This window comes from Chenopodium quinoa, unplaced genomic scaffold (genome assembly GCF_001683475.1).
Source record: "Chenopodium quinoa cultivar QQ74 unplaced genomic scaffold, ASM168347v1, whole genome shotgun sequence".
Classification (NCBI taxonomy): Eukaryota; Viridiplantae; Streptophyta; class Magnoliopsida; order Caryophyllales; family Amaranthaceae; genus Chenopodium; species Chenopodium quinoa.
In genome coordinates this window covers 908,896-980,984 of record NW_018744284.1, presented here as the reverse complement: position 1 = coordinate 980,984, position 72,089 = coordinate 908,896, and the positions used below count along the sequence as shown (strand labels likewise).

Below are 72,089 nucleotides of genomic sequence, written 5' to 3'. Positions count from 1 at the left end.
TAAAAAGGTCCAAACCATATTATTTTGGTCCATAATCCCAGTCCAATTATTATTTAGATGGATGGGGATTGAAAAGATCTTTCCAACGATATATTATAAGCCCAAACCCCACTTAAAACGAATAAATTATGGCCAAAATACTAAACCAAGCCCAAACCAGACCTAGGTCCACCTTACCTACGACCCAAGGATCATGTGAGGGTTCAAATACCTTATTCCCAATCCTAAACCAATTAGGATTCATTACAAGCTTCTAGAATCATCTAGAAGGTTCTAATTTATCCTTTCCAAAAAGATAAAGATCAAAGGATTTGATATTGAATAAAACATCTCTTTTTTTATAATCCTAAACTCGTACAAAATAGAAGACGTACGGATATTTCGTTAACCCAAATCAATTGGAAATCGAACTCCGCACGAATTTGTATCTTTAGAAAACCATCGCAAAATGACGGAACCATCACGCTGCGATAGTCCCATCGCGCCACGATATGCCTATCACCCCGAGATGAAAGTTGTTCTATTCCGATTCAAATTCTGATCTTTTCTGATCGCTTTGACTCTCTTTTTCCCTTATAAATAGAGGTCATTTTCCCCATTTTCAAATCAGCTAGAACCATCAATCATAAGCTATAACCACCTAGCTCCAATCATCATCAATCCTATCAATCATCCATGTTCTTAGCCTAAACACATCCTTGATACATCTAAAAAATACCTCCTTCGCGAAATTCGAATACTTCAAACCATACTCGACGTAGCCTTCGATCTCGACGTGAAAAGTTAAATTTCTGAGGGTTTGGTCCCAAATCTATATTTCAATTCAGGTTTGATTTATTTACTTTATTGTTTTAACTTTCTTGAAGTTACTACCGTGTGTATTATTTTAATAGCAAGAAGGTTGAGGCATCAAAGTGAGTAATTTAATCACCCTTATTATTATTCTTCGATTTTGGAGTAGAAATCATGTTTACAATATTATTTTAATTCCTCGTATCATGTTTAGGATATTATTATGATTTCTAGTATCTTGTTTAGGATAATGCTTTGATCTTGTTATTAGTGACATGCTAAGATTTGTTATTAATCCGTTTAGTATCATGCCTAGGATCTTAATATTAACGATGTTTTGATGATGTTGTTATGATGATGATTGTTATATAAATCATATGTTGCTTGATTATTCATGATTTATTGCTATTGCTTGATTACGCCCCTTCTTGCAGGTTTAAAGCGAATTTGTACTTGAAATCACGCCTAATAAGATAATTAATAATTTGATTTAGGATAATATGATTTTAATTCAACTGATCACCAATATTAGATTTTATTATGCATTAATAATTAACCAACGTAGATTAAATAGGTTTAGGATTAATTTGATGTATGCATGTTGATCGAAAAGCACACATGAATATCATAAGAATTAAGTAGAGGCCTATTTAGGGCGGGTTCAATCTTTTTTAGGTTGGATTCGTACTGTCACCCCCGAACATCCAGTCATGGTTTTGGACCACTATGGAGTTAGCGATCTCCATGATTGTGTATGGGGTGTAACCTTCACACCCGTGAACGGTTTACAAGTTCCTAAAACTTGTTGGCGATTCTTTTATCTCTAGCTTCTTTTCCTTGGAACGCCGCCACGCTTAAAAGCATGAACCACAATAGGGCTCAATGATGAGAGTTGAAAAATACTCTACAGTGTCCTATAGAGTGTCGTCTAGCTGGTAAGCCCGGATGCCATCCATCTAGGTTGAGCTTTGGTCCAGAACACTAATGAGATCTTCTTCGATGCTTCGGTTTTCCATTACTTCCGGAAAGACTAACGGAGGTGTATCCAGGAGACGGATGATGCCAATTTTGACAAATCATCCGCTTGGTTGTTTTCTAACCGGGTCACTTGACTTAGGTAGAATTAATCAAGCGTCCCAGCCTCTATTTTGACCGCCTGAAGGTATTTGATGATAGCCAAATGGGTAGCCTCATAGTCACTATGGTACTGGCTTACGACCAACAAAGAGTCAAAATAGGGGTCAATTTTCATTGCCCCTTCTCCCTTACACATGCGGATGCCGGCCAGCAGGGCTTCATATTCACCTTCATTATTTGAAGCCTGAAACTTGAACCGTAGTGAATATTTTTATTTGTTTCTTTCAAGAGACTGACATATAATTCCAGCACCACAGTCGTTCGTAGTTGAGCTTCCGTCTACATACACCTTCCAAACCTGGTCAAGATTCTCCGGCTCTACCGGTCGTGTCATTTTAACAATGAAGTAGGAAAATGCTTGACCCTTCACTGCCTTTCTTGGTTCGAAAGTTATTTCAAGACTTTGCATTTCAATAGCCCATTTGAGCATTCGGCCGGATGACTCTAAGGTTGTCATTGGCCGCTTGAGTGGTTAGTTTGTGTAGACTACCACCGGATATGCCAAGAAATATGGTTTCAACTTCTTGATTGCCATAACAGAGCAAGGCTAAATTTCTCAACCGTTGAGTTCCGGAGTTCTACATTTCGCAGAATGTGGCTAACAAAATAGACCGGAAGCTTATTGATGTCTCTCTTAGCAAGAAGAATAGCACTAAGAGCATGATTTGAGATGGCTAGGTACATGTAAAGCGTTTCCTTGGGGCAAAGGGCTTACAAGCCTTGGCAAGGAGTGCAAGTGTTTTTTCAATTTCTGAAATGCTGCCTTAGCATCATCTCCCCATTCGAACATAGTCTTCTTTCTAATTACTTGAAAGAAATAGAGGCATTTGTAACCTGACCGGCTGAGGAATCTCCCCAATGCCGCCAGACAACCGGTTAACTTCTGTACTTCTCTGACAGTGCGGGGTGACTTCATGTCAATTACTGCCTGTACCTTCTCTGGGTTTGCCTCTATCCCCCTTTGATCAACTAAAATTCCGAGAAACTTCCCAGACTCAACACCAAAGACACTCTTCTTGGGATTGAGTATGACCTTGTGTCGCCTAAGTGTGGTGAAGGTTTCTCGGAGGTCAGCAAGGTGATCCGTCTGTAGCTTGGATTTCACTATCGTGTTATTAATGTACGCCTCTACATTCCTACGAATCTGGTTAATGAAGATCGTATTAATCATATTTTAGAATGTAGCAGTCGCATTTTTCAAACCAAACGACATCACTGTATAAAAGAATAACCCCTGATCAGTGAGGAAATCCGTCTTTTCTTGATCTTTTCCACCAGGTTATCTGGTGAAAGCCTGAGTAGGCATCTATAAAACTCATCATGGCATGTCTAGCTGTAGAGTCGACCAGACTGTCGATCTTTAGAAGCGAGTAACTGTCCTTCGGACATGCCTTGTTCAAATCAGTGTAATCAACAAACATGCCCCAGGTCCCATTCGGCTTCTTGACAAGAACAACATTCGCTACCTAATCTGGGAAGTAACATTGCCGAATGAACCAAACGTCTAACAACTTTTTGACTTCGGCGGCTGCCGCCTGACTTATCTCCTCGCCGAGATTCTGTTTCTTTTGCGTGACAGGCTTTTTCTTCGGGTCAACGACGAGTTTTTTGACAGCAAGATCTGGGCTGATGCTGAGCATCTCCTCCACTTCAAAAGCAAAAATGTCCTTGAATTCTTTCAACAGATTGTGCAAGTCTGCCCCCAATTTTGCAAAGGCAATCGTCCGCACCTTAACAGTTCATTTTGGACGGGTATTTTCAAGAATGATGTCAATATGTTCACGAGCCAGCTGGGGACGGAGTTCATCTTACTGTTCCCCGGTCATTAATTGCTATTGCTTCTCCTTCTTGACGGGTACGAGCTGGTTGGCCTTTCTCTTCTTGCTGCCTGCTGGTGGGACAGACTCAAGTTCATTGACATCATCAAGGTCTATTAGCTCCACATCTTTTCTTATTGTAGTGGGCTTAACGTCTGAGAGGTAACACTCTTGAATCGTCTTCTGATCTCCATTCAATGAGCCGACAGAACCATCATCTTTTTCAAATTTAACAGGATGAGGGAGGGGATAATGATGGCCTTAGATGTATGAGAGTTGGACGGTCTAAGATGAGATTATAGGCAGTCAACTGCTCCACTACCAAGAACCAGACGACCATGTGTTGCCCCTTTCCCTTATCTCCTATCCGGATGGGCAGATTAATACGGCCGACTGGGTGTACGACTTCACCCCCAAAACCGACAGAGGGGTGAAAGACCTGATGCATGCTTCTTGGGTCATATTTCAGCTTTCACAAACATTGCCAACTTATTATATCAGAAGAAATGCCGGTATCAATATGGATCCGAGCAACCCTCTGGTAAGCCACCTTGCATTTAATAATAATGGGGTCGTCATGCGGCCAGCGGACCTTGCCCCGGTCCTTTTTCAGAGATGATGACCTCAAGAAATGTGTCGGCAAACGTCTGGCCCTCGCCAACTGAGTTGACCATTTTTCTAAAAATGGTCCTTAGTGCCTCTAATAGTCGGGCCACCTGAAGCAAAGCTGCCTGCAATTGGGCAGATCGTGTCTATATCCGTGTCCGAACCAATGCTAACTTTGGCTGCCTATTTTGACGGCTTCTTGGGGTCTGTCTGCAAAGTCACCTTGGACTTTAGGACATAGGATTTTAGCAGTCCCTTTTCGGCCAATTTAATTAATAACCGCTTGAGGCTTTAGCAATCATTAGTGTCATAGCCGATATCCTCATGGAAATTGCAATACTTGCTCTTGTCACAGTATTTGGTCGGACCTTTCATCGCCGAGGGCTTTTCATAGCTCACCTGGTCTTTGATCTCCATGAGGATGGAGTAACAATCTTTGTTAAACTCGTACTTAGGGACGTACGGCTTAACTTCTTTATTTTTCTTCTTGGACGGCTGACTAGAATCGTCAACCGCCCAAATATCTTTTCCCTTTTTACTCTCTTCATTATTTTGAGTCGGCTGATCTTGTCGATTCCCTTTCTGCTTGTCGGACCTCTTTGAGTTTGGCTGCTTGCTAGAGGAGCAGAGCTTAGTCTCCTGTACATAGGCTTCTGCCTCCCTCAACGCTTCCTGAAGAGTGTAAATTCTCTTCCGGACGAGGTCAAACTTGAATGTCGACCTGTCCTTCAGACCTTTAAAAAAAAGTCTGTGAAAGCAACTTCGTCAGAAAATCCTTGGATCTGGATTATCACCAGACTGAACCGCCTAAAATAAGAAAGGAGCCCCTCTCTGTCACATTGTTGAACCGTGCCCAAGTCAATGCTGGTCTTATTGGCTGGTATGTTCATGGAGAAGTTAGAGGCGAACAGGAACGCAAGCTTCTTAAAGTTGTTTATGCACCTTGACGGTAGGTTGCCGAACGACTGTTGGGTAATGCCCTTTAGTGTAGCTTGGAAGCATTTGCACCATGCAGCATCATCCAACCCCTATAGGTACATGAGGTTAGTATATGCCATTAGGTGGTCTTTTGGGTTAGTGGTTCCATCATAGGCACCAACAAAGACATTCTTAACCTTGGTCGGCTGTGCTGCCTCGGTTATCTCCTTGGAGAACGCAATGGGTTGTTCTCCAAGTTTGAGCAGACGGAGCTGCCAGTCCAAGGGGTGGACTTGATATACCGTCTGCCCTCCGAAGAGTGCTGGCTGCTGGAATGTTTGGGCAAACTACTCGTATAATTGGTGGGGCACATACGGTGCCGAGCCTATCACGTTGGGACCTGTATGGATGGACTAGCCGCCGAACAGGTGCTCCTGTGCAGATTGGGAATACCTCAGTGAGGTAATCCTGAAGCTATTTGGCATTGTCGGCGTAGATGTCGTGTTAGATAGCTAGCTATTCTTCCTGTGCTCGATGATCTGTCGAGCATCAGTGTAAGTCTTTTTGCTGTCATCCGGCTAGATGTGCCGGATGGGCTTCCTCTTTTCCATCTCTAGGAGATATAATTTCGTCCAATCGATCAAGGGTCGGTCTCCCTCCTTCTGCTTGGGATACAAAGTGGACTGCCTATCCTTGACCCTTTTTGCCTTCTCAGAGTGAGAAGGTTTCTTGGCTGGCTACTCCTTGCTTAGACCAGCCGCTTGACTTTTAATCAAGTCTTTCATCTCGCCCTTGAATTTCGTCATAAACTTCAAGAACTCAGGACGGGTGATGTGCGCACGCGATCCTTCAACCTGAGGCTTGCCGGTTAACTTGCTCGCACCAACCTGATCGGCATTCCGCTCCTTCTTGTCTTTAGAATGGATGCGTCTTGTTATGAGGGAACCATTTGAGGCAATATATACTTCGGCTTCTGGTTCAGCCTCAGACTCGGTATCATGGTCTAAATGAACCTCTCCTTCTGGACGTTTTTCCTAAGGAGGTGGTACAGGTTCTTGACAGACCATCTTAGAGGTACTCTCCCCACAGACGGAGCTAAATGTTTTGGGGTTTTCTGATGTGTCCTACGGGAGAGTTACGTCACTAAGATTGGATCCTCGGCGCATGTACCTGTAAGCAAACGGAAGCTCTGATTGTTCAGAGTTCCGCCTCTAACGCTCAAGTTAATACCGGGTGGAGTGTAATAAATGTTAAAAAGTAGATATAAAAGATCTTCTCGGATCCCGAGATCTGATGAATCATTGTAGAGTGTGATTGCTGTAATAAATGAGTGATGTAAGAACTGAATGTGTGAATCCCTCTCCCAAGGTAATAAATCCCCTATTTATAGGGCATGGGAGTTAGTGCCCTCATTCTAAATTACTATAACCTTGGTAATTTAAGATGCGTCGTTTTTACATTGCCTCGTGATTTGGGCCTTTGAAGGCTGCCATTTCCTTATTGATGGGGGGGATGCCACGTGTCAGCTACTGGTCAGAGTGGTCCCATTGGGACAACTTCTTGGGACAACTTCTGGGTTGACATGTGTCACCTTATGATTGGTCCACGTGGCCAAGGTATTTTTTACCCAAATCAACTATGGACGGCTCTTTCTTGATCTTGCATTTGCTTTTATTGAACAAATATTCACAAAATCATGCTTCACTTTCTATCTTAAACCATTACCTTCCAATTTTTCAAACCAAAACCACAACAAACTTTCATGGCTCAAGCTTCACAATTCTATGGGTGAAAAATGAAACAAAAAGGCCACGGGGTTGTAATGTGCTATAGACAAGGGGGGATAGGCTCAACTTGGTTAGAAAAAGGGGTAAATGAAAATGAAAATACAAAAGACAATAAAACAAATATTGTACTAGTCCTAGAAAACAAAAACAGCCACCGAATGAAGAATGTCTTTGTCATTCCTAGATTTAGTTCGGTCGCAAACTCGGGTAGCTAGAAGTCAAGTTCTTGATCTAAGCATGACTTGGTAAGGATCATGTGCCGCTTATACAAGAGATTTTGGAGGCTTAAACAATAAAGCTCACATCAGGTTAAAAAAACTACCTCTAGGGCTTCAAATCCCCTAATAAGAGCAACACCTTCTTACCACAAACAAGTGAATTTGGGTTCGATGGGCCTTACAAGTTCTAGCACATCTAACCTTATCATGAACGTATCCTAGAGTCAACCAATGGCAATCCCGAAGCGTGTAAACTTATAATACTCAATAAGAAAGGCATTCAAACACACAAGTCAACTTTTATAATGCTCGAAATGAAAATGAAACAACTAAGGTTTTCATGGTTTGCCTTGAACAAAAAGAGAATATATATTTTTTTTTCATTTTTCAATTTATTTTGATTTTTTTTTATTTAAAGGAGGAAGTAAAATAAAGTAAAGAAACATATAATTCCCAATTGACAAACAAAGATCGTTTGGCATCGACACCAACGATCACTGAATTACATGGAATCAAATGCATACAACCTCAAACAATTAACTCCATCCTAGTCTAAACTAAACTATTCACACAAAGGAGGATAAAAGTAAAGAAGGGAAAGGTCTTACCAAATTAAATGTTGCTTGAAATAGAACACAAAGTAATTATGCGATCTCACCAAGGTCTCCGGAGCTTGAGTCGCTCCTTAGCCCAGGCCATCTATTTATGTTTTTGTTCTTCAAGCTACAAGCGAAAGTGAGCCAAGAAGAAAGAACACTGCAACTATACAAAGAAAAGTTAGTAAACTCAAAAATAAAGACTAGAATTATGAACAAAAGAAAAAGAACTAACAAAAAGCTATCTACAAAATTGGATTAAGGGAGTTTGGATTATGGGGAACGAATTTTTTTTTTCTTTAAGTCAAGAGAGAAGAGGGGACAACAAGTCATTCAAAATCATTCACATCATAACATCATCATCATAACTAAAACCAAATGACAAACATAATCAACTACAACAAAATCAACATCCTCAATGGATCTCCTTATGCACAAGCTACTATCCTACCACACCACCCGCCTTATATACACTTTAACCCAAAAGGAACACCTCCTCCACGCTAGTCTTTTGCACATTCCTAGTTAAAGTTAAATGCATGGAAATCCAAGGGGGAGGGGGAGAACCCTGATTGCGGGTTTCTATGCTCCTATATTCCTTAGGCGGGTTGTTGAAATCAAACCCGGGCCAATCCATGAATGGATGAAAAGGTTGGTTAAAGTGTTCATTGGGCCACCCTTGAGTACCCCAACCACCATCAAAAGGATTGGGGGTAAGGTGTGATGCGCGCGCCGGGTCATAGTGGTAATCACACCTACCCGGCCGGTATGGGTCATATGGTGGGGTACCAAAACGTTGGGAAGGGTCGATAAAACCTTCCCAATATGCATAAGTGTTGGGTCTGGGGTTGCTAGGGTCATATGGGGTCCAATGAGGGACCTTACCCTCTTGAGGCGGGTGACAAAGATAGTTGACATAGGGCGTTTGAACGCCCGCTTGCACAAGTGAATCATAATTCATCCTTCCGTAGTATCCCGATTGTTCAATGAAAGATTGGTTGGTCATCATGACGAATGTCATCGAGGGTACTACGGAGGGCACTCAGATCATATCAAAAGGAAAAGAAGAAGAAGAAAGAATAACCATGGCCCTGTTTGGGGGAAAGCTAAAAGCTGAAGCTGATTGAGTTAGCTGATTCTGACTAGCTGATTTTATTAACTGATTTGACTAACTTATTGTATTAGCTGATTGTATAAAAGTGTTTGGTAAATAGCTGATTACTTATAGCTGTTTTGAGTATGCAAAATGACCAATAAGGACATTAGAATATTTAACTTTGAAGGATTAGTTATTTCATAAATGATACATGTAGTTATTATTAAACAAATTTACATGCTAGGTATATATAATTGGGCATATAATTTAATAAATGATATTGTGAGATAATTTTTTATATAATGCTATTTATGAAGTTGTGAGATAATTTTTTATATGAACAATTGGGCTTATAATTTTATACTAAGTATAAAGTTACAGTAATGAGGAAAGATAAATGCACAACATCAATAAAATCGAAAAGAAATATTACATTCTAAACTTTGTAATGTTACAATGAAAACATCCTTTCGATATTTGGAAATTTTATGTTTATTAAATTAAACAACTCCATGTCTAAGAAATACGACGTCGTCATCTAGATTGCCTAGTTGCCATCAAACTAGTAGTAATTTCATTTCAAATTTTTGTCATCTCATTAGTACTCAAACGCCTAGCCTCTTGCATGGAATGACAATCACCATCCACTAATCCTTCAGGAGGAATGAAGTTTGAATCTTTATCAATGATCACAAATGCTGGGTTAGGGATTTTGCTTAGTCTAATGTAGTTATGCAATGCACACGAAGCATAACTTATTTTGTTTTGATCTTGTGGTGTATATCTTGGAAATTTAGCTAATATTTTCCACCGAGCCTTTAAAATGCCAAATGCCCTTTCAATACAACTTTTCAAAGATGAATGAGCTTGATTAAATATTTCTCGAGCCCCTCTTAGATTTGTACCACAAAATTCAGATTGATGATACCTTGTCTTATGGTAAGGTGTCAAGTACCCTTCTCTTTCAAGATAACCTTTGTCTGCCAAGTAATATTTACCTAAACAAAATGGTATGAAATGAGTATGATAATAATTTCATGTTAGTAAACTAATATATATATATATATATATATATATATATATATATATATGTGTGTGTGTGTGTGTGTGTGTATATATGTGTATATATATATATATATATATATAGACATATATATAGACATAATGAATAAAATTTAATTCTTACTAATAATAATAATTACCTAGATGAGGTTTTGGAAAATTTAAAATCGAATTACTTATAATATCAAGGAAAATTCTGGAATCATGAGTAGATCCCTCCCAACCAATTAGTACATACGTAAAAAGTAAATCAAAGTCACAAGCTGCTAATACATTAAGGGTGGGTGTCCCTTTCCTTCCTCGGTATCGCAATCGGTCTTCCTCGGAAGCTATTACATCTATATGAGTACCATCAATAGCTCCAATGCAATGCTAATGTGACTAAGCTAGATCGATACTAGATGAGTTTAAATTGTAAATTACAATGATATGAGATAAGAACAACAACATCTAAAAAATTGTTACCTTATATCGCGTATCATTAGCAAATGGTGGGGAATCTCCTTGAATTCGGGATCTCTCGGTCTTAAAATATCCCTTGACAAACCATGTGTTGCATCTAAAACTTCTTTAAAAATTCTACTTATGGTTTCTCCGGAATGTTGGGATCGTTCTTGAGCTTCTCGATTTGATGCTCCTATACTAAGGACATATAGAAATATACCCTATTTCTCTAGTGTTGACATTCTGTCTAAAGGAAGCAACCCATACTTACTTTCCAAATCAAAGGCTAATCGCCGAAAAGTATTCTTAGTCATTCTAAACATGTTAAAACAACGTTTTTTAGGTCCATTTAATATTTAATGAATCTATCTTTCTCCGGTCATATAAGAAGTGAAGCATGGCTCCTTATGTATGTATTTTACATAATAAAGAGAAATATAACCCAATGCACAAGCCACCGAGTCCTAAAACAAATTATTTCTACGCCTCTTACGTATTGCATTACGTTTGACCTGCAAGTCCATACCTATAAACAACCAAGAAATATATTTGTGGTAAATACATACAAAATATGAACACATAAATAACTAACACATATATTACGTTATTAAAGCATCCATAACTATCTAAAATTAGCATAATTCATACAAAAAAAAACCAAGCTCATGAACTACTATCCAAAAAATCATGAGACAAGCACATACATACATATGCTTCCTTCCATGTACGAAGTATCTTCTACTTAAACTTACATTCCGATAACAAAAGTAGTAAATAAAACTACCTAGCTAATACTTATAATATCCTACATTAAAGTTAGCATGATGATTACTTTTTCTTTTCACTCTTCTCATATAAGTACTTTAACCATTGATATCTTGAGTAATCATCTGGCATATCATCAAGAATTGTCCTTTTTTGGGGATCCTCAATTAAGGTGCAAGCAAAGCAAAACTCTTGACTGCCGGGTATTAAACCCGGCAACGATACTAACTTGGCCAAAGAATTGGCTAGTGAAGAAGAGGAAGAGTCAAGTGTACGAGATTTAAGGTTCATTAATTCCATGTCCTTCATGTTTCACTCCATAACTACCTTTACCATGGCATCTAATTTCTCAAGTAACATTCCAGAGCCTCTTTTTTTGGATGTTTCAATCTTACAACTTTTAGAGCTTTCTGAAACATCATTACATTCAAGGACCCTTTTACATCCTCTCCTAGCATACTCATTACATGGTGGAGTAGGAGAATGAGAAGTAGGAGAAGGAGATGGAATGGAGGCATTATCATTCCAAACTTCTTGCCATTCCCTCCTAGATTGGATGTTGTTAATGCATCATTCTCACTCATCTCATCATCATATTGAAATGGTATATCACCAACATTAACACTCGGAGGGGAAGGAATGTAAACATCTTCTTCTTCAATTTGAACCAGAGTAAACCTATGCACCCCTTGAGCAACTGAAATTCCAAACAGTTGGTCCATCTTTAACTCCAAATCTGGATCAATCCCTTCATCTTGAAATGCCTTATAGTGGGCATTTTCCTATGAAAATAAAAAAATAAAAAAATAAAAAGTCATATTGTTTTCCTAACATTGACAGAATAATACACAAATAGGTAAAAGGATGGAAGCTACTAACCTCAATTTTGTTTTTCCACCACTCCTCAGTAGCACTTATTGTCCTTTATTCATGATCCCATCCCAATCCGGTTTCTTTTCCTTTCAAAGTTTTCCAAAGGCTCCATCTACTCCTCATGTGATCCCACTTGTTTTTTAGTTTGTTCTTTTCATACACTAAGTTAGTCTTGTTTTGAAACTCAACCTCTAACACCTTCCATGGCATTCGTTGTAAGGTTATGGAACCCCGCTTACCCTTACTCCTCTCCGCAAATTTGATACACGAATCACAGATGACATGTAAAGTTTCTTTAGACCAATTAGCTCGATTCACCCCACCTTCTGTTTCGTCATTGACTCTTTTGTTGTTGGGTACCATCTAAGTACTATAAGACGGCAAAAATTTCATTCAATTGATTTCTACATCTATTTCAAAGATGATAAAACATAGACAAACTATAAAATATGAAATACACCAATTATTCTACCAAAGTAAAGCAATCACAAAAATTGCATGCAATTTCCCACTTGTTTACAGAACATGGTCTAATCTCATCATAAACTGCATTAGAACCTTAACATGAAAATGCATCCAATTTTAATTTCCCTACTTTCACAATCAATAAAAAGCACATAAATTGTGATGTACATTCTTGATCTAAAGTGAAAGTAAGATCAAATCAACGCACATAACTTACAAATTTTAGCAACAATATAAATAATCCCACTAAATTATTTATGCTAGAGTATAGGAACGAACCTAATTGTGTATATATATATATATATATATATATATATATATATATATATATATATATATATATGTATATGTATATATATATATGTATGTATATGTATATATATATATATGTATATGTATATATATATATATATGTATATGTATATATATATATATGTATATATACATATGTATATACATATATATATGTATATACATATATGTATATACATATGTATATATATATATATATATATACATATACATATATGTATATATATACATATATATATATACACATATATATATATATCGGATAATTAAAAAAAAATTAGCTTAAAAAAATTGCATATATAATTTTTTTCTGGTTAACGCATAAAAATAAACGTGTATATAATTCAGATAAAAAAAATCAGATAATAAAAAAATATATATCAGTTAAAAAAACGCATATATAATAAAATTAAAAATAAAAATAAAAATAAATCAGAATTATTCTTGGTAACAACTAGCAAGGATTTTGAATTTTTGTTAAGATGAGATAATATTTTGGAGGAGATAAGGATTGCTAAAATTTGGATTAAAATAGATAATTTTATAAAAAAAATACGCATGACCAATATAATTAAATAAACTAAAAAATAATAATCAAAACAATGCAATTAAGGAAAAAACTGTTTCAGAAATAATAAAAGTTAAGGAAAAGATATTGAGAACACTAACCTTGAGAACTAGATCTGCTATGGAGTATGTGGAGTGGCTGTGGGAAGAAGTGAGAAATGCCTTATTGCTTGGTTGTATGTCATAGGGTTTACAAGAGGGCAAAATTGTAATTTAAACTCACCTAAACAAATAAGCTCTTTGCAAACGCTGCTCTACCCAACGTTTTGTAAAAAAGCTTATTGAGGTAAATAAGTTCTTTCAATAAGCTTACTACCAAACACTAGTATTAGCTTATTTGACTAGTCAATCAGCTAAAGTTAGTCAAATAAGCTAATTTACCCCTAATAAGCTGTTTACCAAACAGGGCCAATAACATTGAAAGCAATTTAACCATAATAAGGTTAGTCAAATTAAAGCATAATAATAAACCTAATCATGATACTAGCAATAAGAATAATAATAAGAGTAATTAAGTGAATTAATTACTCACGTTCCGTGCTTCTTTAATTTGCTACATCATGAATAAAAACGTTAGTAACTTCAATAAATATATAAATCAAATCGAAATTAAATTAAATTAAAGTAGAGTTGATTTGGTCCAAACCCTCAATCGATTATACCTCTCACGCCTTGGTTTAATTATGAAACTTCGGGTGTTGTATGGACTCCGAGGAGTTCTTAGGGAATGTATTATGAATGAATAGGGAGTGCAAGTATTTACACTAGAGCATAAGAGAGAGAGAGAATGATTTTTGGTGCCCTGAAACTGAGAAATCAACCTCATATTTATAGAGAAAATGTGAGGAGTGAAGCACGGAAACCCTAGAAATGAAGCGCCGCAGAAATTAAACCTAGAAATTGTCGCGTCACGGCGCAAATTGCCGTGACACGACACAGATTGCTGTGGCACGACAGATCCTGCCGTGGCGCGACATTTCTGCCATGACACAGCAAATTCCTTTGCTGGAATTCCTTCTAAATTCATTTTTATCTTTTATTTTGCATTAAGTATGGGATAATTTAAGCGTCGTTTCAGAATTCCGGACTTATTTAGGCTTAGGGTTTTAATATTTATTAATCGGGCTTAATTAATAAATAAAATAAATTGGATTAAAAAGGTTTGGGTCGCAATGAGGATTGGACTATGCTTTGACTAAATACTTGGACTGATCCGTTGACTGATTGTTGAATGTGTTTAACTGAATATGGACTTTAAGCACTCCCAAGATTAAATACTCGACCCGACCAATGATGGCGGTGAAAGGTGGTTCATCATCGGGGTTAAGTTTGGGCAGACATTTTTAGGTGTCCACATTAAGGGAACAAAGCACATCACAAGAAGGCATGCTAAATAATGAAGGAAATTGAAACACACCATTAGCATCAACTTGAGCATGCATCTCATCATCATGAGCAATAGGAGAAATAGAGTTGAAATCATTTGTTCTAGGTTCACTAATGGGAACATGAGACAAATCATGGAAAGTCATGCTAATATTACAAGAATCAACACATTGCACATCAAGATTAGAAACATGATTACCCCTATTATAGACATCCCAAGAAAACCAAACATAAAAATCCCGAGCATCATCAATTGTTAATGCTCTAAATTCACCATTATGCATGCTTTCAACTATGTCTCTAGTTTGCTCATTCAAACCAAAATAACAAATCTCACAAGCCTCCCAAAGACTACAACAATTATAGTCAAGAAATCCTTCAAGTCTATTGATATATTCACAAAAAGGCTCATTGTCAAATTGGGAAATGAGAGACAAGCCATTTTTTTTTATCAACAAAAACAACACAAAGATAAGCAAACAAATAAAAAGAAAAATATACACAAAGGCCTAGACTCAATAAGGTAATGACACGATAATGGAAGTCGTTCCCCGGCAACGGCGCCATTTTGATAAAGGATATTTTAGGTCGTTGGGTTCTAACCACCTTCAATCAAACAAAAAATTATAAAACCTAAACCTAACACTAAACACAAGTCTATGGCAAGTCAAGGTTCGATCTACAGAGAACAGCGAATCACTACCAACATCACCAACAACTAAGCTAGGACAACAAGAGGTAAGAAATGACAACTAACACTACAAGACTAGACTAGACTAGACTAAGACAAAGACTAAAACATACACTAAGGAAACGGTTAGGCATAGCATTCACTCAAGCATAAACAAAGCATGGAATTGAATCGAAATGCGAACTAAGCAACTCATGTCAATGATTTAAAGCACAATCTAACCACCCGTCGGGGCTAATTGTTTTCCCAACTCATCCTCTAGCTTACACTATCGTTATAAGCCATGTGAATCGGGGTACAATTTAAGCCAATCATTCAATGGACATTCCTAGATCACGCTATCGCCATAACCTAATTTATTTCACCCAACTACAACAATTGATAGGCCTCTCAAATGCAATAATTGGTAGACATGAAAAACAAAGCATTTTAATAACAAACAAATTAATTCCAAACCCTAAGACATGCTCAAGATGCAACTAAACCACAACTATCCCCTTAGTTGGGGAACTACTCACTAATCATGCTAATAACAAGATTAATCAACAAATTAACAAGCATCAACATGATTAACAAGCATCAACATGATTAACAAGCAATCAACAAAGCAAAATTAAAAAAAAAATTAAAAAAAAAAAAAGAAAAAAGAAAAAGCAATAAGATAGAGAAAAGAAGGTAAGAATTGCTCATTGATTGATGTTTGAAGTTTCCAATACAATTGTCACTCTTGCATCTTCATCATCTTTAATCCCTCATTGAATAATCCTCACTTTCTCTCTCTAAAACCCTAACTATGGAGGCTAATCCTCCCTAGAACCCTAAGCTAAGAGAGAGAGCTAAAACTAATTAAGAGGGCTGAATAATTGGTTTTTTTTTCTAATTACCTCAAAATTGGGTATTTATACTAAGCTAGGAAAGGAGAAAATAAAGGGGAAAATATAGAAAGAAAGAAAAGGAAAATAAAACTAAAGAAAGAAATAAGAAAAGGAAAATAATTAATGAAAATTAAAAGAAAAAGAAAATAATAAAAACCAAAAACAAATCCCACAAAACCGGTCAGACCCCCCCCCCCCCCAATTCTAATTCCCTTCTTCTTTTTTGGCTGCTCTAAAATGGGGAATAATCCCCTACACCGCTCTTCACCAAGATCCATCATCAATCATCATCATTGAATCACCACCATTCATCCTCAACAGCAATCATCGAGCATCAAATCAAGACCGTTGATCTTCAATAACTTCGCACGTAAAATGGTTCGGTCAAACCGAGGGTAGGTTCGGCCGAACTATGGGATGGTTCGATCTAACCATGGGTGTGTTCGGTCGAGCCTCTAACAAAAAGAAAACTTCCAATGTTTCTGACTCTTTTGGCACTTAGACCGAACTTCTGTGCAGTTTGCCGAAACCATGTCAATTCTGCAATTTGCTCTGATTTTTGCGGCTTTGGCGGTTTAGTGATTGGTAGCGCCGGTGTTGTTGCGGGGTGGTGGAGGAGTGCAGGGGCTGCTCTGTTTTGCGTTGACAAGGGAATTGCCGGCGGATTGTTGTGGCAATAGTGGGATGCTATATGCGGCTAGTGGTGCTGAAGGCGTGCGGCTTGGTTGCAATTGTTGGTGAAGGTGGATTGAAGAAAGGTCGGGTTGTTTGGTGTTGCGGCTGGTGGTGAGGCAGGTGGCTGCCAATGGTCAATTGGAGTAAATGCGTGTATTTAGGGAATTGCTGTGAGTGATATGGGCTATGATTGGTGGCAAGTGGTGGCTATTGGAGGTGCGTGGGGCTGTGGAACAGGTTGAGGTGATGGCGTGGCCGTGATTGGTTGTGAATGTGTGAGGTTGACTAGTTTGTTTGATTCGAACCTGAAACTCCAAATATTTCTTCAAATTATAACACATGCCTCGACCCAAACCACACCTACACACACCAAACAAAACCGAGGGGAGAAATCGAGACAAATAAAATAAAATAAATAAAATGGAAATAAATAAAGTAAAATAGAAATAATAGAAATAAAACTAAAACTAATATTAAACAAAACTATACAGGCATATAAAGTAAAATAAATTAAGAAATAAACCACAAACTAATTAAATCTATTAAAAGAATTAAAACATGCCAAAATTATCAAAATAAAAAGAAACTTTATTAAAGAGAAAATAAGATAATAAAAGGGAAAACTAGAAGAAAATTAACACGAAAAAGACTCTAATGTCACTCTTATGTCACTCATCGGCCATCCTAGCCCTAGTGCGGCCTCTACTAGCTCTTCTTTTTTCACAATTTCATCGCCAAACAATATATGCAGCGTAATACCTAAAACTAAGTTAGTTTATTTTATTTACACGCGTCAATCACACAAGGATTACATTACAACGAATGTTGTTATTCTTATTTATTTCAAATTCAAGAAGAACAATAATAAACAAGATCGCCTTGACTTTAGTGATAAAACAATCAATTAATTTATTCAATTCTAGTCTTATTTAACGAAAGAGAACTATGTCAATTTAATTAATTCAAGGTTTATTTTAACGTGATCAAGCAACACTAATTAATCGTTTTAGGTGATTTAAGATAAGAAAAGAGATGATTTATCCAAGCGCTCTGGAATTACCACTTTTCCTTGCTAAATTTTCGTTTGGAATGCAAATAGACACCTTCTTGTTCGGGAACCTTCACCGTAAGAACAAAATAATTAAAGGGTGAGTGCTTAGGACAAGAGGGTTTGGTTATTGCATAAATTCACGAAGATGTAACTGCTGACTTTCTAGCTAATTTCTGTCTGTTAGAGCTTATATTGATCCCCTTATTCATAGGCAAAGGTTGAGATTAGGGTTTCAGAGATTCTTCCACTGCAGGTGGCGCGCGCAACTCTGAAGGTTGCGCGCGGCTTCCGCGCGCAAGTGAAGGAGCTGCACTGCACAGGGTAGCGTGACCTCTAATCTTGCGCGTGGTTGTATGGTAAGATTCGATTTAGTATCTTTCTGAAATTTTGAATCTTTCGCAAGCACATCACTGAAAGTTGCACTGGATGTTGCGCGCAACCTTACGAGTTGCGCGCAGCAGCCAAGCACGACTTTATGAGTTGAACGCGGATTTTCGAGCGGCAGCCCTAGATTTTAACCTAGGCGCTCTAAATCCGTCCGAAATTAGGTTCAATCTTTGGATTAGGCCTAATTTCTGATCGAGCTTAGTATTAATGAGCTTTAGTTCATTTTTCTGGGTCAAGCTAGCTAGTTTTATGTGTTTAGGCTTTAATCAGTAGTCCATTAGCATACATTACTCCAATCCAGCACAAAGATGGAATTATTTATCGTCATAGCACTTCCGGTCGGGACAGGGGACCAAAAGTAGATGTCTACACATATATCGTTCTAGGGATATGCTTTAGAAACAGCTACAAAATTACTAAACCAAACCCCGTTCAAAGCTGTAGAAAAGACTCGATACGAGTCATGGAATGGAAAAGTTCCAAAGTTATCTTTTCTTAAGATTTGGGGTTGTGAAGCCTATGTAAAGCGTTTACAAGGCGACAAACTAAGTCCCAAATCAGATTCGTAGGTTATACCAAGGAAACAAAAGGGTATTACTTCTACAATCGCAAAGAAAACAAGGTGTTTGTTGCTCGCGATGGTGTCTTTCTTGAAAAGGAATTTCTTTCTAAAGAGCTAAGTGGGAGTAAAGTTGTTCTCGAAGAAATTTGAGACGAGCAACAGATGGATGTGGATAACACCGCATTAGAGGCGAGGGCACTTAAGTCAACTCAAATGACAAATCATTCGTCGGAGCAAGCTAATTCAACTAGGGAGACTCCTATCGTCCCACTTAAATCTAAATCATGCGAAAATCTTCAAAGAGTTTAAGAGAATACTTTTGTTGTTGCTCCAACCCCACGTAGGTCATCCAGAATCGGAAACAAACTGTTTGTTGATATTTTGTTAACTATAGATTCCGAAATATTCATATTGGAATGCGCGGAACCTACAACCAACAAGCAAGCTTTGGCAAGCCCTGACTTTGAAAAATGGCTTAAGGCCATGAAATCTAAAATGGACTCAATGTCTGAAAATGGTGTTTGGAATAGTAGACTTGCCTAATGAAGTAAAACCATTGGTTGCAAGTGGGTATAAAAGATAAAAATAGATCAAGTTGGGAATGTCTACATCTATAAAGCAAGACTGGTTGCAAAAGGGTTTAGTCAAATTCATGGTATCGACTATGATGAAACCTTTTCCCCAATAGCAATGCTTAAGTCAATTCGGATTCTTCTAACGATTGCTTCCTACTTCGATTATGAAATATGGCAAATGGATGTCTAAACTGCCTTCTTGAATGGGTTCTTGATGTTGGATTTGTATATGACATAGCCTGATGATTTTGAAGATCTAGAAAATCTTGGAAAGGTTTGCAAGCTTCAAAATTTTATTTATGGATTGAAGCAAGCATCTCGGAGTTGGAACATTCGTTTTGACAAGGCAGTTAAACAGTTTGGTTTCCTCAAGAGCGAAGAAGAACCTTGTGTTTACAAGAAGTTTAGTGGGAGTAGTCTGGTTTTCTTAGTCTTGTATGTAGATGACATACGGATCATAGCAAACGACATACCAATGCTTGAGTCAATCAAGGAGTGGTTAAAGAGTTGTTTTTCTATGAAAGACTTAGGAGATGTCGAGTACATATTGGGAATAAAGATCTACCGAGATAGATCTCGAAGGATGATTGGACTAAGTCAAGAGACTTATATTGATAAGATTCTTGAGAGGTTCGTAATGCAAGACTCTAAGAGAGGATTTCTTCCCATCTCTAATGGTATTACACTTAGTAAAACTCAGTGCCCTCAAACGCCAGAAGAGTTGCAGCGTATGAGTAATATACCTTATGCCTCGGCGATAGGGTCTATTATGTATGCCATGATATGTACAAGGCCAGATGTTTCATATTCCTTAAGCATGTGTAGTAGATTTCAGGCAAATCCAGGCAAAGCACACAAGAAGGCAGATAAGAATATCCTTAAGTACTTAAGAAGGACTAAAGAAATGTTCCTAGTGTATGGTTGTGAAAATGAACTAGTTGTCAAGGGCTATACGGATGCAAGCTTCCAAACAGAAAGAGATGATAGTCGATCTCAATCCGGGTACATATTTTATCTTAATGGAGGAGCAATAAGCTGGAGGAGTTCGAAGTAAAGCACGGTTGCAGATCGACTCTACAACACAATCTGAGTATTTGGCTGCGGTTGAGGCAGCAAAGGAAGCTGTTTGGATCAAGAAGTTACTCACAGAGCTAGACATTGTACCTAGTGCTTAGGAAGGAATTGAGTTATTTTATGACAACAATAGTGCCATTGCTCAATCAAAGGAACCAAGGTCACATTACAAATCCAAACATGTAATGAGAAAGTACCACCTCATTCGAGAGATCGTTGATAAGCGAGATGTCAAGATCTGCAAAGTTCATAAGTATGAGAATATCGTTGATCCGCTTACTAAACCTCTTCCACAGCCCAAGCATGAGAGTCACACCAGGGCTACAGGGTTGAAGCGAGTTATGTAATAAATTGAATATGTTTAGAAAAACTTATTGCAATTGTATGTAATACATTAACCTACAGTTTCATGTTTAATAGAAATTTTCATTTCTCTTATTTAACTGTGGTTTGATATTAAATAAAATGTCTAAATTAAATTAATTGTGAATTTAAATGGGATTATCTAATAAGTGATTTGGTAAATGAAACTGAATTCATAAATTATTTAAGTTTCTCGTTTAAAATCATTAAACTAAATTCAAAAAATGGATTAGCATGTAAGATTGATTGATAGTGCAGTTTCATAGGCTACAGGGTCATAAAGATGTTCAGTCAATCACATGGATATGTATGAATGATACATGATCTAACTATGACCTACTTGAAGTTTAAGTAATGGACTCCCGGATATATTAGTGGATTCCTTTAATTTAACATGAGTGGAACTATTGTCGGTCAATGATTGTTTTAGCTGTGGGGCACCACAACGTCATGCCGTAAAAGAGAGACTATAAAGGGTGTTTTCTGATTATTTTAAAAGTTGAGTAGGTGCTTTGGTTGCAACAAGATTGGATCAAGTCTACCGATATAATAAGAAATGTGTCAAGGCCTCTTGAATAGGGAGAATTGAGAAAATGCATGGCCGTGCTCAAATAGATTACATAGTAATCATTTATTTTGCAATTCTAACTCAGATTTCAAGAAATGATTTGTAGACTAATATGATCTCGACATGTGATGCAATCATATTATCAAATCAGACACAAATTAATTTAAGGAATTTGAATATTTCACACTTGTCTCAAACAAGGAGAAGATGCCTCCGTCAAGTGCAATTACTAGATATATAATGGATCAAATTATGGAGATAATTATCTTCATTCCTTTAAGTCGTCGTTATATCATAATTAGAGGTACCAACGATCTTTGGTAGGAATGGCAACGGATCGGAATCCGACTCGTAATTTTCGGATCCGAATCCGATCCGTTTATTCGGACCTCCGAAATGATCTATATATATATTTATTTATTTATTGTGTGATATAGCTATAATTGCGTGTATTGTCATACCGAGTAAAGTATAAACATAACATATTTAAAATATGAACTAAGTTGCATAACAAAATTTTGCTACAAAACAAGCAAGCATTTGTCAAAAGTTATAAAGCATGTGCTTATACTCTCGGACTCGGACTCGGACTCGGGTCGAACTCGGTCGGACTTTGCGTAGGATCCAAGTTCGATCCACCTCCTACTCGGATTTGGATTATTTTATCGGATTCGGACTAATTTTAAACGGATTCAAATCGGAATTTTATCTTTAGATTGGATCGGATTTGAATCGAACTTGGATTGAATTGCCATCCCTAATCTTTGGGCTGGTAAAATAGGCCAAACCCCACTAGAACGGATCCTATAAGGTCACACAAATGGCGTAGATTGAACATAAGAAAAAAAGGCCCATAGGAGTAGTTTTAAGTGGATTGGGTTTCCTTCCTAGCTAGATATAATATGATTATAAATAGACTAGGTGCCTAGGGTTTGAATTAAAAGTTGATGATCCAACAAACCCGAGTTAGCAAACACGAAGCCTAGCCTCTCTCTTTCTCTCTATCCTATTCATCCCTCCTTGTGTGTGCACCAGTTTGGTGTGAATGGTGGTTCGTGGTGGCCTATTGTCCATTAAAGGTGATCGTGGTGGTTTGCCTCTCTCACCCGACCAATCTAGTATTGGTGGACGTTCGATCGAATCTCATGGACTAAGTAGAGGAGCAACGCTTGAAGCTTTATTTCTCCCTTATTTGTAGCTAATCACAACATGGAATGCACGCTTCAAAGGTATTATTATGTGATTCTTATGTGTTATGCATGTTGATCCTGTTTTAGGTGCGAACGAATCAGATTCGTGAAAGAGAACCAAAAAAAATATGAAAAAGTTTGTTGGAAATTAAGTTATTTCTTGAAAAGATAGTGTAATCAGATTAATCACAAACACCTAAAAAAAATTTTTAAAAAAAAGGATGTCATCATTGCATTTGGGTGGGAAACAAAATTATTAGATAGTGACATGTGTACAGTTTAGAAGGAAGATGATATTAACAGTTGTTATTTTAGTATTAGTTATAGATAATTCAAACTTGAGATTATTAAAAGCGAATGACTCAAAGTTGGAATTATTAAAATCAATTTATCCGTTAAAAAAGCTTCTTATTATAAGCCTTTTTAAAATGAGCTTTTTGAGCCTAAGAAGTTATTTCAATAAGCTATTTGCCAAACAGGCAAACACTCAAACTAGTTTTTTCATTTAGTCAAACCTCTAAAAAGCCTCAATAATGAAATAGAAATTTACCAAACAAGAATTTATTAACCAACCCTAATAACATGACTCGACAATATGACACAAGTCAAGTGAGCAATCTGACCATCTCTCGCCAACGCCCCAACTCAAAGGCCAGACACAACACAAGTTACACAACGTCACACATAACTCCATAATAAGTGATACCATATCCTGAAAAAGTCCTGGTTTCTCAACATGAAAAACATAGGGTGTTTCTCAAAAGGATATTTTGTAATAAAGGGGAATTGTATGAATTTTTTGTAACTTTTTTTTGTCATTTTCTTCTTCTCACTCCATCTTCTTCTTCCTCCTCCATCTTCTTCATGCTTTCCTCCACCTCCATTGTAGTAGCTCGTGAACCACTACTATTACAACATATTTTCGACGGCGAATTAAACTAAAACCCTAACATAAAAGGGATAAAGAAGCGTTATGGTTAACCCCTAAAGGGAAGGTTGCGTCCTTCTCCATTGGAGACCTTCACCAACTCTATTAACATTCTTCTGTTCTACAATCAATACTTTTGGTTTTGCTTGATAAGAGAGATATTTTAAATAAAATTACAACATTAACCTATTTATTGAATAAAAATGACGAATTTACCCCTTTGAGAAACACCCTATGTTTGTATGTCGAGAAACTTGTATTTTCTCCCATATATCCCACCCACCAATAAACACCAAAAACACCCTTTTCCCTCGTACCAGACTATACCCATCAAACGTTCAACGCGACAACATCCCCAATTTCTCGACCAACTTTGCTTGCCATGACACTGCAACTGCTTCTTCTATCCCTGAACTGGTAACTCTCTTTCTCAAATTTGTACATGAATACCATTGTTCATAATACATGCTATATTGGAGTTTCTGAATCTCATTTTTCTTTGATGTATCGTATTCAAATCTCATTTTTTGATTTAAGCTTTGAATTCCTGTTTGCTAGTTCAAAAGTTGTACCGACTGATTGGAAATTTGGATTTGATTATTTTAGTGATTCGGTTGAGCTTAATTTACTGTTTTCTTGTTAAATTATAGTATAAAATTTGAACTTTGTACTGATCTTTGCTAGGATTTGAGCTGCCACATTTCTGTAACTAGGGTTTTATGTGTGTAGTCTATTTGTTTGGCCTTATTGAAGCTTTATTTCTATACCCTTTTAGGGGAAAGAAATTGGGGGCAGTTAAGGAACCTCTGGTGACTCGAACATTGTCGAGGGGTAGGCATACGCGAGCTCTTGATACTCCGATATTTTTAATTGAAAGTGATATCATAAGCTAAACAAACTCTTGAAGCTCCTTAGGTAGGGTCTAGGAGCGTAGCTTAGGGGGAAACATGTTTGTCTGGGTGAATGCTGCCTCCTGCATCTTTGATAAATTGTACTCCTATGTCGTTTAGTCACGTCTGCCTGTAGGCGAATAGAATAATGGAATAGCAGTCAAGTGAGAATGTGAAGGGTGATCCATTTTAATAGTCAGATTAGCCGCATATAAATTCTAAAGAATCTTCATTTTCTCTGAATTAGGTTCATATATTGTATCATGAGGGAACTGGTGCAGGTATGATTGCACGCTCTCTCCTCCTTTTTTCCCTGGTAAGATGAGGCTTATGTTGTAGGGCTAGCGAGACTAATTATGCTATGTTATAGAAAGCTTGAAAATTTGACATACGGAATATAATTGTATGTGTGATTTATTTTGATTCTAGATGGATTTATTTATTTATTTTTTTTTTTTTGAAGCAAATATATTAACTATGGTGCAATGTGGATTAGAATAGTTAGATGAAGTTTGGTTGTCAACTCAAAACTGCCTAATCAATTTTGATTATGCTAAAATCAACTTATATTGTGAATGCACTCTATATTGGTTGAATGTGCCCTATAGCTTAATTCGTCCATTCACCTAGTCTAATCACTTCCTCAAATAGTGTGTCAAGAAGGTGTATGGCAACTTGCAACTATAAAAAAACAGAGGAAGTATATATTTATATAACTAAATGTGTTACATGTGTGCTTGTTTTGCTTGATTTTATTTCACTTTATGAAAGTTTGGTTTTATTCTTACAGATCCTTTTTGCTAGTTAATGTTAGATTATTTTTCACAATTTTACAGCAAATCTCATTTTGCTGTAAATTTGCTCATCTTTTTCTTATAAAGTCAAACCAATCAACTTGTAATCATGTTTCAGGTGATGATATTTGGTCACATAGAATCTTTAAGAGTTTCTCATCTGATACGTTGGGCTTTGCACTTACCTCCTTTCATATCTATTTGTAAGTTTAATCCCATTAAATACAATACAATGAAGAATATTAGGACTGGCCGTCCTTCTGTTTTCTCAACTGCTGCATCGGATGGTGAAACAAAAAATCAACCATCTGAAGTGACAAATGAGGAGGGTTTATCATTCAACTGTGTTCAATACACCCCTGAAATCGAGAAGACTTATGTTCATCAGGTTTATGATGCAATTGCTCCCCACTTCAGTTCAACCAGATTTGCTAGATGGCCAAAGGTTGCATCATTTTTAGATTCCTTGACACAAGGATCCCTTGTCCTGGATGCTGGATGTGGAAATGGAAAGTACTTGGGTTTCAATCCTAAATGCTTTTTTGTAGGATGTGATATAAGCTCTCCTTTAGTAAGCATATGTGCCGAGAGAGGGCATGAAGCTTTGGTCGCTGATGCTGTAAATTTGCCATATAGAAGTGGTTTGGGTGATGCAGCAATATCCATTGCTGTTTTACATCACCTGAGTACTGAAAGTAGGAGGCGAAAAGCTATTGAAGAACTAGTTCGAGTTGTCAAAAAGGGAGGTTTAGTATTAATAACAGTCTGGGCTGTCGAGCAAGAGGACCCAGGTTTGTTGAGTAAATGGATACCCTTATCTCGTAGGTACCTAGATGAGTGGATTGGACCAGGTAGTCCTCGTGTCAACAGCCCCCGGTCATTTAATTTAAAAAGCATCCCTGAAAGTGAGGAGAACAATTCTCAAGTGTCATTGAAAGTCTCCAGTGAGTTCCTTGGTGCAAAGCTGGACGAAACAATGAAGATAAACAGCCAAGAAAATGATACATCAACAACCTATATTGATAATAGATGTAAAGAAAACCAAGAGTATTTTGTTCCATGGCACTTACCTTATCATCGTGCTGAAGTTAGTGGTTCTTCTGCTTGCGCTGTTGCAAATGGCCTGGCATGGAAAGATGACAAGAAGGGTGCTGTGGTGTATAACCGATATTATCATGTGTTTAGTGAGGGTGAACTTGAAAGGTAAACACAAATTTCTTGATATGTTCTTGCCTTTGGTTATATCATTCTATATTTCTTGACCATAATGTGCTGTGAACTTCTCATTCATCTTCAATGTTTTGCTTGTATGTGAATGGTTGAAGTCTAATATAGATAGCAGTATTGTTCAAATTGTCTAGGCTACGTCATGCATCTTGCTTTCTGGACTCTGATTAGTACCACAACAGGGTGGAGAAAGTTTTCAAAAAGGGAAACAATCTCCAAACTGAATTCAATTCTGCTTGAGGATTCTTGAAAATAATGTAGTATAAGTGGGGTATAATATAACTTGTATAGGTACCTGCATGTCATGCAGAGTATGTATATAACTCAATGTTAAAATTGCTAGTTTTCTGTATTTTAGAAACAAACAAAAACAACCATAATATAATTATATAAAAGCTGTTGACTGTTGAGCGTTGAATAAATGTCAAAGATACCTTGGACTTCGTGTTACTTGTAGCTCTATCATTTCCCCTTTTGATGTCTTAAACAAATCTTGACCGGCAATCCTGAAGTAAAAAAGAATTAGCCTTTAGCTATTCGAGTAACTTGAAAGCAACGTAAGGCCGAATCAGCATATGCAGTTGAATAACTTGAAACGGAGTCTTGGATGTTGAAGAACATAAGGTTTGATTAACAGTTATGTTGTTGAGACATTTGACCTGTATATTGGAGACTCCGAAACACTTAGTTTGAAGATGTAACCATGTATTCACCATTGTATGGTGTCATTAGAAATTCCTTTCTTCACACTTGAGTCCTTGAAATTCTGGGCTCAGTTCAATATAAGTTAGCTACCAACCTACATCAATCTCCAACCTTGTTTCTTGTATCATGGGTGTAAGGTTTTTACTCTTTGGAAGCAGCGAGCCTTTTTTCAACTAGAATCATTCAGCTATTGTGTCATCTTGGGGTTGGGTCATGGTTTTACATCTCGGATGCGGTTGCGATTGCGATCGCGGTAAGCTCAAATTTCATAACAATGCGGTTGCGATGCGGTGATCGACCCAGATTTAATTCCATCCGATTGACAAATTTGCTGCTCTCAGTTGAGTCGTTTTTTTTTTTTTTTTTTTTTTTTTTTTTTGGTTAAGTTTCAAAATCTTATCCATTGGGTATCCATTATTGGTGAATAAGATTGACTGCATTTCCAATTTTGGAGAACATTTTTGTTGCTTGGTTATGTGCACATCCTCTAACTGAAATTCTGAGCTAATTATATTCTGAATCAGAGCCTGATAAAATGTTTCAATCAGTCCAAAAAAAGCAATAAGGAGATAGTTGATATGTCCTTATATAGTACTCCCTCCGTTTTTAAATACTTGCTCCACTTTTCTTTTCCAACCGTTTTTAAATACTTGCTCCATTTCCTTATTTGGAAAGCTTTTACAAAATTTAATTCATTTCTCACCTAGTGGACCCAACATAAATCATATTTTATTAATTTCATATTCCCTCTCCTCCAATTCTCTCAACTACTTTTGCTTTTCACATTTTATTCTTCCCCCTACCCCACTACCTCCATATTTTATTACTCTTTCCCATTCTCCAAAAACTACGCGCATGGAGAAATGGAGCAAGTATTTAAAAACAGAGGGAGTAAGTATGATACAAACCAGTGATTTCATATGTAGTTATCAACAATCCTTACAAAATTTTTTTAAAAAAATAATGGAATTGTAGTTTCTAATAGATTCTATCTTAGATTTTGGTAAACACAGATATTTGCCAATTTTAAAATGAGTGTGGTTTTGCAATTAAAAGATCGTAATGAACTGTAGATGACTTAGAGGGGTTGTTACTAGATTCTATCATAATAAAGTTTTGATGAGCCTGTTTGAATATTTGGCAAGGCAACTCGAGAGCTATCACTTTCAGTAATTGGAGAGGTATGGCAAGAGCAAAGAACAGGTTGAGAACTGATCTGAGAGTTTCCAAGTATATTACGGAGCTACCATGAGTTGTATATATGTGAGGCTATTATGTGGTTCTTTAGGTTTAGTCATATGGATCTCCATCCACTACAAGCATGTAGAAAAATAAGACCACTTATATTGCAAGCACAATATGAATCTATGATCATTTTGCACTTTTAGTTTCATTCGCCTGAACACCCAATGGATTATTTCTCAGCTATGAAAAATTTTGTTTCCTTCTAGAGAAGAAGCAGCCTTATGTCTTTTTTAGAACTACTTTTCTTCCTCATATAGGGGGGGGGGGGTGGGGGCAGGGGGCCAACTCTATATTTTTGTTTGCTAAGTTTTCTTTAAAGGTCCTCTAACTAAATATTTTTCCTGAAAACAAGTAAACAGCATGAATTTGCAGACTTTAAAAGGTATAAAAGATTGACTCTAAATTTTGGTGTGCTAAGTTTTCTTTACAGGTCCTCTGACTAGATATTTTTCCTAAAAAACAAGTAAACAACATAATTTATAGACTTTGAAGAGTATACGTTTTTTAGGCTGGTTTTGTGGTTTGTAAGTAAAATTTTTAGAATTTCCTTTATGATAATGGCCTAATGGGACTCCAGCTCCAGTTCATGTATCTACATTTCTACTCAATACCACTTCTGAAGTGGTTAAAGTGGTGCTGGATGGTATGATTGTATGAAGTAAAAGAGATTTGAGGTGTAGACAACCTTTACTGTAGACACTGCCACACACTGATGTGAGACTGTTCTTGCAAAATTGTATATAAATTTATTACCATTTCCACCATTTACTATCTACCAAGTGGACTGTCAGATTTTGTATTTCATAATAATTTTCAACAAAATCAAAGTTGAACATACGTTCTTTTTACCTTTAAATGGTCAGCTAGGCTCAAAGTTATTGGCAGAGTAAGTAATTAAGTGACGTAGTTGGTCGTTTTAATTTAACTCTTTAGTTGAAATTTGCTTGCACCTATCTTTGTTAAATTATGTCTTAAGTTATACCTGTGCTCACCCAATTGCAGAATTATCCTACAAAAATACCTATAATTTGAGCATAGAAAAATGAGCAAAGCTAATCGTATCAACTGCTTAGTATGTTTTAGTTTTTGGGCACATTAATTATGGGTTCTGACTCTTGGTTGAATATGGGCCACTGGGCGCATTAAATTTTGGGTTCTGAGTCATATTTGAGATCAGTGGATGTGCTTAAAACCTTGACCTGGATTCAGATATTACAAAACTTTTTAAGTTGTCTTGGGGAAGGATTATTTCTATTGAAGTTGTAAGACTTTATTCTACCGCTTAACTTTTGATTCCATATGGTTTCATTTGTGGTTCTATATTGCATCTATGGAAATTAATTTCAACCGTTTCTGTCCGAAAATCTGGCAAGCACAATTTCTTGGCTGAAATCCTGTATCCTTTTAGTATCCTCTTCTCAGTATTTAAAAAATTAAAAGTGCTTCACTGGCTTTACCAGTTCTTGCTATGATTCCATTTGAGCTTGTTTGCCATGGACTCCTTGTTTCCACAATTCCACCCATATACAACAGAATTTCGTTTATGGTTACATGTTGCATTGCATGTTTTGGTTTTTTTGAATTTTTGATAGGCAGAAGTCTGCCTTGTAGTATGTCCATCTTTCAGAGACTATTTCTCCGTTGTTTTGAATCTTTATAACGATGTTGGTTATGAATTTGAAATTCCAGCTTGCCTAAGCATTATGGAGCTGTTTTTTTTTTAGCACAGGTGTGGATCATTGTATGCTGGTGGTGTTATTATGAAAATTGTGATTCTGCATGTCAGTTATATAGATTGCTCCATTATCATTTTTTTTACCGGACTCCCTGATTCCCTAATTGATATATTTTCCGAACTGTTTCCTTCCCAGGTGTAATTTTCTCACGGTTTCTCAGTAACTGACCAATTTCTTCAATTTGATGAATTTGCAGTTTAGTGTCTGGAATAAGCAATGCTGTGATTGTGGATCGCTTCTTTGATAAATCAAATTGGTGTATTATTCTTGAAAAAAGACAATGACGGATCAAAGACCACCAAATACATCACTTCAACGTGGAGATGAGATTAGTAATTATATCTCGAAGTGCAAAATGCTAATGGAGTTATTATACTGCACTGAATGTCTTCAGAAATGCAGGCTGTGCGGTTTATCAGTCCGCTTGCAAGTTTGTATCATCATTTTCTGATGCTGTGAAATTTTCACTTTGTAGAGCCAAGTGTAGTGTTGTTTTTGCAGACTTTGGCTAGTAAAGAGAGTAGAACTGACCTATCAGATGTCGCATTTTTGACAGTAATACGATGATTTCTGCTTGATTATTAAATAAACATATCAACGGTTTAGATTGATTCGTCATTCCTCACCAACGTTCTCGAACAATTATAGGATGTGATCTCTGCACATAAACCTTTGCTAGTTCCATGTTCACTTTAAACAATTAGAATACATTTACTACTCTATTCTGCCTCAAAATTAATATGTTAAAAATTTATTGTAGTGAGTTATTGGCCCGAACAATGCTCTAGTTGAGTGGATTGTTACATATAATTTTAGGTTAGAAATAAGTTTTTATCAGTAATTTTAAAAAACAAATATAGTAGTAAATCCGAATGATAATTTTAGTCAGTAAAAATAATTAAAGTTTAGTAAAAACTATTTGAGTTAAAAAAAAAAAAAAAAAAAAAAAAGGTGTTACTCCCTCCGTGTTTTAATAAGTGTTACAGTTTGACCAAACACGCATGCCGAGACACGACTTTGACCCTTAATTTATCTAATTATATGTTAGTAAAATCATAGGAAATTTTATAATATGAAAGTATACATTACAACGATTCCAACAATATATTAAACAATAACATTTGTTTTTATATATTAGTAAATTAATCAAGTCAAAATCATTATGTGAATAGTGAAAAAAGTCAAAGTATAACACTTATTAAAACACGGAGTGACTATATAATTTCAGTTTAAATAAGTTCAATCTAGTAAAAATAATTTCAGATCAATGTGAAAAATAAGGCCTTAATCAATCAAAGTAATAGAGAAAGGAATTTTACAAATCTATATGTATTAAATTTTTAAAATGTTGAAAGAGCTTTTTATTTACTGATACGTATTTCATATTTATTTGGAATTCTTTCCCTAAATACTAAATCTTTTTTTACAAGCTTCCAATTTACTGTCCACTAGCGCAAAGGAAGAATGCGACAGCAGGGCAATACCTCACCAAAAAACAAGCTAGCCATAACTTTCAAGCTAGCACAGCTAGCGAGACTAAATGCTTTCGAAATTGCCTCAAATAGCCAAGGTCGGTATAGAGCTTGCCAGCAAGCAAGCGAACGAAAAAGCCGGAAGGAATCAACCAACACTGATTCTAATAGGGCAAAGGATAGAGGAAAAAGCAAAGAAAGCAAAAGATTGGAAAAGATTTTCTAACTAGATATCCACTGAGAGTGACACCAAGCATTCCATCGATCAAACACCCATGCGTGGAAGTCCATCCTTTGTTTCTTTTACCTAGAATTCTTAAAAAGGAAAAAGACTTCAAACAAGTAGCTCATATTTACGAAAAATTTTATTTTTAAAAATTTTGGTGGAAAACCACATTTTCAAGTAATATGTATTTTTTTTTTTAAAAAAAAAATGCATTGCCCTCTCACTTAGGCCCTCTTCGATTCACCTTATTTTTGCTAAACTAAAATTATTTTTATTGAACTGAAATTATTTTTGCTGAACATATATTATTTTAACAAACTGGAATTATTTTAACTGATTCCCTACTGAAATGAAATTATTTTTATGGAACTGAAATTATTTTTACAAAGCGATATTATTTGTACTTAATATTATTTGTTTTAAGGTAAAAATAACAGGGACTAAAAGCAAAAACAATAAATTTTAACAGCATGCATCACTACTTGAAGTAGTGTTTCCTAACAAAAAAATCACCACTTTGAAGCAAAGATTTCCTTTTTTAAAAGCTAAATCAGTTTTAAAGCTAAATAAGTTTTAAAAATAATAATAATAATAATAATAATAATAATAATAATAATAATAATAATAATAATAATAATAAATAAATAAATAAATAAATAAAACATGAAAAAAATTAATAATAATAATAATAATAATAATAATAATAATAATAATAATAATAATAATAATAATAATAAGCTTCTGCAGAATCCGCCTATTCTTTGTCTCCTCGGCAATCAGCATTATGGAAATCGCAGCAGGGAGATCACACCTCTGCTTGGCTTCGGGCAGTCCTTATTTCTGGGTTGGGTCAGACAATGAACCCAAAGACCTACCGATGTGTGTTGTGCTATAGGATGGGTGTTCCATTGTTCTCTATCTCGATGTCGTGCTCTGCTTGTTCTCGGGTTTTTACTAGAGATATTTTTGGTGATCACGCGGTATCGTGTGCTGGTATTTTGGGTATTAAACATCGACATAATATTGTCCGGGATACCCTTGTTGATATCTGCTATAGATCTGGGATTTCAGCAAGAAAGGAGGTTGACATAGGGTTGTCTGGAGGGAATGACGGGGCCCTCAGAGCTGCTGATGTGTTACTTTATTCCTGAGATCGTGGTCGCGATGTTTGTGTGGACTTAACAGGGTCTTCTCCTTTGACATAGACAGGGTTATCTGACTTTGTTCCTGGACGGGTTGTAGCTGATGCGGCTAATCGGAAGCTGGTGAAGTATGAGGCTAGTTGTCGGCTGATTGGATACGGTTTCATTCCCTTCTCCTTTTCTTCACTTGGGGAATTAGAGAAGGAGGCAGTTGCGTTGCTGAAGCGGGTTCAGAAGTTCTCGACGACGCAAGACATTGGGGCTCGTGCTGCAGCTTATATCTTCACTAGGGTAGGTTTTGCTATAGCTAGAGGAGTGGGGGCCCAAATTGTATCTCGGCTTCCCACTAATTTATTGTAGGTTGTATGACTTTGTCTGTTTTTGAGATAATAATAATAATAATAATAATAATATAATAATAATAATAATAATAATAATAATATAATAATAATAATAATAATAATAAACCATTGTTCACCTCTCATGGACGGTAAAGTGGAAATATACATAAAAATGAAAATAAATATAAAACCAATTGTAATCTAAAAATTAGATCTTTTAGTAGCATTAATTAAAGAAAGTGCTCTTTTATTTGTTAATTTATTTTATTTTTTTGACGAGATATTTGTTAATTTATTTATTTCTCATTTCTTTTTTTTTTTTTTTTGGTGAAGATAAAATTTACTCCGTATTTCTTTTACTATCATTTCATTAATTCTTTTAGGGTGGTTTTTCTATAGAAATCGTAGAGGCTTGGGCCCAAACCAAAAAAAAAAAAAAAAAAAAAAATCCAAGAGCCAATAAAAAGGCAACAAACGGCAAACCCTAATTTTTGTAACCTAAACGAAATACTCAATTCAACAAAAACCCTACCCTTTCAAAAACAAGAGAAATCCCGTAAAAAAAAAAAATAAAAAAATAAAAAATAAAAAAAATTAAAACATGAGAAATTATTCACAAGATAAAAAAAAATGGAATTATAGAAAATAAATCAATGGATTTTGATTTGAACAATAGTTTCCTATGCTTTCATCCATCATTTCTTGACAACAAATGCACATTATGCAACCTACCCATCATTGCTTGCGGCAATGGTCTCACCACTACACCATTAAGCTACATTCACCCCAAATTAGCCCTCACCCCCGAAGAAGTCGACCGTGTTCGATACGATAATTTACGACACTTGTTACAATCCAAGAAGCTTCACTTAGTACTTGACTTGGATCACACGTTAATTCACTCAAGATTAACCAAGAACGTTACTTTAGAGGAGAAACAACGTTTAACGTGTACAAAAGATTGTGTACAACATGTTAAGTACTAGTCGATACGTGAGGTTAAGGCCGGGTGTACGTGAATTTATTAAACAAGTTAGTTCGATGTTTGATTTGTCTATCTACACTATGGCTGATAAGGTTTATGCACAAGAAGTGCGTGGGTTACTTGAGTCTAAAGCTGGGTTTCCGAGGCTTTCATGGACGATTGCTAAGCAAGATTGTACCAAGTATAAACAAAAGAGGTTGGACGTGGTGGTGTCACACGAACGGGTTGTTTTAATTGTGGATGATACCGAAAATATTTGGGGAGATTTTTGTACTGAAAATCTTGTTAAAATTAGTCGTTACGAATTTTTTCCAATAAAGGAACAAGAGGAGAAAATTGACACGGAACTTGCTAGGGTTTTTGGTGTTTTAAAGATGGTACATGATAAATTTTATGATGTTGATTTTGAGGTTGAAGAAGAGGTGGTGTTTGGCACGAGGGATGTGAGGGAAATTCTCGACACTATTTTATTAAACTCAGTTTTTGGCGAAGGAGGTGAAAATAAAAATGTTGCAATAAGAAGTAGAAAGAGGTCAAGAGATGAATTTACAGATTTCCTGGTACAAAATAGTTGTGTACATCAACCAGCAAAAATATGCTAGTCAATTGATTGATTTGATGTATTATTTGGTCTCTAATTTTTGTGTATTGAACTTACAAATAATTTTTTTTGTGATCTTCATACTTAATAGATTGTCAGTTGTGGTACAGAGGAAATCATGAACAAGAGCTTATTGTGGTACTGCTTAATTAGGGCAATGCCGGAAATTATAAATTTATAGTAGAAATATTTGTGTTCTTATTCATTTTTTTAACTACATATTTGATCATGTTAGAAATATATATGGTTAATATACTAGCAAAGATTTAATTACAGTAATATTCTGAATATATGCTTCATTTGAATAAATTAAAGCTGGTTTGGATATATATATCATATATGTTGTGAGTATCGAAGAATGTCTTGATTGTGCTTTTTTTCTTTATAATAATTGATTATGTGATATGATGGAATGTAGGAAACTTAATTCAAAAACTCTTTTGATGGTTAGAAGTTATGGGGGTAAAATAACCGACCGAAAACTACCATGTTCATGTAAATTAAAGGCAAGCTGTCCACTCTTTTTAATTGAGGTCATGTTCATATTTTGTTGATAACTTGTTTATCACAAATGACCTTTTCTCATAAACATGAATTGTGCTTTTGGCATTAAAATTTCTCAAAATCAAGTGAAGGTTCTAATCTCTCAATGTATTTGATAAGCCGTATACTTTAAATAAGAAACAATTAGAATATTTAATGTTGAAAAGTCATAAACTGAATGATTAATAATAGAATATCAAATGACCTTTTAAATGAATAAAACGAGCTTTTATTATAATGAAGATATGAATTTGATCATGAAAATTTAGACAGTAATCTAGGAACTTTTATGAATTAGCATAATTGTAATTGTGTTCAAGGTCTTTTAATTGAGCTTTAGCTGAGATCAAGGCCGAGTTGTGTTTTCAATGAGAATTTCTAGTCATTATCTCATTTAAGCCTACTACTATTATAAGTATTAGAAAATGTGATAACTTGCCGGAAATTCACTTATATATAGTTTTTGGCTATTATTTACTACCCCTCTAATTCCCTTTGTTTTTAAAATTTAGAATTATGCGCCATTATATTAAGTAATTGTATAAAGTAGAGATATGTTGGAATTAGTAAAATACTTGAAAGTACAATTTCATTTGAAGAAAGAATATTATATATGTGGGGTGAAGAAAGGAGAAATTATCTGCCTATATTAATTTGAGTCATGAATGACTCCAATAATACGACGTCGGTATTAAGTTGTACTTTAGAATGTTTAGATGGTATTATCATGATACCAAAATACTTATTCAGTGGTGCCAATGAATGCAAAAATATGGCCAGTTAACCAAAAAAGCGACAATTTGGTAAAAAAAATATAACTTCGGTGACAGTTTGGTAAAAAAAACCTAACCCCAAACGACAATTTGGTAAAAAAATAATCTCAGGCGACAATTAACGCAAAATATACAAAAATTTCTGACAAACTACTTGTAAATGCTTAAGTCAGTTCGTTTTTCAGGGTTTCTTACCTAATTTTCCTACCCCTTTTCATAATCAACAATTTCAAGAAAAATTTATTGTTTAAATATTAATTTTCACTTAATTTTCCTACCCCTTAATATCGATTTTTTTTTTAAAAAGGGGTTAGAAATAAATTTGATATCGGGATTTAGCAAAATGAAAGGAGATGACACATTAATTTAAATTTTTAAATGGGAAAAATAATTTAAAATATACGATAACGAATCAAATTAGGATATTTGAAGACTTTGTCGGAATAAAATTAGATATTTTTGGTCTAAATATCGCCTGAGATTATTAATTTGTTTAATTTTACCAAAATTGTCGCTTGGAGTTAATTTTTTTACCATATTGTCGCCGGAGTTATTTTTTTTACCAAATTGTCGCTAGGGATCTTTTTTATTTACCAATTTGGTCAATATATTATATTGGTATCGATATAACTCTTTGTTGGTTTTTAGATGATACCAACGAAACACAATTCAATACCAACGCCATGTTTTTAGAGTCATTCCTGACTCAAATTATTAGAGGCAGAGAATTACTCGTGAAAAAAGTAAAAAAGTAAAACAAGGTTCCTAAAGAGAGGAGAGTAATAATGAGTCTTAAAAAAGAACTATATAAATATTACAAATGGTACAACTGCACATAGAAAAATAACGATAACTTGAATATTTAATTTGCAAAACAAGGAAAGGACAAATGGTAAATTTTATGACTAAAAAAAAGAAAAATCCTAAATGTAAAAAAAACAAAGGAAAAGACTAAAAAAAAAAAAGTTAAAAAACATGGAACGGACTAACTTTGGTAGTAAATAAAATTTAATACAATTATAATACTTATTTTGATCCATTTTCATTTTTAGCGTTTAATACTTATATTTATTATATGTATAAAACTATTTTATTTATGTTAGATATTAATAGTATATCTTTTTTTTTTAATTTTACTAACTAGATACATTCTACATATTTTTATTTTTAAAATATATTTAGTTTAATATATTAATGGGTAACCGGATACCCAACCGATCCGAATCCAAAAAATTGAGATGTGGAATTAAAACCAGTTGCAACCGATTCCTTAGTTTATTACCCGGAATTGGAACCATCGGGTCTAATTCCTGTTCCGGACCCTCCAATATCTAACCGATTCCGATTCCAATTCTAAGTACCCAGAATTTTTGCTCATCCCTAATTGCACATAGAAAAATAAACAAATTGAGTATTTAATTTGCAAAACAAGGAAAGGACAAATGGTAAATTTTATGACTAAAAAAAAAAAAATCCTAAATGTAAAAGAACAAAGGAAAAGACTCCAAAAAAATAAAAAATAAAAAAACATGGAAGTAAAAGACAAGATAAGACTGGTTAGAAAAAGTGTGTACTTCTTGACCACTAAATGCACTATCTACCGCAGTATTCAAAGTAGGATGTCACATAGCATTTCATCAATAGATGATAAATGCAAGGGCGTATGTCCGTCACATCGGATGAGAATAAAAAATACGAAGTAAAAAGCTTTGGCAGAGCGTGAACTAGAGTTCAAAAATCGGCATGGAATAATCCATGTCCAAAAGGACCATTAATTTCACTATTGATAAGTAAAGAAATTACGAACATGATCTAAGAATTACCTACAGAGATATAAATTTAGAGAACAATAACATCAGTGCATCTTTTTTTTTTAAGCCCTAAAAAGCTAATAAATAAATGACATGACAAAAACGAAAAGATTGGGGTTACATTTTCAAGATATACAAAAATGAGCTTTCTTTACCCCCTTGTTTAGTATTACAAAGGTATCTCAAAGCAAAAATATACAGAGTGTAGAGAAACTAGTTATGTTAAACTCATAATGGAAGCAAAGCCGAAAAAGAAAATAAATGAATTAAACTCCATGCTTCATTCAGCTTGCTAAAGCTCTCTGAATAATGGATATAATAAGTCATTCTAGCTTCTCAAATTATGGATGTGAGCTGAGAAGTCACTGCAGTTCCAGTTCAGCAATTCCACTACCTTTAAAGTCTAAACAATTTGAAAAAGTCATATGCAAAATCAACCTACTGCCTCTAGTTCAACATCTGCATCTGTCTCTCCATCAATTAACCCCGGCTCAGGATCACCTTCAGCGTCAAGTTCTCCAGCTTCTTGTGCATCTGGGGATTCAGAACTTTGCTTTTGAAAGTCATCTGGTGTCGGGGTGCCAGCTTGACCAGTAATAGGTGTTGAATCCAGGTCCATTGCAGCTGCTGGGGCATCAAGATCATTATGGCCACCTTCGCCATCCATCTCACTTACAGAGTTTATAGCCTAAATAATTTTGGAACATTTAAAAAAAGATTAAATAAGTAGATAAGGAATACCAGAAAGTCACAACTCAGAAAACATCTGGATATAAATATTACAGGAATTCAGGAAATGTCATATGCTCATGGCAATTGTTGTAAAAGCTGATCGCACAGGCGGTTGTTATTAGTCTAATTTTAAGTATTATACATACAAAACAAACCATAATATCTTTACATCAATATGCGACATCGGGACACAAATTGTGCCATAAATAATTTCCACAAAAAATGTATTCCCCATTTCACCCAACATATGAAGTACTACAAGTACATACTAACCCCCAAGCATATTAAAAATAATGCAAGTCAAAATACCTGATTTTCTTCAGATGGAGGTACAGAACCCTTAGTTTCATCCTTCTTCACACGTTTAGACTTGTCATTTGGCTTTGCCTGATACTTGGACCTTACTTCAGGAGGCATAAGTTCCAGGGGCACAACCCCTTCAATGCCAAATTCAGTGAACTACAAATGAAACACATTGGGTTCATTTTCTTTCACAAAGATGGTATTAATCTCTAAATACATAAATAAATAAAAGGCTATAATTCATACCCTAGAAAAGCCTTCCAAGTCCTGTCGCGCAGAAAAACGGAGACCTTTCCAACAATAAACCTGCACAAACAAATGAATAATCAGTATGCCAAATTAATAAAGTAACACTGCGACACTTTATTACAATACTTTTAGGGAAGTGATCCATGCTAACCAAACCTTTACTAATGAACCACAAGTGACAAAATTACTCCATGGCCAAACTAAAAGATACATAATAGGTCCAATTTATTCACCACATGACATTTTAGGGTTATTTTTTGTTTGATTTATGGAGGTAAATAAAGAAGATAGCACAAAGCAAGGATTAATGAAGTCAAAAGAAAATTAACCTGATGATAAAACTTAAGTAAAGAAAAACAAAAAGATTCTACCCAAAGCCCAAGGTCCACATGAAGAATAACAGTCAACTTATATCAAGTCATAAAAGATAATTACAACTAAAGCAAGCCCCTATCAAGAAGCTACATTAACTAGAACCCTAATACTATTTTAATAACTGTCAGATTATGTAATAATTGGCTAAGATTAGATTAAAAGCTATCAAGAAACCATGGCATTATCATGATTATATATCATGTGTTCTATCATGGCCAAGGTTGTAAACCATTCACAAGGGTGAATTATTGATTTCTAGATATGATTCACATCATAGATCATGATTTGTGAACCAAAGTTTTTAGGTTTTTTTTTTTTTGGGGTATTTGAGGTCACAAAATTGTTGGAACACAATAATAATCCCAAGTTTAGTCCACAAAAGGAAAATAATCTAAAGTTAGACAAACCCTCACAATTATCCCAAGTGTTTTATGTTGTTACATAAGTGCTCTAACAATAGACAGAGTTCATGTTCGGTTTGTCTTCAATAAGTTAAAAACTCTAACCCCCCCCCCCTCTTCTTTCACATGCCTATCTAGGGTTGTACAGAGTGCGGTTTAGATCGAACCAAACCGCAATTTTGCAGTTTGGTGCGGTTTGAAAATTGCGGTGCGGTTTTTTAAAATGACCAAACCGCGCTTTGCGGTTTGGTGCGGTTTCCAAAAAAAATTTAGACCAAACCGCACTTTATTATTTAATGCGGTTTGTAGTTTTTATACTATATTTTTATTAGAAAAATATAAAAGAACTAAAGTATATGAGTTAATCTTTGACTATTAGCTAATTAAAGGTTAAAAAAAGAGTTTAATATTTAAATTATAAATTAATAATTACTAAATAAAATAAAAGTTTTGTTTAAAAAACATAATTATAATTTTAAGAAAATATGCTTAAACCGCACCGCACCAAACCGAATTTTGCGGTGCGGTTTGGTGCGGTTTGAAAAAAATACAAACCGCAATTTTGCAGTTTGGTGTGATTTAGGATCCAAACCGCACGGCGAACACCTCTATGCCTATGAGCCTTACCCTCCACCTACAACATATGAAGAAAGCTTTATTTAATTTTCTAGGGTATGTGATAAAGGTGAATCAACAGAATATTCATTTCACCCATCATAAGTTCACCCATGTGACAATATTGGAAAGTTATTGTTCAAGGATGTTTCCTAAGATGAGATTATTCTAATCGAATATTCCAAAATTGTTATACCGGAAGAACTTGTAACCAAACAGAGTTATAATGCATCACAAAATTGATGTGTAGCTTTTTATATACTGCCTCCGTTTTTTTTTTAGTTGACACGTATACCTTTTTAGGAAGTTTTTTTTTTTAAGTTCATACACTTTTATTTTGAGTCAAAATTATATTGTTAAATGTCAAATTTACCCTCAATTTTCCTCCTCTCCCCTCCCCATAATAGACCCACACTCTTTCTCCTCTCTCCTCCATAACTCCCCCTAACTCCTCCATATCCCCTCTCTCCTCTTTCACAAACACACACCCACCCACCTACCTAAATCATCCACCGTCATCTTTGATTTTCCAAATCCAAATTCAAAATGAATAATATCAAACACTTTTTCTATCTTCAAAATCCTCTAACATCATCAACAATATATGAACTTTATATGAATTCATCCCCAACTCTCGACTACAAATTTATGGGGAAAAAAATATATACTTCCTCCGTTTTTTATTATCTGCAACAATTACCAAAAATAGGTGTTTCATATTATTTGCAACAAGGTTTTTTTTTTCCAATTTTAGTAAGTTTAGTTACTTGTAAAATTACCATATTACCCTTAAAAAAACTGATTATATTCTAACCTACAAGCTAACTATGATTAATAACCCCAAAACCCCAATTTCATTCTCACTTATTTCTCACCATCTCCTCCAACCATCTCCTCCAACCATCACCTTCAATGGCAAACACCACCACCAGTCCACCACCTCCACCACTACTACCACCGTACCTATCTCCACTCTATCTACATCTACCCATAAATTCCCCCTCTCTTTGTTCATCTCCCCTCAAATTCAACCACCACCTTCGCCGAAAGTCGCCCTATAAGTGTCATGCTTGTCGTCGTCGCCGTCTCCGCTTTCTCTCTCTTCCTTCTCCTTTTGTTTCATTCTTGTCATTAAAGCTCAAATTTGAAGGTTTTATGGTCAAATTTAACCATGAAAATTTTAGATCTAGAATTTTAATGGTTAAATTTGACCAAATAAAGCTTTAATTGATGATAGAGAAGGTAATGGTTTCGTGGGGGTAGCGTGGGTCTGGTTCGTGGTGGTGGTTGTGTGGGTTTGGTGTCGTGGGGTAGCGTGGGTCTGGTTCGTGGTGGTGGCTGGATGGCGCGGGTTGTTTTGTAGGGGTGGCGTGGGTTGGGTTCGTGGGGTGGCGTGGGTCTGGATTCGTGGTGGTGGTGATGACTGGGTTCGTGGTGGTGGTGGTGGCTGTGTGGGTTTGGTGTCGTGGGGTAGCGTGGGTCTGGTTCGTGGTGGTGGCTGGATGGTGCGGGTTGTTTTGTAGGGGTGGCGTGGGTCTGGGTTCATGGTGGTGGTGGTGGTGACTGGGTTCGTGGTGGTGGTGGTGGCTGGGTTTGGGTTTGTGGTGGTGGCTGGGTTATAGTGGTTTGATAATTTTTTTTTTTAATTGGATTAGTGGTTAAGTACATGCCCTTGTATTTCAATAATCATGCTTAGGAACTTTTACCTCGGCCTCCGCAATCGGTACGGTTGTTGCAGATAATAAGAAACGGAGGTAGTATATATTTTCTCAATTTCTTCCAAATGTCCATCTCAATTCTCAAATCTCCACCTTCGCCACTCATAAAATGAACCAACATTTGAAGTTTAGTGAAGCCAAAAATCACTGACCAAAAAAAAAAAAAAAAAAAAAAGGTTATAATTTCCATATTAACAGTTTAAGAAAATATGGAAAATTTTGAGAAAAAAATCAAAGGAGTTGCTTGAATAAGTGCCCGCCATTATTGAGCCTTGAGCTTTTCTCTCTCCTTTGTAAATGGGTTTCTCTTTCTATATTGTCCTTTTCTCTCTCCTCTGTAAATGGGTTTCTCTTTCTCTTTACATTAAACAATTTCTAAATTTGAGAAATAAGGAATTTATAAGTCAAAAAACCTTGATTTGTTGAATTGTTGTTTCTTTTTTCTAAAACTTTTGTGTTGTTCTTAATTTGTTGAACTTTGTATAAGATTCTATGCTAATTTGAAATTAATTTATAGTTTTTTTTTTACTAATTTTGATATATTTTTACTATCAATTTGTGGCACTTAACGGTGTACTTGAACTTAAGAGGAGAGAATAGGAAATGGATAATCAGATGAATGAAGGTCTGTTTTGGTCCAGGTTCCAGGACGAAAGATACAGCCAAGTGGGGTAGTGTGAGGGGGCGAGGTGAAGGCTATTTTGCATATATCTTTCATTCTTCCTTCCTTAATATGAGCACCAGAAATGAAACATGTCAACTAATAAAGAACGGAGGATGTGTGTGCATGTGCGCATGCGCACGTGCGTGCCTGTAGGTGTGTGCGTGTAATGAAACATTATTTTTGGCTATGAGAAACAGAAATCACTGAATTGGAATTTGGCTAACTTTAGGTACCCAAAATTAGAGTTTGTTTTTCTTCTTATTTTAATCCATGTTGCATGTATCATGTATGACCACTCACATGAAAAGTCTTGATGTCTACTTTCATCTCCAAATTATCTCACTTTCAAATGATTTGTATATGATATTACTTGCAAAGTTGCCTTATCTCAGTGTTCAACCACTATACAAAAAAATTAAAATAATAACCTCCAAATGCAATCTCAATTTGATATAATTTTTTTTTATAATAACTTAATATCAGCCAACATGCACCATATTCGAGGTATAACCAGCCAGGTAGCTGAATAATTACCTAATCATTACCACCAAATTAATATTAAGATATTCTCATCTATTATAAAAATGAGGCTCATGCATCACTAAGAAAATGGACATCGCTTCATGTACTATCTTGTATTTTCTGGGATCAGGATGGGCACATTGTGCAATACTTCCTCCATGTCATTGTAGTTGACACATTTCATTTAAGCACATTTTCCAACGCATAATTTCATATATTAATATCTTTCATTTACAACAAACAAAAGTTTGGAAAATAGATGTTTTTTAGATGAATCTAATACTGCCTCCGTGTTTTAATAAGTGTTACACTTCCTTTTTTTTTTTGACAAAAAGCTACATTTTAATATTATATATTTATCCTTTCATGGTCCCCACTCAAACCCACTACTATTTTTTTTTTATTATTATTTCTTTGCTCTCACATTCATTACTTTGTAATAAACTATTAAACCCATTATCTTTCTTTTACAATTTATTAATATTCCAACTACTCCATTTACCTCTTATTTTATTTAAGTCAATTAAATTGCCTAAAACTATGTGCCGATCAAAGTGTAACACTTATTAAAACACGGAGGGAGTAACACCCCACATGACTATGTTTTTTCTCAAGAATAAATCACAAAAAGAAGTCAAAGTAACTTATGTGAATAATGCCCAAAGTTAAAATGTGTCAACTGAAAAGAAACGGAGTGAGTATATCCTAAGTTGGTCATCAGGTCAAAAAGGGCAATTTGCAAATCATATGAGTGTGACCATTTGAGCATATTCAGGGATTTGCTGGCAAATGCTTGACTAAAATACACTGATTAGAAGCTGGCATTTTCATAAGTCAGTAATATGAAGTGATTGAAGTCAACTATAGTTTTATTTGTACAGTAAATAGCAGGCAGGTTTGTCGGAACTCTGAAACAAAGATTGGCAATTAGATACATGGATTACATATACAATCTAAAGAGACAAGTCAATCGACAATGCTGAAACTAAAGGCACTCTCATTAGTCTAATAATATCAATTTCAGAGTTAATAACCCATAATTCTGTAAATTATAACTTATGTGCATCATCTCTCAGTCAACAAAACTAAAACATGAAGTATTTTAATCTCAACTATGATCATCATACAGGAAGTGTAAGCTACCTTATTGTTTTTGTGATGGTACTCAGCTTCTATACCAGCAGACGGATCCATCTGTTGTCACAGATCAATATTCATCACTTATGCTACAGAAGTAATATTCATAATACCTTTCTATATAGATAGATAGATAGATAGATACATAGAGAGAGAGAGAGAGAGAGAGAGAGAGAGAGAGAGAGAGCTTACATCATCAGCCATTGGTTTCCAGTAATCTGTGACAGCGGGAGTCTTAACTCGCTCTGGATCAGTGAGAGCATTCTGTAAAGAAGATGCAGATTCAAGTATAGCAAAAATCAGACAAAAAGAATAAACCAGCAATATAAAATACTCCGCAACATTATGATAGATTTATGGGTAATACACAGACCGGATTCTGATCAGCCCATTTCCACAGCTGAGAAAGTTCTTTGTTCCCTAATCTCCACCTTGGTCGACTGCAGGGACAGCATATTTCAAACATTTTCAAGTACAGCCAAAATTAACCACTTAGATTCAAAAAATAAGCATAAACCCATCAGAAAAGCCCACAGTAACTTGATCTAATTTCTTAGAATATCTTATGCTGAAAGATAGAGTAACTTTCTCAACAAATAAAATTACTGTTTGTATTTAAATGCATCAATTTGACCAACAAAAAGTTTTGGGAAGATAAGTTGTGTAATAAAACATTGTGTACATTAGATTTGTTGTGGAAATAAAGATTATAAGAGATAGTGGGTTATTAGTTTAGTCAAAAGCATGATATGGCGGTGACCTGGACAGTGAAGGAATGCGCTCTTTTTCAATGGTCTGGATGGTGTTGAGGTGGCTTTGGTGGCAGACCCAGCGGTTTAGGTGGTTTGATAGTAATGTCGGTAGTGGGGAAGGGGGTGGGGTTAGTTGGCAGAGCTAGTGGGCTGGGGTAAAATCGTCTTTTGACATTCTTTTCCACCCTAACTTGATATGTGCGCCTAAATCTAATGGGTCGTTTAAATAAAACAGAGGAAATAGTAATGTAAACAATGTATTTATAGCCATAGACTGCAACAAAAAAACCTAAATCAGAGCAGTTTATTAACAAGTGCTTCCCCTTCTCCCTTGTCACAAGAAAACAAATGCACATAATATCTTCACAGATACAGAAAACCTATCAAGATTGACCACAATTTGGCTGATCATAACAAAAATTTAGCCAATGATCCATGCTCTAGGATGGAACATTTAAAATTTATCACATTCAAAATAATTACTTACCGTTTTTTTGTACCATCTACCTTCTTCTCCATGGGTTGTTTTTCAAATGGCGGGCAACCATCACGCTTCCACCAAACCTGAAAGAAAAATAGATATGAACAAACCCTTTTTTAGAGATTATCACATAGGTGACATACATTTCGACATCTGAACATTTGCCCCTCCAAATGGGGCTGAACGTGGGAAGGGCAGTCAGAAGACAGAAATGGCTGTGAGGCAGTGAGGCTGCAAACTCAAAGTAAAATAAATAAAATAAAAAAAAAAAAAAAAAAAAAAAGCTCCTCCTCATTTAACAAGAAGAGATTCAATGACTTTTTAATCATTAAACATGTCTTAGTCACAAAATGATTGGGGTCATGACTAAGATGACTTGTCATAAGGAACTATCCGCAAAATGTGCAACAAAGAAAGACGAGTAATAAAATGGAAGTAGAAGACAACAAGAGAAAACATAATGAGCAAGAGAACTAGAAGTATAAAATGAAAACCAAAAAAAATGGATATAAAATTTTTTATAGTAATCAAAAGTAGGACTTAGGGGAAATAAAAGAGAATAAATCATGAAAAAAAAAAAAGTTTGAGAAAACCTTGAGATAAGAAATACTACCTCCGTTAAATATTAGTTGCAACTTTGGGTTATTATTTGTGAGATATAAAACATTCCAAAGTTGCAACTAATATTCAACGGAGGTAGTATATGGAGATGCATAAAATAACAAGTTATAACCTAGGATAATTTAAAAAAATAAAAATAAAAATAAAAATAAAAATAAAAATAAAAATAAAATAAAATAAAACATAAATTATTAAAATCATACTTCTTCTGTTCCACGAATATAGCAACAATGATGAAATTACGCATCCCAAAGCACATTTTATATGCTAAATATCTATAATTATATAAGAGTAAAAATTATAAAAAGTTGATATTGTGAAAGCATTTTACGAGACGAATCTAACAAGACCCCACATGACTATATTTTACTTAACGTATAAATCATAATGTGTGGTCAAACAAGCGTGATGAATAGTGTAAAATTCCAGTTGTTGCAATATTACTAGAACAGAGAAAGTATATAATTATTATACACTAAAAGTTATAACCTAGGCATATATTTTCTCCCTCCACTTTGCCATATCCAACACCATATTTTTCCTTATTAATGTAATCACCCTCCTCCAATTTTCTTAATTCTTCCCTTGCCTCTCACCATCCCATCACTTTGCAAATATTCAAGCCTCCTTACTAGTGCCTCACTCGATTCATTAAAATAAGTAAGAAATACAAGCTAAGTCAAGATTTTCGAGAGGGGCCATGGTATGCTCACCCAATTTTTTTCACGTTCTAGAATATGCTCAATGCTACAGAGAAACTCTTTCCCTTTAGGAGGTGTCACTTCGAGAAGATTCTTTACACGCTCCTCATAAGTCTTTATTTCTTCTTTCTACAATCAGCACAAAATTTATGAAATCATTAACATCAATTAAGAAGCAACACTAGTGCTAATTTTACATAAAATGACAGCATATATATTGCAAAGATAACATCAAACTGGGAAGTGAAAACCCTTTATGACATACATATATCAACTTTTTATAATTTTTACTAGTTGATGATTCACAATATAAAGGGTCAAAATTGTGCATTGAAAATGTGCACAGCCAAAACGGAGCAACTACTTATAAAATAAATTAATTAAATAAATTAAAAATAAATAAATAATAGTTAATAATTAATAAAAATAAAATAAAATAAAAAGAGCAAGTAAATTTTTTACGGTGAGGCTAACCAGCAAAAATTAATAAATATAAAAATCTAAATAAATTTAGCAAAAGATGAGTAATGTTCAGCAGCATGGTAACTTTTCAATTAAGCTTATGTATAAACACCCTCTGTGTGGTACTTAAGCATCCAGAAGATTTTCTGCTATCATAGACCAGTCATCCTAAATCATTTTTATTGTTTTACCTGATATAATTCATTTTATTAAGCTAACCCCAAACAGCTTCAATATTTCTCCTCATTTTTGGAGGGGTAAATATTCTTATAATGAAATGGAAAATAGTAAATCTGGAGAGTAAGTCTGTTCCTCGTTCGACAGACCCTAATTCCACTTCCCATTCTATTTCATGTACTGAAGCAACCTAAACAGCCATAGTAATTTTCGAAATAATTTCTCTGTTTCATTTAATTTACCACAGTATGACTGTCATAATTACCAATACATACTTTGCAAATAATACATTTTTCTTCAAAAAAGAAAAATTTGTAAAAATTATACATATTTTTTTATAAGACCTCACATGATTATGTTTTTCTTTAAATTGTCTTAAGTATAGTATGTAAATAATGTAGCAATCAAAGTGTTTCACTAAAGAACAAAGAAGGAAGTATGATTTCATTTCCCATCTACAATCCTCGTATGACAACATTTGCAGGTATCAATGATTAGAGCTATAGAAGAGAAGGAAAGACTACAAAAACTATCAAGTATCAACAGATACTAACCATTGCCTCTGATGGTAAATCTTTGTCACTCTTTCCAGAGGGCTGCAAAAAAGTACGAGGAAAGCAAAATGTAAGTAGAAGGGAAAGTACTAAACCAATGCACTGAAATCAACAAATGAATTACAATCTTCATATATTGACCATGCTTTTTTACCCAGAAGAAAGATTATCAAGATGACCTTAACATTGCACGAAAATCAAAATGGTACCGAAAATGTAGATGCAGATATGGACTTTGAGTCAAAGCTTCACACAGTACTCTCTGTGTCTACAAACCATCTATGTTTTGAAACATACAATAGTTCTTACCTAATATAGAAGGTATAAAACGTAATATATTCTTTAAATATGAAACATGCCTACCAGGGCCCAACTATCAAGGGTGATCCGACCCAGTTAGATCTTAGACACTTTGAGAATGGGGAAAAGGTGCAAAAATCCAACCTCAAAGTGCACCTAGTGGCCTAGAGTTTGTTTCCTACAATCAAAAGCCCATATATCCTATCAACATGAAGATCCAAATAGTGCCCCTCAACATTTAAAGCTTATTTTAACACATGAAGAGTAAACTGAAAAGATGAAGAAGAAAAAAAAAAAAAAAAATTACAAATACAAATAGTCAATCAACTAAATGATGACCCACATTAAGATATGTATCAAGTACAAGAGGGTATTTAAATTAGAGATGCAAATAAAAATGAAATGCCTATTTCACAAAAAAGAATTGGAAAAGAGAGGAAGGTTTGACAAAACTAAAGCAATACAGCGACTGATGAAGTGCAGAAAGATGAATGCTTATAATGTTTTAACAAGGTCAGATGGGAAATAGATATATGCTGAAACTAGCAATAGACCAATCTTTTTCAGCAACATGAACATTTCATATTTCAGAGTCCATACCCAGTAGATCATCAGCAATCAGTCAAAATGAGCACTGACTTATCTCGAGTCCTTTAAAATTGGACAAACAATGCAAAGTTGCAAACTTTCCCCTCTCCCTCCTAACACCCCAACTCCTCTCCAAAGAACAGAAAATGAGGAGGAGGAGGGGGGGGGGGGGGGGGAGAGGCTCCAAAACATTATGTAAACTACATGAGATATCTACACAGCTAATACTTCATTAAAAATGCCAATGGATAAAAGCTTTGTATAATCTCACAAACGCGTGTTTGAATGGCCTTCAAAGCAGTGCCAGAGTAAGTACCTACCTACCTACCTTGACATAGTCAAACAATATCAAACATTGTACAAGAACATGACGCCGGAAACTAGGATCTTTCAGCTGCAGCAAAGAAACATTCAAATAATTTTATCACAGCAAAAGATGTTAAACTCTGGTCCATAAAATTTGTAAACTTGGTGAAGACATTTACCTCCAAACCCATCAGTTTACTACTGGTCAGATATTTAATATTGACAGCTGCCCCCTCTTCTTCAAGATTATTAGCATTTCCCTCCTCATCACTTAAGGGTTGAGCCTCAAAGGTATTTAGAACAACCTAATAAAGAACAGTCAAAAGAGATGCACAAATGACACCCCAACATTAATTGAATTTTTGTAAAAACAAAAATAATATACTTCAAAACAAAATAATTTGAATATGCATGTGCTACCGATAAGCTTGATGTAAATCTGTGCCACTTTGTAGGATTAACGGTCAAGGATGGAGGATTACAGAAGTACTCCTGAAAACCATGGTAAAAAAAACCAATCTTATAAACAAAGACAAATATACACACAAATTTTATCAAATCAATTACTCAAGAGTAATGTAAATTGTACAGTTCTTAAACTCGAAATTATATTGTGAACACTCTTACACTTGAACTGGCTTAACTTCTAATCCATCACATTGCATCATTTTAAGCAGCAGCATGCAGGTGAACAGTGCCCGAGGCTGGCATAAAATATATAAGGGTTCCCGCATGGCAAACACATGCAGGTAAAGAAGCTAGTCCGTGAAAATAGTACGGGAAGTAGGATGTGTTTTGGGACATTCCATGTCAGCTCTTTGACAACGAAAAGTGGCATGTGTTTACAAAGAGAACAAGTTGGTTGGACAAAAGGTTTAGTTAGGTATAAGGTGATTGAATTTGTTAACTTAATGAATGAAAATTAGATTCCGTTGTTTGAAATTTGAAACCCAAAAACAGATGGCTTGGCTGATATTCCAACAAAATTTGGACAAATGTACACCCCGATAAATATTCACATTAATATAAAATCTCATCCTTTTTGAGTCAAAAGTCATATCTCAAGACTACTCCAAATTTAATTAAGTGTATATCATTGTTAACATTTTTCTTTCAAAAAGATATTTGCTTAATCCATCCTGATATACAATATCTCAGCATTCATTGCAAAGTTCCCAAATCAGTATCTACTCAGCAATCTGCCCTCTATAGTAGTTTGTATAACTTGGAAACAACTGTTTTCAACATGATGGAGTGTCTTGCAAGTCTTTGACATAGATACGTTATATAATATGCAAGGAATCAATATTTAGGGGAAGGGTATGTAGTCATAGTCTATTAGTAGTAACTTGGGGAATAAGCCAGAGGTTTGTTAGGAGGGATTTTCTATAAATAGCTCTCATTAGGATTAAAGAGCATGTTGAATATTGTGAGGTATGTCATTGGCAAAGAGTGAGCCTCTTGGAAGCTCATATTAGGAGAGAATCCACCTCTCGAAAGTGAAATCCTCATTCGATTTATTGTAATTCTCATCTCATCAATATAATCATCTTTTTCTTCTTATTTGCTGCCATTGTTAGTGCTGTAAGCTATGTCAGTTCCTAGCATAATACTCAATATTAGAGACAGAAAAATAAAGCACAAAACAGAAGACAAGATGTCTGTGTGCAAAAGGATTGAAGGTAAAATGCTAACAAGGCATCAAGTCCTAATATTAAGGCCATGGACGAGATAGTTAATGTCATAGTTCAAGTCTGACATCAAATTTTATAATCTTCTACTCCAGTTTTTCATAGTCATTGCCAACCAATGCATTGATGTTAGGTTATTTTTTAAATTAACAGACTTCGCACACATAAATATTGATTAACAATGAAAACTTCAGGAACAGTAAATAAACCTTCCCAATCTAAACATATAAAATTGAAATCATGTTAATATTTTCATGGCTCAAATAAGGAAGAAATCCTAAGAAAGACAAAGAGGCCTATAAAAAAGCAGATACTCAATGCTACCTCCTGAATTGAAAATTAACTCCTACAAAAACATCTCCAATTATGTCAATCTTATAATTCAACTTCAAGTCAATGTTTTCCAATTAAATTATCTGATTGGCATACTAAAATTCCATGATGATGCCAGTCTTCACTTTCAGTTCTAGTACATTTTTTTCAGCAATTTAGGGGGTTCAGACTTCGGGTTTGTTACTAATAGTAACTTTAGCCACCATTATAGTTAATTCGGGCAACTTTACTTTTTTTTTTGTTAGCGGGCAATTTAGTTTAATGCACCAGGGTAGTGCTAACAATTTGTCCTCATCTCCCTGAGTTAGACCTGCCTCACAACTTTTAGCTGCATCTTTAATATAATTTTTCTGATATTAGTTTAGCTAGATGACTCAAAAAGGACCTATACCAAATAAAATTTTATTCACAAGGTGGGCAAACAATTTCTCAGCCAACAAAAATGTATTATTTCTCAAGAAAGCTATAAATCATATACTATTCAGTATTCACCTGCAAACTCCAGAATGTCTTGTAGAAGTTGAAATCAATAGAAATGCCTAAAGATAAATGAAGGGGGGGAAAATCCATTAGCTTCTGTACTTAAAACATAAAGGTTTAGTACTGAGTATGGGAATACCATTTGGAGCTTCTTTCTCATACTTTGTTTCATTGGATGTATTGAAGACTCCCTTAATATTCACAGCTGTATACATAATAAAGAACGTTATATAAATCCATGGTGTCAAGACCAACATAACAGACAAGCACAAACCTGAGCGCTCAGACAGCGGGAAAAAATGTGCCAGAAACATAAGAATCCGTCCACAAAATACAACATCATTTGCCTGCAATGATTCATACTCCAATAGTTTAAACATCACAATCAATTGTAAGAAGTCACTTCTGATACGTGATAAAAATAGCTAGTTCAAACTTAATTCATTTAGACATAAACATGTTTTAAAGATCCATTGCACGGCAAACAAGGGAAAAATCACCAGCCAATCTCCAAAAACATCCACAAGAGAAGTAATTGCAAACTTCTCAGCAGTGTCCAACTTTATAGAATCTAATTAAAGTATATTTTATGAGGTGCTGAAGCCTCCAGGAACTCTTTAATTTGTATCTTACAGAGGTTATGTGAACTTAATATCAAAATTATTAAAGCTTATTATGTATCTACACATATCATGAGAAAACGTAGCTTGACATTTAACAATCTTTAAAGACAGTTGCAAGTGAAAGATGTCCAGTTCCTTCTTAAGTGGAAGACACCATGGGGTATTACTCACGACTAGGATGCTTGGACTTGGGTGCGGGTGTCGGACTTGATATGGGTCGTCAAATTCTGATAATTATGAAGCTAAAGATCCGCGAACACGTTTTTATAGAGTCAGATTCAACGGCAATTGAAAATAAAACACAGAGTTTAAGGTAAGTAAGAAAAATCAAAGTAGGAATAAAGAGTATTAATTGTTCAGATTTAAATAAAAGTAAGAGAAAAGGAAGGGGGGGAGGGGGGGGGGTACAAAAACAACAGTAAAGAAAATCACATGAAGAATAAGGGCTAGGATCAGATAAACTCATGCCCCAGCTATCATGAAGAATTTGATATACAAAATCAAAAAAAGTCAAGCATCATTCAGAAGTTGATAAGAATGCTATACAAAAAACCATTTATTCTTTTTTGAAGGATGTAAAAAAGCTTTAAAATAAAAATAAAAAATAAGAAAGAAGAGAGAGCAAGCAAGCTTAAATCCTTGATATAAGGAACCTCTACCCCTCAATAGTTTAGTGGTTTTCTGGCTTTCGGCACTAGATTGCCAACAAAACCATCTTCCACTCTTCATCAAACCAACCTTTTTTCATCCTCTTTTCCAACCTACACAAACATCTTTCACAGAAGAAGGCTGCAACCAGCCCATCCCAAACAAGGATAATAATAAGCGCCAATTAAAAGCAACCCGAAAATATAAACGGTAATTAACACTCTTTGTCATTAAGTGAAACAATAATAGCTTTCAATGAGAAAAATCCTCCATTTAATAATGCCTACGAAAAATAATTCAAGCTTAAGGAGTATCTTTAATCTTCCAAATATCATTGGCAGGGAACACCAGCATCCAAATCCTATAAAGGTAATTACAAACACAGAAAAAGAGCCTCTTGTCATGCTGCATTGCTGCCAAACCATTTTGTTATTCTCCTCCAACTTGATCTCCTCGGCAGAAAGATTTTTAAGAAAAAAACAAACACATTTTCAATCCAATCATTTAAAAGTCTCCAAAAAGAAACATTCCCATGCTACTCATCACCATGTTGCACAAAACCTTTTGATATAGTATCCTCAAACACAGGCACAAAGCAAATCAGATACTGCTGGAAATTGAATTTTTCAGGTTAATCCCGCCAAATGCCATGCCAAAAAAGACCCCTTGCAGCACTCTTTCTCTTGTAATTGACCAAGGAATCAAAAACATGCAACCCTCCAAAAATTCTTATCCATATGTGAACTCCATGAGAAGAAGACATCTCCTTGCTCCACCAATGTTTTTGAACTTGATGATGTTCTTCAACAATGCATTATCTTCATTCTCAAATCTCCAAAGCCAATTCACTTAACACACTTAAAGGCTTCATTCGTCATACACTAGATCACATATTCTCATTTTATCCAATGAATGCTCCTATCTGAATAATTTAAGCCCATAGGAAAAACAAATCATTTTTTCACACCTAAGAAGCCACAAGTCCCACAATGTCCGTGGTAGTGAACATGAAAATTAAGTGTATAGGCATGTTAGAAAGGGTACTTCTCATGTTCTCATCAATGTTAATCTAACTCTTCCAAACAAAAGCTTTAGGGGCCATTTGGTTGGGGGTATTCATCAAATGGAATGGGAATCAACTGCCCTCATTCCCTTTGTTTTTGTTTGTTAGGCCTTTTTTCCCATTCCCTTTACCCTCTTCATTTCCCCGAATCCTTCTAAGTTGATTCCCCACCCCCCTAGGTATTTCCATTCCCATTCCTTAAGCCACCTCTACATCACACCACCTACCTACTCAAATTACTAGAAACCCGCACCACGGCCAGCCACATCAACCCTCGCCGCCTCTCCCCCACCCCTCGCCGACCTCCCCTCCCCATGCCGGCCATCCATACTCCCGAAACCCTTTCCCCATCCCCGCAAAAACCCAAAAAAAAAAAACCTTCTCCCTCCATGTAAAACGGTCGGCCGGCCCTCCCCCACTCTCAAAACCCTAGGCGCTAGGGTTTCGAGGGTGGGGGAGGGTCAGCCAACGGGTTTTACGGGGAAGGAGACTAGTTTCTAGAGGGAGATTTTTCGGGGGAGGGGAGAGCTGCGCGGGGCAGGGGAGGGCCAACGAAGGGTGGCCAATGATGAGGGAGGTGCGGCGAGTGGTATGGTGGATGGGTGGTGGATGGAAAAGGTGAAAAGAGAATGAATTAGGTGGTTGTGTGGTGGTGGTGTGGTGGTGGGTCTGGTGGGATTATTTCCCTTTGTTTTTCAAACAAACAACATAGAAAATGTAAGGTATTTTCATTCCATTCTTTTCCTTTCTCATAGTTCATTTAATTCCGTTTACCCCATGTGAACCAAACAACCCCTTAATTTCCACGCTGTAAGTCTTTTTTGAAATTCTAAATAATAGGGTCCTAAGAAGAAATGCAATTCAAAGCTCAAAGAATAATAAGAGGAATACCCAGATAGGAATTCTCCGCCCCACAACCAAAGACATCAGCTAAAAAACTTCAATGTGGAACCTTGCCAACTAGGAAGTCTAGTATCAGCAAACCCTTATGAAAACCCACTTTATGTATCATCACCAAAGATGAGATGTGGAAGTTGAAAGGTTAAGAAGCATAGTTTTCAAAGAATACACCATAAAGTCCAACCTCAATTAATTTTTCCCCCAAGCTACTCTAAGATGTCGTCACAACTCACAATTTGAAACAAAATGGAGAAAATGGTCACCTTGGCACAATCCACAAGAGCTTGAAAATAAACTAGCTGGCTGCCATAGTCTAACACTAAAAACAAGTTGTAGAAACACACAAATGAGCCCACTCCCTCCATTTGCAAAAATATATATTCAAACAAAAGTACCAATTTTAAAATTGACATCTAAAAAGTCCCAAGAAGCATAATCATAAGCCTTTTCTAAATCTAGCACACAAAACAAACCATGACTCAGTTATTTAAATGCACAAGGAATATGTGGTGCAACTAGTTTGGCTAGGAGAGCATAGCACACAAATAAGGCACATTTTGTGCAATAAACCATATAGATCATTTTGGCCTCAATTTTTTTATTGCAAGAATCGCTTTATTATATTTTGTTATTACAGGGGAGTGGTTTTAAAGAAGAATCGAATAAATAGAAGAGAAGGATTAGACATATAACAAGATAAAAGAATACGAGGGTGGACATCGTAGTTGTGTCTCATGCTCTTCAACTGCAACTCACTGTTCTCACTGCATCATTGTGTAAAGTGATAAGACTGGTGCCTCATTGTGCTCACCCTGAGACGCGTTTTTTAAAACTAAGATAGTCTCCTTCACATCAAGCCATAGAATAAAAATGCGGTTTCGGTCGCGATCGAACGGTCGCGAAGATGCGGTAACGGAAACGATGCGTTGATCGCGGACTGGTTGCGGTCATCGCGGTAGAAATTTAAAGAAATATTTTTATATAATTTATTTAAATTTTTAAATAGATATTTTCTTATCCAATAGATTTAGATTGAATTTATCATAAAATAAAGAGATTGAAAAGTAACGTAGTAATTACAGTACTACTATAGTCCATAACAATTTTCTTTCATATCAAAAAATTAAAAGTAAAAAAGAGAGGTTGAGTGGTCAAAAAGTCAAATATAAAATAAAACCAAAGTGGAGCATCATACAGCCGTCCCAACCTTCTTTTAACTAATTACAGCTGTCCCACTTACCACATACTTACCTCGTTCTTATCTCCTCAACCCCTAACCTTTTTACTTTCTTCTTCTTTCTCTCTCTATTTCTCTATGATGCGGTTGCTACGGCTTGCTACACGCCAGCAACAATGGAGTCTGCCACAAAACTCCAACCATCTCACGCCTTTTGGGCATTTCAGGTATCGGCCGTATCGGTCGAAAATGCGGGGTTTTTCAAAACTCCGTTACAAAACGGTAAATCTTGTAACGGTAGCCTTCAAATCCGTTACATCTCGGCCGCATCACGATGTAACGGGCGAGCTTTTATTCTATGCATCAAGCAAATTATTATACTTTGCTTGACTGCAGCAAGAGTACCACTCTTTCGCCCCACATTATAGTTCCTGTTTTCCTATTTTGGAGACCCAAAATGTTGTTCCTATTTCTATTTTTGGATAGTATGTAAAACCATTATACCCTCACTTTTTTCACTTTATTCATTGTACTTCCTAAATTACCCTTGAATTTTGTACTTGCCTTGTACTTTTTTCCACTTTCTCTAACTTTTGTCTATAATTGTAATTTTCACTATTTTTAATGTATTCATCCACTTTCTCCTCCTATTTCTTAAATACCGTGAAAAAACACAAACAGGAACTATAAACTGGGACGGAAGGAGTATGTTATTAAATGGCTAACAGACCACCAAGTCACCATGTCACTGCCTTTTTACCGTCAAATTTGCACTATAATGCCTGCCAGTTAGTCTTATAAACTTAAGTAATGTCATTTGAATCCTTGCAATACAAAATACAGAAAGTAAAATCAGGCTACTGGAAACCAGACAACTCAGGAACCTGGATCTTTGGGACAAATTATGCTATCCAGATCCCTGTATCATATGCCTGGGAAGTGGCAACCTGCTGAATTTGGGGCAAGGTTTATCCTAAATGAACATCCAACTCACAGTTTTGTTCAGAAAGATGTTCTTGTATGGTTCAGCAATAATTGCAGGGGCAAGTATGCTATAGTGGAACAAGAACAAATCAATACTGGCAAAGAGCAACAGAGGTACGGAGAATAACAAATCAATGCTGGCAAAGAGCAACAGAAGCATCAAGAAGAACGAATATTTAGTCAGTTTGCATATCTTCAGAAGTTAAGGTCGCAGATAAATCAACAATCATACATAACAGAAAACAACTAGAGCCCTTTTTCCCCTTAACAATCTCATACTGCAAAAGCAATGACCATATAAAAAGCATATGAATTGTGACAAATTTGAGAACAATGTAATACAGCATAAGTCAGATATTAGAACCTTTGACAAACGACGAAGCAGTTGATTACATGTCCTCAGCATCACAAGTTTGCCACGAGCAAACAGTTCTTGCTGCTCATTAAACCATGACATTCATCAAAAACAAAATAAAGCAGTGATGCAAGCAGTACTATGAATTTAATGATAAGAAAAAGCCCATAACATAAATTACAAATGTGCACCGTAAGAAATACCTTTCCAAGTAAGTCTTGCTTGCTCTCTATGTAAGTAAAAATATCTTTGCAATTCTTCATGGTTGACATTTCAGTCAAATCTTCCAACAGCTGAAATATCATGCCACCCTCCACATGTTCCTTCTCACAGAGATACAATACAATATCTGTTGTGAAAGAACACACAAATATTGACTTATGAGAAACCGGGCATGAAGGAGAAAACTAATCATTAAGTAAAAAATTCAATGTTCCTTCTTTATCTCATAAGTTAAATCCCCATTTCTTTCTGCAGTTAACTCAAATTATATGATCCCTTCCTATAAAAGCAGTAAATAGTGCTTAAATTTATTCGTATTCCTCCTATAAGGATAAAAGTGTTGATAGTCCACTCTATCTTCATTAAATTCACAGGCAACACTTTCCTAAAGCCTTAAAACTATATGGCATGGAGAGATTTAAGAGCATCAAAAATTAATAATTGTTTCTTCACATGCAAAGGGACTTATATTTTTTTACAAAGGCGAAAATTATTCAACAAATTTCAAAAGTTCCAGGATACATTGACATTTAACTACAACAACAAAACCATAGCCTTTTTCCTGAGAGATGATGTTAATTACATGAACCGAGAGTCTACTTCATGTGATCGCCCAAAAAGAAGATTCTCCTCCATTCACTTCTATCTAATGCAACCTAGTAAGCTCACTTTTACCATGTCCTTTTTTACTTCCTCAATCCAAGTCATCTTTGATTCTCAATAGAGTTGAGTTGTCTCCTATAGCACCCACTAGGGCTTTCATTAAAAACTCAATCAAAGTGTTACACCCATCTATCCTTAGTCTCGCCAGCTTGAACAATAATTCCTAAGCTTTTGTCCTTTACACAATTCACCATACAAAGGTCCTTGACCAGCACTTGCCTTCTCTTAACTCTATTAGAAATCCTTTTCTCACCATCCTCGAACCTGAACTTTCATAAACATCTTTATACACCTTAGCTCAAGCCTCTCGAACAACTTCTCTAGCCTTAACTTTAGCTTCCTCACATTTACCAAAAGTTTCTTCGTCTCAGCATTTTCTTAAGGCAAAGTAGTATTCCATTTCCTTCTTAAACACTAGTTTCACAACATCATTCCACCAAATCGTGTCCTTGTGCATCAGTGATTTCCCACTTGATTGCCAAAGAACCTCCTATGAAACTCTACAAATGCAAGCCGTCATTTCTATCCAATTTGAGTTCCAATCCTCCTCCTATGCCAATTAACATCTTAAAAATTTTATTTGATATCACCATAGCCTTAACATTGGCCCCTTTAATAGCCCACCTTCTAATCCGCTGATCACCTTGAAGTCAATTACTTTTTACACCTATTTTACAATCAATACAACGACCCTTATCCATTCTCCTAGCCAACATAAAGTCAATTTGGGTTGCATTTGCACCACCCTAAAATGTCACCAAATGGGTACCACATTTCTTAAACTAAGAGTTGACTAAAATGCAGCACAATACATTAATGTTGCAAACATGTCTGGGATAACAAAGTCAAAAAGCAGATGCCCATCAACAATTAACAAATTTACAAACTTGAGTGTAGAATACTTAGGCAAATTCCAGACATGAACAGTACTTCAACAAAAGAATGCAAGTATCTGAAACCATAATCTCTAGAAAAAGTGGTCATACCAAGAAGGCGAGGAATTTGACCCTGTGCAAGATCTCCGTCAGCAATGGAACGGCCATAGTGCATGGTTGGCTCTCCTGACTGTACTGCACAAGCCTGCATCAGGACACCAGATACAAGTCAAACTTCTGTAACACCTTTTTTTTTTTTTTTTTTTTTGAAAGGATAAATTTTTTAAAAAAATGAAGGGAAAAAAATAAAAATAAAAAAAACATGCAATGTAAGTAATATTCACAAAATAAATCAAATGACATACAGCGTTAATAAACTTCATCAAAGACAGTTATGTATTCCTTTTGGAACAAAAATACACTATCCACCCATGGAATATAGAATACCAGAATACCAACAGTTCACAGAAAGTATCTGGGAGAGAATAAAGGATCATTCCATAAACTATGTTAACACTTAACTAATAGTTTCAGAGACATAATGCATCAAAACGAACAATTACTTCATCTATGATTTATGGCCTAGTCGTTTGCTAGTTAGCTTTGCAACTATTTGATAAAACACTAATGTAGAATTTATTAAAAATTGAGGATAAAGTGTCGAATATGCAGTCTTAAGAGCCACAAAAAGGAGCTAACATGGTTTAAATGAAAATTAGTATGCATCCATACCACCAACTCTTGGAGTAATGTCCGTAGAATGTTTTCTAGCAGCTGATTTTCATCCAGAACTAACTTTGTTTGCCTCTGAAAAAACACAAATTCAACTGAAATCAGCCAAACTTCAGACATAACGTAAAGAAACCAATGGCACATGAAATTTACTAGGCAATGCTATTTAACAAACACTGATAGATCAGAAAGACAGCATCATAACACTGAATTGAGTCGAGCCTAAACATTGGCAAACAAGAACCAGAGCAAATTGGTTGATGCAATAATTATTTAACAAAGACAAATTATATCCCCAATCCAACAGATTATATTGTCAACTAGTTCCCCATTCCAAATGTTTGTATTAGCAACTAGTTGGTATACACCTCCTCAGTTTTTAATCTCTTTTTGGTTGCAGCCATTACATTTTCACGCTTTGCAATGCATAACTTCAACCATCATATCTTAAAATATCTATAAGTATTAAAAAAAATTAATAAATTGATATTATGAAAGTACAAGTTGAGATGAATATAATAAACCTATGACAATATTTCTTCTTACTTTTAAATCACAAAACATAGTCAAAGTAGTATGTATGAATAGTGTAAAATGAAAAAGGAGCAACTACAAAAAGGAGGTAAATAATATATCGCTCCCGTATCCTTATAAGATGCTCTCCTCAACAATTTTCAAATATTCTTTTTATCTAAAAAGTAAAAACATTGTCCCAATACCTCAAAATAAGTGTATGAATAGACTTTACAAAGACATTCTTTATACTAAATAGTTGGGTAATTTCCAAATTCCCATCCTCTCCCCATCACTTCATATGTGTGGTGGCATAATGAAATGTATTATAAACCACATACTAGGAAATGTATTAACTTCTCCAAACATCCTAAAGTAGCATAAGTGACTATTAATTCGATCAGCGTGACTTGGAGTATATATTTTATATATACAACATACCGAAACCTATTCATTCACAAAATACTTTCAAGAACAAACAACGTGAAATGAAAATTTAAGGGTTCGTTTGGCATTGTTGTGGTTTTCAGTTTTTTGGTTTTTTGATTTTCAAAATCATATGATATATGTCGTAAATGAATAAAAAATTAGTCAAACTTCTTAAAATCCTGATAATTTAGAAAACTAACAACAAAAAAGTGGAAACACTTTTTTCTTGTTTCCTTTGGTTTTTGGTCTTAAAAAAAATAGAAAACTGAAAACCAAAAAAAAACGCTAAACAAACCCTAAATTAGCTTAATGGATTAAAAAAAAAAAAATTATTGCCAAGCACATAGAACACAAAGCAATAACAATTTACCATCGTTATATTCCCGGTTTCCAATATATTGAACATCTTTTCATCAAATAATATAGAAAGGAAGTTAATAATCAATACACAATGGAGAAAATATGAATTCCTTCAACAAAATACACAAGTAATAATTACTAATACACAGAAAAATACACGATCAAAAAGTATTTCTATCAAAACCAATGATTAAAAGTGCAAATATAACAGAAATGATACCACTATCAACATGATTTGCAATTAAATATTATGGAGAAAAATCACCTGGGGTTTAATGGCTTCCTGAACAGTTTGAAGGGCAAATTTTTCGGGCAGCTCGGGATTTAACAAGGCTTTCCTAAAAATCTCCTGAGCAGGCCCATCCCCCCTGGTCCCAAGGAGAAAGGGTTCATTCTCATAGTTTCGTCCAGACATTAAAAAGACTGCAACACATAAGCATCTAAATTTAACTCAATCATCAAATTAAGCTCGAAAAATCACATGAAATTCTTCTTGCTTAAGAATATAAACATAAATTGCAAATAGCAAACTTCAATCAACAAAATTGCTCATTATAATCTTTCATATGTTGAGCCATTAAAACCAATAGTTGAATAATCCACCTTAGAAGAACCCTAAATTCACTTTACTGACAATTAAATTAATGATAGTGTAAAATGAAATTGATATTTGATATTTGATAGGGTATTAAATTAAAGGGAATTTTGACTTTTGCTGACACTAAAATAAACCACTTTGATTATTGCTACCCATATGCACGAAGCTCTGTCATAAATCCCCACCAGGCCCGTCCCTGAGGCAGGGCAGGAGGGGCGGCCGCCCTAGGCCCGGGGAAGAGAGATTTGATTTCATATTGAATTATCTCGAAAAATACATAATTTTAGGGATACTTGATTCAATAATCAAATTACGCTCATAATTTTCTTTTCTTTTGGATATGATGTTTCATAATCTAAGAATTTGCGAACCCTAAACTTAAACCACTGATAATTAAATTAGATTAGATCAAATATAAACCCTAGATTGTGAAATTGATGTGATGATAACAACAACAAACAACTTACTTTAGAAGCTGCTTCAATGGGGGATACAAGAATTAGATTCAACGTAGAACGCTTCGATGGAGAACGTTGAGTGCGCTTCAATGGAGAACTTGAGTGCGCTGCAATGAAATAACTCAGAGACTTAGGACATAGGAGTGGAGGCCTTTAAAAGCCATGACCCGCCATAGTTATAATATGAGTTAGACCCGTCTGATAAATAAATGCTGCGGGTTTTTATATGATCGTCTAATTATGAGACAGATGGACTTTATAAAGGTTTTATGTAAATATGTTTAAAATATTTTTTGATATTTCCATATGTCAAAGCTTGTATTAATTCTTTGAAAGTTTTTAAGAGTTTTTTTTGAAAAAAAACAGCTAAAATTACATTAATTAAACTGAGTTTACAACAAACAAAAGGATAGTAAGTAACATAAGTTATTATTGACATAAGAAGCCCTTACGCAATATCAATTAGGTCATTAACGACATTTACTATTTAGCTATTACAACGAGTAAGGACAACGCATATAAGGCTTACCAATATACATTTAAACATGCGATGAGACTATTGATAGAACGAGGGAAGTTAGTGATGATGTTTCGTGTTGTGCAAGATATTTTCTAACATACAATTAAAAGTCTATGAATGTTGGTGAAATGACGGAAACAACCCAAAATCAGTATGTCTTACATTAAGGGATCCCAATAATACAAATGTATAAAATCCTCTTGAGATATATGTTTCATACATGTCAATCACATTTCTTTGTGATCTGACAAAACCATATCTTATACTCCCTCTGTCCCATAATATAGTTCCTATTTTGTTCTTTTCACGGTATTTAAGAAATGGGAGGAGAAGTGGAAAAGAACTGGACAAAAGTACAAGGCAAGTGGATAATATAAGGGGAAAAAGGTAAAAAGTTCAATTATAGACAAAAGTTAGAGAGAGAAAGTGAAAAAAGTACAATGCAAGTGGATAAGTTAAGGGTAAATTAGGAAGTTCAATGAATAAAGTAAAAATTAAGGGTATAATGGTCTTTACATACTATTCAAAAATAGAAACAGGAACAACATTTTGGGTTTCTAAAATAGGAAAACAAAAACTATATTGTGAGACAGAGGGAGTATATATTCTCATACATGGTCATGATATTGTAATGACTTTTACCGATATCACATACAAATGAGTTTAACAACACCTACTACGCGTTTATGTAAATCTGAAATTGAAATTTTGCCACATCTCCCAACAAACATAAGTAACACCACTTCCATTAAAGGAATACATTTTTCTTAAAACTAAAGAGATTAAAAACGACAATTTCAAGAGTCAAACGACTCCATTTCATCCTCCAATTTACCCTGAATTCGACTTGTCTTCGCTTTTCGATCTATTATATTGGATGCTTCCAAAATCAAGAGTCAAACGATTCCACTTTGAATTGGAAGGGATTTAGATGTGTATGTGTTACTGATGATAGTAGTTGTTTCAGAAGTTTTCTTACAAGTTTTTATTTCTTACATGAGAAGGTTTTTCTTGTTTTAGGTTTAAAATATATTAATTATGTAATTTTATTTTGACAATAATTATTTTTACGATATAGGAGAATCGAGTTAGATGATTTTTAAGTGGTTGATAATTTTATTTGGTATGTATACATGTATGGATTTTTTTAATATTCGCATAGTATCTTAATAGGTATTTTATATACTTTGAAAATTAAAGTGTCATCATTATAAGAAGATTATGATTCTTGGATTGTTTGATAAATTCTATTTAATGACATGTTTACAAGCATGATAATAAATGATAATTTAATTATGAGATGATACATTTATGAAACATGATTATTATTGACTTCTCACTCATAATTATAGATTGAAACAAGTAAGTCAATTTAATACTCTTTCATAGAATGAGATGAATCAAAGAAGGATTTCAATGTAGAGGTGTAATTATGCACATTTTGTGTGTGTCATAACCATGTAATAAATTGATTAATCACGTAAGTAAAAACAACGAATATTGATTTATTTGGATTAAATTTATTTAAAAAACTAAAAATTATCTTTTAAAATAATCATCTTTAGATATAGGATTTATATACGTACTATTATAAGATAAATTTTGATAGTGTTTATGATAAGAAATAAAAATTATTCCTTAATTATAATTAAATTAAAATTTGTGACATTTAGATGAAAAAATTCCAATGCATAAATTTAATTTTGTATAATTACAATTTTTAGATTAATTTCACAACAATTATTCACTTTCTGGTAAATATTTTAATTTATTTTATAAGACTATAAAGATTAATTTTATATAAATTTTATTTTTGCTAACATATTCTATTTATTCACTTTTATTAGATGGAAGAGATATCGGTGTGAACTAAGTTGGTGATCCTATCGAATTTTTTTTTTAATACAAATTTTTTTACATCAAAATATTACATTTAATAACTTTATTTTTAATGTAAAAAATATTATGAGTATAATCTTATTACAAAAATTATGTTTATGAGATTTTATGTATAAAAAACCGTGGGATATTAGGATTTAAATTATTAAAAAAAATAAAATTTATCTTATAAAATTGTTGGTTTTATCCAAATACCCGATTTATAAGATGTTTTTTTCATAAAAAAAAATTTAAACTTTTAACCCAATAAAAAACTTTACCTTTTGTAAAAAATTTATGTCTAAAAATTTTAAAAGATAGATAATTTGTCAGAGATCACAAGAAATATACATAATGATATATAGATTTGAGAGTTTTCAAGTGTAAAAAGCAACGAATAATGATTTAGGATTTAAATTATTTTAAAAATAAAAAATTATCATCTTTTCACATTAAAGTTTTATCCTAATATGTAATCAATGAAATATCATATTTACAATTTTTTTTTTGAAAGATATCATATTATTTTCATATAACTAAGAACAACGAATAAAATACAAAACAACAATAAATGAAGTCGCATATAAATTACATTAAAAAATTATACTTTTGTAATTGACAATATTATTTTAATTAAATTATTATTTGTTTTTATTTTTTTGTCTGAAATTATTAAATTATAAAATAAGTCCAATAATTATATATATATATATATTAATAAAAAAAACTTATAGTATATAAGAAATATTTTTCTTGAGATATATGTATGAAAATCCGTGCATCACACAAGCTTTCATCTAATTATTTTACATATTATTTAAATATATTTTATTTAAATAAAAAATATTATGAGTATCAATATTTCCTTTCTCATATTTACAATTTATTTATATTTAATAAATTCATATTTTCAATTTAATAATATATATATATATATATATATTTTGAACACATTCACACAATAACATTATAGAAGGTCCAATTCCGCAAGCCTTAAATAGCTCTCCGAGAAAGGATCAAAACGTACATGCTCTGAGGAGGAGGTAATCTCAGCCCTAGCTATCAAGTTAGCAAGAGTATTACCACACCTCTTAACGTGGCTACAAAGAAAGGAAGAAAAAGAACAACTTAAACTAGAAATGCGTGAAGCTAACAAATAAATATAAGAAAGGCCCTCCTGCTTGTTATTCACCATTTGAACTACCTCCGAGGCATCACATTCAAGCCAGATATCACGGTATCCAAATCGCATAGCTAATTCCAACCCAAAACACATTGCAGCAGCTTCAGCAATACCCGGATCCCACCTACTCTCATGCCTTCTAGTCCCTGTAAAGACAATGCTGCCTGCACTATTCCTCGCCACAGCCCCAAGACCAACCTGCCCATTGTTTAGAATTGCCGCATCAACGTTGATCTTCAACACACCCTGCCTAGGCTTCCTCCATGACGTAACCGCAGCTCCCATACCATACGAAGCATTACAAGAGACTTTCTTAGAGTAGAGCTAAAAATCAGAGACATAGTTTACAAAACCAACTGCTAATTGTCGTGGACAGTGAGCTGTACTCTCAAACAACGTCCTGTTGCGGCTTGTCCAAGCAGCCCACACAATGGCTGCAAATATACAAAACTCAAAGCTGGACAGCTTCGCATGCATATGGGAGAACATGATCTCAAACCTGTCATGTGTCACAGAAGAAATTTCCGGCCAGAAGGTGCTATTTTCCCATATATCTCTGATGGAATTACAGTAAAACAGCGCATGGTTGATTGTCTCCAAAGCATCCGGGCAGCGCTGGCATTTGGCATCTCCACTAATGTGTCTGCGCTGAAGCTCACATTTTACATCAAGAGTATTTGTATAAGCACGCCATAAAAAGTGCCTCAACTTGGGAGGGCCATTCAGACGTCAGATATGGTTCCAAACTTCCCCATTTGCTGTTGTATGGCGTGAATTAGGCCCAAGCATCCCTAGCCAGTAGGCTGTCCTCACAGAGAATAGCCCGTTCTGGTGAACCTCCAAATCTGCGTATTTGGGCTTGATGTATTCAGCAATGGAATGGACATAATTCTTGCAATATCCGCCTCATGAAAATGCAACTTCATCTCTTCCTTATTCCAGCAGCCATGGGTTTCATCTATCAGGTCAGCCACCACAAGATGTTCATCACACAACCCATTTGGAGTTGGCACTAAAATTGTACTACCACCATCATCCGCAAGCCACCTATCCCTCCAGACACGAACATCCCTCCCATTTCCAACTCTCCACTGCAGCCCCTCCGGTAAAAGTGCCTTAGCACCCCAAATACTCCTCCACGTGTAGCTTGGGTCATACCCTCTACGAGCCTCTAGGAAGGACGAGTGCTTGAAATATCTAGCCTTCAAAACGCTATGAAGAAGCGACTCTCCCCCTTGCATCAACCTCCACCCTTGCTTAGCAAGTAATGCCAAATTAAAAATTTTGAGATCACGAAACCCTAACCCGCCCATATCTTTTGGCCGACACATAGCCCTCCAACTCTTCCAATGCATCTTATTTATATTTAAATATTATGAATTCAGTAAAAACGAATTAGATGAAAAAATATCATATTTACAATTTATTTATATTTAATAAATTCATTATATTATAGTAAAAAAAATAAATATTAAACTTTTGTAATTTTGTATGAAATTATTAAATACAATAAATCAAATAATTAAAAATCTTAGATGAAAAAATCGTGCATCGCACGGGATTCCATCTAGTTTTAACAAATTACGTAAAATTATTTATTAATTAACAAATTACGTAAATATTTATAATTATAAAAACAAATTATTTATTCAACAAAAGTATTATCATTTTGCCCCGGGCCACTAGAATATTAGAAACAGCTATGATCCCCACCCCTTCACAGCAGCCGCCCCATCCGAACCCCCACCTCTTCCCGGTGGCCTCACCACTTCTCCGGCAACCTCCACCCCATTTTAGGAATTATGGTATTTTCAACATTGGAAACCAATAAAATATATACTTCAGAAGGAGTGCTAAATCAAAGCTCAACAAGCCTCAAAATTCAAGCTCATCTCCCCAGATTCAATAGCGTCAATAAGGCTCGTTGTGTGGTTTCAATTAGGCTCGAAAAATGCAACACATTAGTAACACTCAATTATCATATTAGGCTCGAAAAATGCAACACATTATTTTTGCTTGAGAATATCAAGCATATAAAATGCACATAGCAAAGCAGCAAAAATCGCTCAATAGAATTTTTCATACCTTCATTAATCGTAACCAATAGTTTGATTAATAATCCACCTTAGATGAACCCTAAATTGACTATACTGACAATTAAATAAAAAATGGCTTGAAATTAAACCCTAGATTATGAAATTGAAATTCAATAATCTAAAAAAAAACCACAGAAAAATAAAAAGTTGCTTCAATGGAGGAGAGAAAAGCTTTTCAATAAAGAACCTCAGAGTACGCTTCAATGGAGGAGAGATAGTGGTGGGGCAGCGCAAAAGAAGGTGCTTCAATGGAGGAGAGGAATCTTCGAAGGCGTTTCAATGGAAGAGAAGAAACTGAAAAGTTGCTTCAATGGAGAACTCGGAGTATGCTTCAGCAGAGGAGAGAGGGAGTAGGGTAAAAGTGAAACTCCAAGGAGACGATTATTTTACGGTACAAATTAACAATTTTTGTTTATCACATGTCATTTTTGTAAATATATCAAGAACTTTTAGATTAAAAATGGGCCTAGATGATTGGATGAAATTCTTGATTTATTTACAAAAATGTCATGTGATGAACAAAAATGGTTAATCTTCAAGATCAATTGGGGCTTTCTCCAAATTTAAACATTTGTTTATATTATGCACAAGATGAGAAAATCCAAGTTTATCTCTCTAATTAAGGGCAAAAGAGCCAAGAGGGAGCCCACGTTGATCACCGTGGTACGTTTATCTCGATGGTAAAATTGTAAATATTTTTACATTTTGGAAAAATAAAATAAAATTAATCATCATCTTCTTCGTCATTTCATCATGAGTCTGTGACCCATTTTCATGGTTTCCCTTCCTCCTTCCTTCGTTCCCCACCCAACTAATACCTTCATCTTCTTCTTCCTCCTCTGATCCCACATACCTTCATATTCGTTCCCCATCAAACTCCGTCAATGGTGAACACCAAACCTCAACAACACCATTTTCGGTGGTTTTGTCGCCAAATCCAACGAAAATCCTATGTAAAGATATAGAAATTAGGGGGTGTTTGATATGAGGGAGTTTGGGTGGGAATGGGAATTTTTATCCCAATTTACAAAAACTCCCTAATTTGATAGGAGGGAGTTTCAGTGGGAATGGGATTTTATGTCCCAAATTAAAAATAATACCAGGGGGGGCAGGTATTAAGGCTGGGAATTGTTTTTAACTACTCCCTCCGTTTTGTATTAATCGCAATGGTAGGTGTTGCACAAAGTTTTAGAAAATTTATTGGGTATGGATCATAAGGTGAATTTTATAATATAAAGTATAATTAGTGGAATATATTTTGTTGTTAGTAGGAGAAAGAAATAATAAAAAAGTAGTATAAGTGAGATTTGTAAGAACTGAGAGATAAATAATTAAATATTGATGCAAGTAGGGTAATTGGGAGAGAGAAATAATGAAATATTAGTGGGTCCTTACTAAAATAGGAAGCGTTGCAATTATTATGAAACGGATGTAAAAGAAAAGTGTTGCGATTATTACGAAACAGATGGAGTATGAATAGACAAATTTACACTTAATGATAAGGGATGAAAAAAAAATTAGTAAGGCTATATTAGTAAATTTGTTATATATTCCCAACTTATTCTCATGACTAGCCAAGCATGGGAATTACTTTATATTACCAATCCCATTCCTATCATCTAATCCCCAAATTCTCATTCACACTTGTCAAACGTCTCCGTTAAGAAAATAGTTAACCCTAAAGGGAAGGTTTTTCATTTGCTTGTTTAATTTCCTCCCTTCTATTGGTATTCGCCATTAATAAGGGGTGAGTAAACCGGGTACTCGGTCAAAATTTAAAAAACCGGAACCGGAATTGATTGGAACTAGGTCCTAAAATTCAAAATTGAATTTGGAACAGTTTCAACTGGGTCCTAAAATTTAGGAATTGAAATTGGAAGCGCCTCGAGTACCCGGAATTTATGCTTAACCCTACCATTGATGGAGCTCGTGAGGTTCTTCATTTCAAGCAGATTTTCATTCTCCATTAAAGCAGCTTGAAGGATCTCTTTTTTAAAATGGAAAAAATATCCCCACTTTTTAACTGAGAAATAATCTGAACGCCCTGTGATAATAAACTTCACTAATTTATCACAGGGAGAAAATACAAGTTTATCATCTTGATAAACAACCATGTTTATCAAGATGGCAAACTTGTAAATAAACAGAAAAAAATGTGCATTGTTTATAGTAGAAGTTCTAATCTAGAAGTTTTAATCGTGTTAGCGATTACATCATGAACAGTGCAAATTTTTGGTAAAATCGCTAATGGTGTTAGTGATTCTATTATGAATAGAGCAAATTTTTGACGCAAATTTACAAGTTTGCCCGTTGATAAACAATCCAAGTTTATCAAATAGATCAACTTGGGCGCCCTTCAAAAATGGCTAACGCCAAGTTTTAGGATAAAAACGCAATCATCTACTATTTTTAATTTTTTTTTATTAATGCTTTGATGCTTCTTCCTATATAATATACACCTTTGTTATTTGATTAATGAACTACCAATTAAATCACGTATTTTGGAAACAATTACCTATTAAATTTTTATTACTACCACAAAGTTGTAAAAAGTTTAAGTAGCACTACCACTCTAACAATTTCGGCTAGAATTTCCGGCATGTGGGTCCCACTTTTTACCTTTATGAAGGGTAATTTAGTCATTCAGATAGTGATTTTAGGAGGGAAAGGTAGAAAGTGGGACCTACATGCCGAATATTATATTCTAGTCGGAATTATTAGAGTGGTAGTGCTGGTTAAACTTTTTACAATTTTGTGGTAGTTTTTTGAAAAATAAAAAAATAATTGGTAGTTGTTTCCAAAACACGTGCTTTAATTGGTAGTTCTTGACAAAATTCTTCTCATGTTCATCAAAGAGATAAATAAGGGTCTCCTCAAGCATATACAATTAGAAGAAGGGCATCTGAGTTAATCTCATTGATTGACAGAAACTTTTATGAAGGGGCATTTTGGTAAAATATGCAAAAAGATAAGGGTGATCATGTTAATTATTAGGAGCGTGAATGGACTTAACATTATTTTCTCACCGTTAGCTAAGTTAAACGACAGATGTTTAACGCCATTTTATTCAAGTATCCATGTTTGTGTTTAAATTAGTAACTGGTTCAAAAACAAAAAGCAGGAGAGAGAAAACATAACATATCGTAAGAAGTAAGGTCTAGCGATGAAGCTCCTCAGAATATTTTTCGTGTGACTTTAATTCCTTCAAAGGTTGATGAATTCTAACACCATTTGCTCACTAATAGAGGTGTTTATTTTAGGCCCGGACTTGACACCGGACTCTGAAACGAACCAATTTGGACTTACTAGACCAGTGGATTCAGATCCGGTCTCCAGTCCTTCGAAAATGAGATTACAGGTTTTTGATCCAATCTAGATC

General features: G+C 34.9%; 2 protein-coding genes across 3 annotated transcripts; one reads left to right on the top strand and one right to left on the bottom strand.

Annotated features, from left to right (window-relative positions):
• Window positions 1–23,993: 23,993 nt before the first annotated feature.
• LOC110694955 (alkylated DNA repair protein alkB homolog 8-like) lies at window positions 23,994–30,988 on the top strand. Its single transcript, XM_021872143.1, has 4 exons — window positions 23,994–24,197; window positions 24,918–24,986; window positions 25,583–26,667; window positions 30,574–30,988. The coding sequence occupies exons 1-4, from the start codon at window positions 24,015–24,017 to the stop codon at window positions 30,659–30,661; spliced, it is 1,425 nt and encodes a 474-aa protein (XP_021727835.1). The 5' UTR covers window positions 23,994–24,014; the 3' UTR covers window positions 30,662–30,988.
• Window positions 30,989–38,388: 7,400 nt separating this feature from the next.
• On the bottom strand, window positions 38,389–63,198 carry LOC110694954 (THO complex subunit 1-like). Of its 2 annotated transcripts, none has more exons than XM_021872141.1 (21): window positions 63,043–63,198; window positions 62,243–62,400; window positions 60,676–60,750; window positions 60,055–60,148; window positions 58,387–58,532; window positions 58,193–58,264; window positions 52,708–52,780; window positions 52,573–52,638; window positions 52,446–52,492; window positions 50,350–50,421; window positions 50,109–50,234; window positions 49,952–50,017; window positions 48,736–48,777; window positions 47,555–47,671; window positions 46,227–46,303; window positions 45,361–45,427; window positions 45,180–45,251; window positions 44,994–45,044; window positions 39,553–39,612; window positions 39,313–39,462; window positions 38,389–38,959 (listed from the first exon to the last, which is right to left on the bottom strand). In XM_021872141.1, exons 2-21 carry the CDS (start codon window positions 62,390–62,392, stop codon window positions 38,705–38,707), a joined length of 1,878 nt encoding a protein of 625 aa, XP_021727833.1. In that variant the 5' UTR covers window positions 62,393–62,400; window positions 63,043–63,198; the 3' UTR covers window positions 38,389–38,704. The 2 variants fall into 2 exon arrangements, with proteins under 2 accessions (XP_021727833.1, XP_021727834.1); XM_021872142.1 differs by having other exon boundaries at window positions 38,705–38,959; window positions 62,243–62,417; window positions 63,043–63,194.
• Window positions 63,199–72,089: the final 8,891 nt, after the last annotated feature.

Bases quoted from the DNA above. Each gene is read 5' to 3' on its own strand.
- LOC110694955 (XM_021872143.1), top strand. From the start codon at position 24,015: ATGTTTGTATGTCGAGAAACTTGTATTTTCTCCCATATATCCCACCCA. The intron at 24,987-25,582 runs GTAAGATGAGGC...ATCATGTTTCAG, and splicing joins CTCTCCTCCTTTTTTCCCTG to GTGATGATATTTGGTCACAT. The intron at 26,668-30,573 runs GTAAACACAAAT...ATGAATTTGCAG, and splicing joins AGTGAGGGTGAACTTGAAAG to TTTAGTGTCTGGAATAAGCA.
- LOC110694954 (XM_021872141.1), bottom strand. From the start codon at position 62,392: ATGTCTGGACGAAACTATGAGAATGAACCCTTTCTCCTTGGGACCAGG. The intron at 46,304-47,554 runs GTGAGCATACCA...TTTTTCTTTCAG, and splicing joins TAGAACGTGAAAAAAATTGG to GTTTGGTGGAAGCGTGATGG. The intron at 39,613-44,993 runs GTAGCTTACACT...TTGTTTGTGCAG, and splicing joins ACCATCACAAAAACAATAAG to GTTTATTGTTGGAAAGGTCT.